Source organism: Neolamprologus brichardi, chromosome 3, assembly GCF_056152115.1.
Source record: "Neolamprologus brichardi isolate AB-2024 chromosome 3, ASM5615211v1, whole genome shotgun sequence".
Taxonomy (NCBI): domain Eukaryota; kingdom Metazoa; phylum Chordata; class Actinopteri; order Cichliformes; family Cichlidae; genus Neolamprologus; species Neolamprologus brichardi.
In genome coordinates, this window is record NC_142106.1 from 44,498,326 (window position 1) to 44,559,273 (window position 60,948).

Genomic DNA, 60,948 nt, shown 5'->3' on the forward strand with positions numbered 1-60,948 from the left:
AGGTCCTAGAGGCATGGGAATCACAAAAGGTTTGACCCATGCTTCCAGGAACACGCCCATCTGTTGAGATTTTGGCTAGGGCTAAATTTTGGTCAAACCTGAATTTACTGCTACTTGTGAGGACACTGTCAGGTTTATGTGACTTATGAGTACCATAAGGTCACACACTGATATTTCATGTTTAGGTGAATTGTGAAGCCCATGGAAACACATAATTTTCAAGTATACATGACTTATAAGGACCAGGTAAGGGTAGGTTCTGTATTTTTAGCTTGGCTCCTTTTGAGATTACAATATAATAGGCATGGATGCACAATAGTAATGCTCACCAGTCGGGTAACTTCTGACAGAAATATCAGACATTTATGTGTTAATAAAACAGTAAATCTGAGCTGTGTAGAGACTTAAAAAAAGACATAGGTCAAATGTGGTCAGTCTACTTTTTAAGTCTTAATATTGTAATGCATTAATTCATTTTGTAGTGAATGTTCATGTGAATAAAAACGTGGAACATTATCTGCCTTTCTTATCATTTAATTGCAAAAAGCACCCAGCATAAAACACAGATTTATGAGTAAGAACAATGCAATACAGAAAACTGCAATACTGACATAACTGTGGAAGTAACAAAGTATCTCTCTTGCTTGTTTCTTTTTTTCTTGCATCTTTCTTTTAATGCTATGATCCTGTTGTGGATGTAGTACCTTATGAGAACCCAGTCTCTGCCTTTCAGAGCTGCCGGCTCTGCTTGGAGGCAGCAGTCACATTCCTTTTTACCTGGTACTTTGCAGCTTGTTATGAAGTGAAACGTGCCGCTCAGCAACCTTCACTTCATCATTTGTCCACTTGATTCTCACCTTCCCAGCTGTCATAAATGGAAACAAAAGAAAATATCTTAATGTGAATGCAAAATGTTCTTAAACCTTACTTTCTACTGGAGCACTTTAAAGGAGCAATAAGCACAATTCATCATACTTAGGTTGAAGGAATTAAAAATGGCTATGTGAAGAACTAGAGGAGTAATTACATCTGGAGTACAGCATGAAGTCATAATCCCTCTCTCTGTGTTGATCTCCAGCCATAGACTTTGGTTTGGTTTACAGGCAGTGCACAACAGCACACCTAGCAGTGAAAAGATATTGCTTATTGCTCCTTTAAGGATGCTTGGAATGAACCATTTGAAGTGCTGTGTTCTGCTGGGAATCAAATGAGATGAAAGGATTTATGATAAAAGCTCTCAATAGTGTCATGTCTGAAAACAATAAACTTGTCCTTTGATCACAAGTATATTCAGCTAAAACATTTTGTATTTGGGTGCGTTTACCCCTTCTTGGTGAAGTGTTGCTAATGTTTTTGTTGTCCAGGGTGATTGAGGCAGAGGTGCCCTTCATGTTGTCCAGGGCAGCTGAGTAAAGCGTGTGGCTTGGAACCCCAGAATACTTGGTCCTTGAGCCTTTGAAAAGTAACAGTGAAATATGAGAATCAATGCATGCAATAGGTCTGTTTGCTTTTTTCTCTGCATTGTAGGAAAAGTCAGCGTTGGGCAGTGTGTAATTCTAAAATTAAGGGGCTAAGGGGCTCAAGAGTTGTAATCGGAAGGTTGCCGGTTCGAGCCCCGGCTCCGACAGTCTTGGTCATTGTGTCCTTGGGCAAGACACTTCACCCGTTGCCTACTGGTGGTGGTCAGAGGGCCCATGTCCTCATGTCCTTCACAGCTTAAAACAATATGAGGACAATGTAACACACACACTACAATCACTGGTCCTACCATATGAGGACTTCTACTTAAACACACTCATGTCCTTCACAGCTTAAAACAATATGAGGACATGACGACTGAACACATGTAGAGTTCATGTTCCTGACTTCTTACTTCTCCTGCTGTTGTCAATAAAAGCTCTAAACCCAACACTGATGTAAAGCCATCTATTTCCCCAGAAATTAAATCATGTAAACTGATCAGTGGGAGGTTAAATGGAAAAAAACATGTGTAAAAGGACAAAAATATCAAATGTAGTCAGAATAAAGATCAAGCTGATGCTTTAAGGGAAAGTTTGGACTAACAAATGGTATAGACAATTACTTTCTCCTAATGCTAATGTTGATTTTGGTTAACTTTGACTCAAACTGATTGTTTTAATACAATCAAAGTGCATTTCATTTATGCACTAGGCCCAACTGACACATATACTTGATACCAAATACAAAAAAATAATGTGTAACCTGTTGGAAGAATGAAGTGGGTATGTCACTCACCAATTGGTCTGTACAAAGTTGAGACAGGACCTCAGCACTTGGTGTCTGCAACAAAAGACAACAATATAATGTCAGAAACATTCAGTTCTGCTACCCGACTAGATAATTAACTACAGATCATATTTGTATGAGTGAACATTATTACAGAAGGATCTGACTTCCTTATACCAGATTCTATAGAAACTTAACACTGTACAGTTCTGCTACCCAACAATATGAGGACAGTGTAACACACACACTACAATCACTGGTCCTACCATATGAGGACTTCTACTTAAACACACTCATGTCCTTCACAGCTTAAAACAATATGAGGACAATGTAACACACATTACAATCACTGGTCCCACCACATGAGGAAGGCAACTGAAACACACTCATGTCCTTCACAGCTTAAAACAATATGAGGACATGACGACTGAACACATGTAGAGTTCATGTTCCTGACTTCTTACTTCTCCTGCTGTTGTCAATAAAAGCTCTAAACCCAACACTGATGTAAAGCCATCTATTTCCCCAGAAATTAAATCATGTAAACTGATCAGCGGGAGGTTAAATGGACAAAAACATGTGTAAAAGGACAAAAATATCAAATGTAGTCAGAATAAAGATCAAGCTGATGCTTTAAGGGAAAGTTTGGACTAACAAATGGTATAGACAATTACTTTCTCCTAATACTAATGTTGATTTTGGTTAACTTTGACTCAAACTGATTGTTTTAATACAATCAAAGTGCATTTCATTTATGCACTAGGCCCAACTGACACATATACTTGATACCAAATACAAAAAAATAATGTGTAACCTGTTGGAAGAATGAAGTGGGTATGTCACTCACCAATTGGTCTGTACAAAGTTGAGACAGGACCTCAGCACTTGGTGTCTGCAACAAAAGACAACAATATAATGTCAGAAACATTCAGTTCTGCTACCCGACTAGATAATTAACTACAGATCATATTTGTATGAGTGAACATTATTACAGAAGGATCTGACTTCCTTATACCAGATTCTATAGAAACTTAACACTGTACAGTTCTGCTACCCAACAATATGAGGACAGTGTAACACACACACTACAATCACTGGTCCTACCATATGAGGACTTCTACTTAAACACACTCATGTCCTTCACAGCTTAAAACAATATGAGGACAATGTAACACACATTACAATCACTGGTCCCACCACATGAGGAAGGCAACTGAAACACACTCATGTCCTTCACAGCTTAAAACAATATGAGGACATGACGACTGAACACATGTAGAGTTCATGTTCCTGACTTCTTACTTCTCCTGCTGTTGTCAATAAAAGCTCTAAACCCAACACTGATGTAAAGCCATCTATTTCCCCAGAAATTAAATCATGTAAACTGATCAGCGGGAGGTTAAATGGACAAAAACATGTGTAAAAGGACAAAAATATCAAATGTAGTCAGAATAAAGATCAAGCTGATGCTTTAAGGGAAAGTTTGGACTAACAAATGGTATAGACAATTACTTTCTCCTAATACTAATGTTGATTTTGGTTAACTTTGACTCAAACTGATTGTTTTAATACAATCAAAGTGCATTTCATTTATGCACTAGGCCCAACTGACACATATACTTGATACCAAATACAAAAAAATAATGTGTAACCTGTTGGAAGAATGAAGTGGGTATGTCACTCACCAATTGGTCTGTACAAAGTTGAGACAGGACCTCAGCACTTGGTGTCTGCAACAAAAGACAACAATATAATGTCAGAAACATTCAGTTCTGCTACCCGACTAGATAATTAACTACAGATCATATTTGTATGAGTGAACATTATTACAGAAGGATCTGACTTCCTTATACCAGATTCTATAGAAACTTAACACTGTACAGTTCTGCTACCCAACAATATGAGGACAGTGTAACACACACACTACAATCACTGGTCCTACCATATGAGGACTTCTACTTAAATACACTCATGTCCTTCACAGCTTAAAACAATATGAGGACAATGTAACACACATTACAATCACTGGTCCCACCACATGAGGAAGGCAACTGAAACACACTCATGTCCTTCACAGCTTAAAACAATATGAGGACATGACGACTGAACACATGTAGAGTTCATGTTCCTGACTTCTTACTTCTCCTGCTGTTGTCAATAAAAGCTCTAAACCCAACACTGATGTAAAGCCATCTATTTCCCCAGAAATTAAATCATGTAAACTGATCAGCGGGAGGTTAAATGGACAAAAACATGTGTAAAAGGACAAAAATATCAAATGTAGTCAGAATAAAGATCAAGCTGATGCTTTAAGGGAAAGTTTGGACTAACAAATGGTATAGACAATTACTTTCTCCTAATACTAATGTTGATTTTGGTTAACTTTGACTCAAACTGATTGTTTTAATACAATCAAAGTGCATTTCATTTATGCACTAGGCCCAACTGACACATATACTTGATACCAAATACAAAAAAATAATGTGTAACCTGTTGGAAGAATGAAGTGGGTATGTCACTCACCAATTGGTCTGTACAAAGTTGAGACAGGACCTCAGCACTTGGTGTCTGCAACAAAAGACAACAATATAATGTCAGAAACATTCAGTTCTGCTACCCGACTAGATAATTAACTACAGATCATATTTGTATGAGTGAACATTATTACAGAAGGATCTGACTTCCTTATACCAGATTCTATAGAAACTTAACACTGTACAGTTCTGCTACCCAACAATATGAGGACAGTGTAACACACACACTACAATCACTGGTCCTACCATATGAGGACTTCTACTTAAACACACTCATGTCCTTCACAGCTTAAAACAATATGAGGACAATGTAACACACATTACAATCACTGGTCCCACCACATGAGGAAGGCAACTGAAACACACTCATGTCCTTCACAGCTTAAAACAATATGAGGACATGACGACTGAACACATGTAGAGTTCATGTTCCTGACTTCTTACTTCTCCTGCTGTTGTCAATAAAAGCTCTAAACCCAACACTGATGTAAAGCCATCTATTTCCCCAGAAATTAAATCATGTAAACTGATCAGCGGGAGGTTAAATGGACAAAAACATGTGTAAAAGGACAAAAATATCAAATGTAGTCAGAATAAAGATCAAGCTGATGCTTTAAGGGAAAGTTTGGACTAACAAATGGTATAGACAATTACTTTCTCCTAATGCTAATGTTGATTTTGGTTAACTTTGACTCAAACTGATTGTTTTAATACAATCAAAGTGCATTTCATTTATGCACTAGGCCCAACTGACACATATACTTGATACCAAATACAAAAAAATAATGTGTAACCTGTTGGAAGAATGAAGTGGGTATGTCACTCACCAATTGGTCTGTACAAGGTTGAGACAGGACCTCAGCACTTGGTGTCTGCAACAAAAGACAACAATATAATGTCAGAAACATTCTGTACTGTAAATCCCGACTAGATAATTAACTACAGATCATATTTGTATGAGTGAACATTATTACAGAAGGATCTGACTTCCTTATACCAGATTCTATAGAAACTTAACACTGTACAGTTCTGCTACCCAACAATATGAGGACAGTGTAACACACACACTACAATCACTGGTCCTACCATATGAGGACTTCTACTTAAACACACTCATGTCCTTCACAGCTTAAAACAATATGAGGACATGACGACTGAACACATGTAGAGTTCATGTTCCTGACTTCTTACTTCTCCTGCTGTTGTCAATAAAAGCTCTAAACCCAACACTGATGTAAAGCCATCTATTTCCCCAGAAATTAAATCATGTAAACTGATCAGCGGGAGGTTAAATGGACAAAAACATGTGTAAAAGGACAAAAATATCAAATGTAGTCAGAATAAAGATCAAGCTGATGCTTTAAGGGAAAGTTTGGACTAACAAATGGTATAGACAATTACTTTCTCCTAATGCCAATGTTGATTTTGGTTAACTTTGACTCATACTGATTGTTTTAATACAATCAAAGTGCATTTCATTTATGCACTAGGCCCAACTGACACATATACTTGATACCAAATACAAAAAAATAATGTGTAACCTGTTGGAAGAATGAAGTGGGTATGTCACTCACCAATTGGTCTGAAGGAGGTTGAGACAGGACCTCAGCACTTGGTGTCTGCAACAAAAGACAACAATATAACGTCAGAAACATTCTGTACTGTAAATCCCGACTAGATAATTAACTACAGATCATATTTGTATCAGTGAATATTATTACAGAAGGATCTGACTTCCTTATACCAGATTCTATAGAAACTTAACACCGTACAGTTCTGCTACCCAACAATATGAGGACAGTGTAACACACACACTACAATCACTGGTCCTACCATATGAGGACTTCTACTTAAACACACTCATGTCCTTCACAGCTTAAAACAATATGAGGACAATGTAACACACACTACAATCACTGGTCCTACCATATGAGGACTTCTATTTTCCTGTTGGAGGTTGAGACAGGATGGAGGGACAGCAGGGTAGTAGCTCGCACAAATGATTCTATTGACACAACAGGGAAGTGAGATTAATGAACTGAACACAACAGACTCTTTCAAAATAAAACAGGAAACATGGCATGAAAATACAAACGTGGTAATATACAGCCCTAACATAAATTCCTTAAAACGATGTTAATAACGTTATGCCAAAGTCAGCTAACCCACCACCAAACATAAGAAACTCAAAAACTTTAGAATAAAGTCAGAAACGCTGGGCCAGAAACCCAGACCGTGAGCGAATAACTATAATACTATTGATTTGTGCTAAATACGAAAACATTAATATTATCATTTAAATCCCCCCAAACATATCTTGTGTTGAAAAAAATGTGTGTTGCAGTTAGCTACACTTAAAAAGAGCTTAGGCTGACTGTTTCTGCAGTTGAAGATGCAGAGCACATGCTAGGCCGCAGGTCCCTTTAACTCCAGTGGGAATTTAAGAACAGTTAAATTTAACTTCTAATATCTATTGTTGAAGATAAATCTTAAGTAATTTTTTAACATTTATCATCATTCACCACTTTCAGTTTGTTCAAATCGATTGTGCATTGTTTTAATTCCGTTTAACTAACGTTAATTAGCTTGTTAAACATACAACTTTACCTTGCGAAGTGTGCGTCGAATCATGGATATCAAAGGTAAATACATACGTCAAGATAAATCTCTCCTGAGTGCTGAAGGTCCCGGATGTGCCGTTCACGCAGAGCTCAAGCGAGTTGGTATCTTGCCGTGACCAGCAGCTCTTTGGTTGAGGCTTTCGAACAATCAGATGCAGCTTTACTCACTTGTTGACCAATCACAGACGTCGTTCTATGCTCCACTGACAAAATGCTGCATCCTCTCACCAGCCACGGACTCTCCTCGTCCATTTAACAACAAAAACACAGCAACACGTGCTGTATTTGAGGTAGGAACACTTGAGAACTGTCACAATGTTTTGCAAACTGCTGTTACAGTTAATTTCGTTCCGTTAATTTGTTTGGTACCTATTGTTAAGTAACACTTGGTACACATGTGGTTAGCTTGCTGGTCTAGTTTAAGTTAGCATGGGCATGCTGTTCACTGATGGAGTAAGGCCAAATTTGTCTTGATATTGTCAGTGTGTTATCATAAACATGTCCTAATTTGTTATGAAAAGAAGAGCAGCACCCCTAGACCCCCAGGTGAAAATACAGATAATAGATAAGCAATTTAAGAAAATAAGTATAATGTGTATAATAAATGATTTTACTGTCACTTTCCTGGGTCTGTTGACCCAGCGTTTTAAGTTTTAGTTTGTTTGGATGTCGATGTTTATTTATAAGTTCTTTAGGTTAGCTAAGTTCATTTGTTTATTAGATTACCCTTGTTATGTCTGTTTTATTGTGAAAGTCCTTTTCCTATATCCAGTGTGTCTAGTTTTGTTTCCCCTTGTCTTGTTAGGTCTGATTTGTCCCAGCTGTTCCTCATCCCCTCATTATCTCTCTGTGTACTTACAGTGGCTTGCAAATGTATTCGTCCCCCTTTTCCACATTTTGTCACATTACTGCCACAAACATGAATCAATTTTAATGGAATCCAATTGCAGCAAAAGGTGGTTCTACAAAGTATTGACTCGGGGGGCTGAATAATTACGCACACCCCAGTTTTCAGTTATTTATTTGTAAAAAATGTTTGGAATCATGTATGATTTTCGTTCCACTTCTCACGTGTACACCACTTTGTATTGGTCTTTCACGTGGAATTCCAATAAAATTGATTCATGTTTGTGGCTGTAATGTGACAAAATGTGGGAAAGTTCAAGGGGGCCGAATACTTTTGTAAGCCATGCTGTGGATTAATAAGACATGCTGTGGATTAATAACTAATAAGTATGATTCAGTGCAGAGAGGTCTATTAACACATAGTGAGTGAGAAAGGTGACTGGAAAGGAAAAAACTCAGTGCATCATGGGAATCCCCCGGCAGCCTGGATTCAGGAGACAGACACTATCTCTACTTTCAAGATTAGGCTTAAAACTTTCCTTTTTGCTAAAGCATATAGTTAGGGCTGGACCAGGTGACCCTGAATCCTCCCTTAGTTATGCTGCAATAGACGTAGGCTGCTGGGAATTCCCATGATGCATTGAGTTTTTCCTTTCCAGTCACCTTTATAACTCAGTATGTGTTAATAGACCTCTCTGCATTGAATCATATCTGTTATTAACCTCTGTCTCTCTTCCACAGCATGTCTTTCATCCTGTTTTCCTTCTCTCACCCCAACTGGTTGCAACAGATGGCCGCCCCTCCCTGAGCCTGGTTCTGCCAGAGGTTTCTTCCTGTTAAAAGGGAGTTTTTCCTTCCCACTGTTGCCAAAGTGCTTGCTCATAGGTGGTCATATGATTGTTGGGTTTTTCTCTGTACCTATGAAGGGCCTTGAGGCGACTTTTTTTTTGTGATTTGGCACTATATAAATAAAATTGAATTGAAATTGAATTGTACTGCTGCATACTGTGACATTTACAGTTGCTTAGTTAATTAAGTGACTTAATTACTCACTTTTATTTACTAATTTAATTACTAAATGAAGCTGGAATTGTGCATTCTGCAGTTTTTAATAGTGTGTTATTAGTTTTTAAAGAAGCAATATGCATTTTATACTATATTGTAAAAAGAATAAGGTAAGTTGAATTTAAAATATAATGAAGTGTTGACTTTTTCCATCAATTCTTGTAGATACACAGAGTCGAGACTGAGCCTGATGATCATACTGAATCAGATGACAGCGGCAGGAATCTCCAAGTTCAACTGCAGATTGCAGATGCAATTATATTAATGCAGATTAATATAAACTCTTCAAGGGTCAAAATCTGCACACACATCATTCTGCATAGTGAAGGTCAGAAAATTTGTGCATTGATCTTGAGAAGTAAGACTCATTAATTAATAGTAATATAATTAGACAAATGTTGAAACTTTATATTTCGAGACATTTTGTCAACAACAAAAAAAACCAAGATGTGCAGGCACTGATAACTGAATCTAAAAACCTTCATTTTTGTCAAGATTTGCCTGATTTAACTGTTGTTACCCTTGCTTATAGCTCACCCTAAAATGTATAAAAATGGGAAAAGTTTTTGATATGTGTTAGAATGATTGTTTAATTGGCAAGGTTTGAACGAACAATTTTTAGAAGCCTCAAATCTTATCTGTTATTATTCCACGAATGATTCAAATAAAGTTCACCTCCATTTCAACATTGAATACGACTGTGGACATAAGAGCTAAAAGGTGCTGTCCACGCATGTGTCCGCTAAGCCCCAGAAGGGTATAACATGGGTCAAATGTGTTATTGTGTCTGACACACCTACAATATGAGGACTCGCAGAGTGACGTCACTGAAAGTGTGTTTAAAGTGTGTTAAGTTCCAAAACTGGCCAGTAGGTGCGAAAACTGAAAATGAGGAAAAACGCTAAACACACTTAAACACACTTTTTCATAAAATTGTGATGTTTCAGGACTTTCGAGATTTTTGGTTTGGGAGCATGTTGGGAGCCTCTAGAACACTTTAGAAGGCTCAGAAAAATGAGGACCTCAAAAATGTCCTCATTTTTCTGAGCGTCCTCATTTTGTGAGTGTGTTATCATAAAATTGTCCTAAGATGTCATGAAAACAAGTACACACACACACACACACACACACACATACGCACACCTCTGAAGGCATTTTGTACACAGGCTTTGAGCAGCCTGAATTAAGCCTGTCATCATTATTAATTTTTCACAATATAAAACGGTCAACTTAAACATAATTATCTTTATCATTCTGTGTTTAACCGCTGTTCAAAAGTATAATGATGGGTTGGCGACACAGTCCTTATCTTCTCAATCCAGCACATGAATACAAAAGGTTGATTATGGCTCATGTATGCAGACGAAAATCCAAACATTAGAACAGACATTTCCACAATTCAAACTGCATTTCTCTGCATACTGATCACTTACATTTTTTATTTGTATTTAACTAAGAATACAAATGATCACCAAACTATGGAAAAAAAGTTCTGTTTTAGCACTGATGTTTATAAACACACATGGCTGAATGTCAAGTCCTTTTACCCCCTCAGCTTTGATGGCAGGGGGCGGCCAGGGGGACCTCAATCTCTCTCTACGCCACGTTACTTGACAGAGCCAATCATGTTCTGCAGTGTGATGGTGATGAACCAATCAGACCTGTCAGATGTGGCAAAATGTAGGACAAGCTGGCGTTTTTAAATCTGAGAAGTATACTGCTGCTTCATTAGGTGTGGACTGCTGTACTGAAGAAGGAGACAAGATGAAGATGTCCTTTGTGAATGTTTTCCTGCTCTGCTCTTTATGTAAGTAAAACACATTTACTTGTGTAAACTTTTGATCTTCATTTGTGTGAAACTGAGTCTGTCTGAATAATTTCAGGTGCAGCACAGTTAAGTGACGTCTCTCAGCCTGAATCTTTGAAAACAGTGAAGATCGGCGACTCAGCTACTATTAAATGCTCCGTAAAGAGCGCATCGACCAAAACTGTGTGGTACAAGGTGACTACAGGGAGGAAACTACAGCTGGTGGTTAAAGCTGATTCTTACTATAATGTGAGAGAGTTCAGTAATGAATTTGTTAACCGTTCTTCAGTTAAATTTGACATGACTAACAATCATCTGACCATAAATAAAACATCATGGGAAGATGTTGGAACATACTTCTGTGGAGTCTTACACATAAGTGAGGTTCAGTTTGGGTCAGGAACATTTCTGATGTTGACAGGTATGTTTGGACATGTTTGGTTTTCTCATAATTTCAACTGAATATGAACACAATGCTAACAATCACAGTCCAAATGGTTTGTTTTCCAAGGTGCAAAGACAATCAGCGACTCTGTCGTCCAGCAGCCAGAATCAAAGTCAGTGAGGTCCGGAGACTCTGTGACTCTCAGCTGTTCTGTTCACTCTGCTCAATGCACAGCAGAACTCACTAGTTTCATGTGGCTGAAAAACTCGGATCATTCTGCTCCAGAGATGATTTATTGCTCTGACAATAAGAACAACATCTCCCAGAGAACTGACAGAGGACGAACTACCTGCGAGTACAACTTTGTCGTCAGGAGCTGGGATGACGCTGGGGTCTACTACTGTGCTGTCAATGCATGTGGACAAATACTGCTTGGAAATGGGACAACAATCATTCATGGTAAGACACTTGCAGTGCATTTTTAAAGTTTTTACTTTCACTTTAATGTACAAACATTGCCATACATTAGTTCTAAGTTAGAAAACCTTCACTGAAACAGAAAGTCCAAATTTTTAAAAACTATTTTGCCACCTGATTATTTGTATTTACCCTAACATATATAAATGGGAGGGTGAAAAACAGATCAGTTCAGTTTTTTAAATGTATTTATTTTTAACTGAGTCCATGTGAAGTACTTATGGTGTCCACAGAAAGTCAGATCTAATTAAACGCTTTAAAAATAAAAAAAACCCACAAACCGCCCACTCCAGTCAAGTGACAGATCATCTTCTCCATGTAAGTGTTTGTCAAGAAAATGTGGTAGCTTTGAAGAGATCAGAGATGAGATAAGGTTTTCACTTTGCACCAGGTTATCACAGCAAGTGGTAAAAAGAACAAAAATCTAAATATACCATATACTTCATGTATCTTTATCTATTTCACTGCTGTTTGACCCATTTGTGTAGAAAACAAAATGCTTGTGGTAACATTAAGTAGCCAAATCCTACATTAAATCTAGTTAATCGCAATTAGTGTTGTCTAAATCAGTAAATGTGTGTTTATTAAATGTTAAATCATGTATCATGTTGACAGCAGACACTGAAATCATATCACTGAGTCCGACTGTTATTGCACTGATGCTGTCAAACATGGTTCTTGGAACTGTGATGCTCCTCCTTGTAGTGACATTTTGCAAGACAAGAATGAAAAAATCTGCAGGTGTGTAAAACTTTATGCAGGACGAGATCCACATTCTGTTATTCTGCAGTAACTACTAACTATAGGTATCTTTTAATGTTTGTGTTTTTTTCACAGAAGCGGCCGATGAAGGCGATCAGGTGAGAGTTTGTCTTAGTCCATCCACCCATGATGGCCTATCCCAGTCATCAAACAGCAATAGATTATTTCACATATTTTAATTTGTTTGTCAGGACATGACTATATTTATTATAAATTTATTTATTGGAATTTCCTTTTTTCACAGACTGGTGATGCAGTCATCTATACATCTGTGAGTTTGGCTCACAGTAGTATCAGGCCCAGACAACCTACAGTAAAAGCCAATGGCGACGCTGTAATTTACTCTACACTCAAACCCTGACAACAGAACATCAAAGTTTCATCAGGGGAATATGACCAAGCTATGACAAATAATGGCTTACGAATGTCTTGCAACGCTCATAGGTAGTATATCTCTGTTCAGTGGTGCATACAAGCATTCAAACTATAATCAAAGAAGTTTAGTACATTTCCTCAACTTCACCTCTTTGTAGGCTGAATTCATATTTTTGTATCCTTCGGATTTTAAAACCAGCTTTTCATGGACTGTCACATTTAACTACCAGCTTCTCACTAATGTATGATTCTTCAATTATTTACTCTGCCTTGCACTGTGAAAACCAAATGTACTGTTTTGATATACTTTTATGTTTGGGCTGAAATTCTTTCCATTTCACAAATCCACAGAAGTATGTTCCAACATCTTCCCATGATGTTTTATTTATGGTCAGATGATTGTTAGTCATGTCAAATTTAACTGAAGAACGGTTAACAAATTCATCACTGAACTCTCTCACATTATACTGAGAATTAGTTTTTACCACCAGCTGTAGTTTCCTCCCTGTAGTCACCTTGTACCACACGGTTTTCTTTGATGCGCTCTTTATGAAGCATTTAATAGTAGCTGAGTCGCCAATCTTCACTGTTTTCAAAGATTCAGGCTGAGAGACGTCACTTAACTGTGCTGCACCTGAAATAATTCAGACAGACTCAGTTTCACACAAATGAAGATCAAAAGTTTACACAAGTAAATTTGTTTTACTTACATAAAGAGCAGAGCAGGAAAACATTCACAAAGAACATCTTCATCTTGTCTCCTTCTTCAGTACAGCAGTCCACACCTAATGAAGCAGCAGTATACTTCTCAGATTTAAAAACGCCAGCTTGTCCTACATTTTGCCACATCTGACAGGTCTGATTGGTTCATCACCATCACACTGCAGAACATGATTGGCTCTGTCAAGTAACGTGGCGTAGAGAGAGATTTAGGTCCCCCTGGCCGCCCCCTGCCATCAAAGCTGAGGGGGTAAAAGGACTTGACATTCAGCCTTATGTGTTAAAAACGTTTTTTAAAGTTCAGAGTGCTAAAACAGAGCTTTTCCTGATCTACTACTTGTGTGGCGATCATCTTTCTTTTTAATCAACAATAAATCAAAAACTTTAGATGTTAGAAAGAGATAACACAAACTTAAAAAAAATGCCTTTTCCAAATGAAGGTGTTTATTTATAAGAACAGAAAACCTACATGGTCCTGTGTGAAAACGTCTTTGCCCCTAATAACCTAATGAACCTAATAACTGGTTGGGCCACCCTTAACAACAACAACAACTGCAGTCGAGCGTTCGCTGGCAATGAGTCTTTTACAGTGCTGTGTAAGGGAAGGGGGCGGGTAGTTTTTCAAACCACACTCCACTCACGTTCTGAGCTAAACACACAAACATCAGAACATTTGAAATAATTTTAATTTGGTTTTGAGGGGTTCAAAGAGAACCTCATAAGGTCCTGTGTTTCTACACTTAGACCAAAAGCCCTTTACACTTTTCTGCTTTACACAAGAATAGACAGTATAAATTGGGATGCCTGGAGGTGTTCTGGGTCAGTCTCCAGCAGCCTGTAAGGTTAGCAATTCAGTGGCTTGGATCATTTCCAGGTGGATTGCAGCTTCTCTAGACTTCCAAGACCTTTCCTGTGGATTAAAACTTTGAGAAGTTGTGGGATCTATCAAGAAGTCCTTCTTTTCCCATTATATCAATGAACACAGAGCATTAAAGTGGAACATATCTTCAGTACTGGAAATCCCTATCACCACCAACCTCTCTCTCCCTCAAAGATATGAACACAATCATCATTAGCGCGGAGTGGGTTAATTAAATAAGAAGTTTTTAATGTTTTATGTTCTTCACACTTAAATGTTTCAGATCATCAAACAATTTTTCAATATTAGACAATAATAACACAAAAAAGTAAACAAATGCAGTTTCCAAATCCCCCCAACCCCAAGAAATCTTCAAAGGTCAGACATCATGCCGCAGTCCAAGGAAATTCAAGTAACAGAGCTCTCTCAGTCTGTAAAAAGGTTTTGAAGCCATTTCTAAAGCTGTCAAACTCCAGTGAACCACAGTGGGAGCCATTGTCCAAAAATGGTGAAAACATGGAACAGGTACAATCGCAGGAGTGCCTGCCCAACCAAATTTGACTGACTAGACAAAAGTTGGACTCTTTGGAAGAGTGGGCCAAAATTCCTCCCCAGTACTGTAAAAGACTCATAGCCAGTGTCATGAGTAGCTGTGTGGCAGGCAGAATATCGGACCGGAGTGCAGGACTCGAACACAAACAGGTGAACTCAACAGCTTTATTCTAGCTTTATTTGCTGGGAAAAAACTGTAACATCAAAAATGAAACTAAACTTGACACATGAACAAAAACAAGAAACTCAGAGTAGAAATAAAATCAGGAACTGAAAACTAAGAATTGGCCAGGAACACAAAGGGAAAAACACAGCACTGTGAGGGTACGGCACGACAAAGGGCAGAGGAAAATACACAAGGAAGTAAAAAGAGAATGGGAAACACAGCTGGGACCAATCTGACTTAATGAGACGAGGGGGAAGCAAAACACAGCACTAAACACAGGACACAAGATGTCTGTGAAGGTTCTCACTCATCCAGGTCATCGTAGTCTAAGGAGCTTGGAAAAGAAAAGCGTCTGGACTTCTTTAAGTTACTTGAAGACGTTTCACCTCTCATCCGAGAAGCTTCTTCAGTTCTAAGGGTCAAATGGCAGAGAGTCCCAGATTTAAACCCAGTGGGAGTATCCCCCCAAAGAGGGACAAAGGACCCCCTGATGATCCTCTACCTAATCACATGAGCCTAGTTGTGTGGGGTTGTGCGGGTGTGGGTCACAATCAGCCAGGGTTTCCTGAGAGCTCATTGTGAAACCTGGCCCCACTCTATCATGTGATTTCCTGAGATGTGAGTGGGCATTAAGACGTCTGGGGAGGGAACTCAAAACTGGATTATAGATGGCAGAGAGTTGGTGTCGTAAACCACCGCCTCTGTTCAAAGATGGTCGCACACAGTGGACATAAATGGCTTCTTTCACTCCTCTTTCAAACCATCTGTCCTCTCTGTCCAAAATGTGAACATTGGCATCCTCGAAAGAGTGACCTTTGACCTTTAGATGCAGATGGACAGCTGAGTCTTGTCCTGTGGAGGTGGCTCTGCTATGTTGTGCCATGCACTTGTGAAGTGGCTGTTTGGTCTCTCCAGGACACAAGACTACCAAAGTAAAACAGAAAACACAAAACAGGCATGGAGACGCAGACTTTACCAGGAGGCACGGCTGACAGAGAAAGACACAGGAGACGCACGAACACAGAGACTAGACGAGAAACATGTAACACAGGACAGGCAAAGAAACAAATATCTAAAAATCACTAAAATACAACCAGATACTCACAGACACAAACAATACTAATAATCAAAAAACAAACACTGAGTCAGCCTCAGGACCATGACAGCCAGTTATCACATAAATACAGTTGTTGCTGTTAAGGGTGGCCCAACCAGTTATTAGGTTCAGGGGTAATCACCTTTTCACACAGGGTCACGTGGGTTTTTTTTTGCCCTGATAATAAACACGATCATTTAGAAATTGCATGTAATCTTTACTTATGTTATGTTAAACATAAGTCAAACATTTAAATTTGTCTCATGATCTCGTAAATTTAAATTTTACAAACATATAGAAACATTAGAAATCAGGAAATTGGGGGGTGGGGGGCAATGTTCCCTCTAATTTTTCATGTGTCTGAGTGAACACACAAACTCCCTGTGCGATCCCTTGGACCACTGTGAGCAACATTAGATGTGTGCACTGTGGTCACGCCAGCATTGAATCCATCCAAGTTTCATGGTTTATTAAAATAATCAAATTACAGCATTTACATTTATGTTAGACTACTTTTAATTAACTGCTTTAGCCCACTTACATTGAAACTAAAATTTTGAAAATCCAACTGTCTTTCTTCATATATATATTTAAAAAAAAAACACCCAGCACGCCCCTGCGGGCGGTTTATCCTTCAAGCTCGGGTCCTCTACCCGAGGCCTGGGAGCTATCCTGCGCAGTATCTTAGCTGTTCCCAGGACTGCGCTCCTCTGGACAGAGATCTCCGATGTTATTCCCAGGATCTGCTGGAGCCACTCGCCTAGCTTGGGAGTCACCGCACCTAGTGCTCCGATTACCACGGGGACCACCGATACCTTCACCCTCCACATCCTCTCGAGCTCTTCTCTGAGCCCTTGGTATTTCTCCAGCTTTTTGTGTTCCTTCTTCCTGATATTGCTGTCATTCGGAACCGCTACATCGATCACTACGGCCGTCTTCTTCTGTTTGTCTACCACCACTATGTCCGGTTGGTTAGCCACCACCATTTTGTCCGTCTGTATCTGGAAGTCCCACAGGATCTTAGCTCGGTCATTCTCCACCACCCTTGGGGGCATCTCCCATTTTGACCTCGGGACTTCCAGGTTATACTCGGCACAGATGTTCCTGTACACTATGCCGGCCACTTGGTTATGGCGTTCCATGTATGCCTTGCCTGCTAGCATCTTGCACCCTGCTGTTATGTGCTGGATTGTCTCTGGGGCATCTTTACACAGCCTGCACCTGGGGTCTTGCCTGGTGTGATAGACCCCAGCCTCTATGGATCTTGTACTCAGAGCTTGTTCTTGTGCTGCCATGATTAGTGCCTCTGTGCTATCTTTCAGTCCAGCTTTGTCCAGCCACTGGTAGGATTTCTGGATATCAGCCATCTCCTCTATCTGCCGGTGGTACATACCGTGCAGGGGCCTGTCCTTCCATGATGGTTCCTCGTCTCCCTCCTCTTTCTTGGGTTTCTGCTGCCTGAGGTATTCACTGAGCACTCGGTCAGTTGGGGCCATCTTCCCAATGTATTCTTGGATGTTCCTTGTCTCATCCTGGACTGTGGTGCTGACACTCACCAGTCCCCGGCCCCCTTCTTTCCGCTTAGCGTACAGCCTCAGGATGCTGGACATGTGCCTCTGGTATTCTTGCCAATTCTTTTCTGTGTCCCGCTCATGTATTGACCCATGTGCCTGTTCATCTTAGCCGATATGATGCCTGACAGGAGCTTCCATGTAGTGCTGAGGCAGGTTATTGGTCGGTAGTTGGAGGGGACCGGTCCCTTCTTGGGGTCCTTGGGGATCAGGACCGTCCGACCTTCGGTTAGCCATTCTGGGTGTCCCTCGTTAACTAGCAGCTGGTTCATTTGTTTCGTGGAGTGCAGTCATCTTCTTTAGCCAGTAGGCATGAACCATGCCGGGCCCTGGTGCTGTCCAACTCTTCATACTGGAGACCCTTTCTTGGATATCTGCCACTTTGATGGTTACTGGACCCTGTTCAGGGAGGTCGCTATGGTCTGCCCTCAGATCCACTAGCCACTGAGCGTTATGGGTTGCGTCCTTCTCCCATATGCTCTTCCAGTATTGCTCCGTCTCCAGCCTTGGTGGTGCTGTTCTCTTATTGTTCCCTTGCCACTGAGAGTACACCTTTGCTGGTTTTTTCTGGCCTTCTATCTCTCTGGTGTACCTCCTCAAGCGGCTGGCCAAGGCTGTGAGTCTTTGCTTGGCAGTTTCCAAGGCCTCAGGTATGTATTTCACCTTCTTTGTCGCACCTTTCTGAACTCCGTTAGTTGGCTAACCTCCCTCCATGCTACTTTGATCTTGCCCTCTAGCCTCTCTCTCTCTCTCTCTCTCTCTCTCTCATATATATATATATATATATATATATATATATATATATATATGTTGGGCAATTAATTATATAGTTACTTCTTCAAAAAAGTAACTGAGTTTTGCAGCTGTTTACTTAAAAATGCAGCCAAGACGTTTTTTTAAATAAACATTTCAAACTATTTACAGAACAATGAGCTGTTCTGCATCAAATTTGATGCCACACAAATTATTTGTGCCACTCCAAAAAATAATTTCTGTCCACTATGAGATAAAGGACAACAACAGCCTGATACCTGCAGGCCTGATAACAGGAGATGTATCACTGCTGTAACACCTGTAACATTCAGCAGTCGCCTCATTGTTCTGACACACACAACAAAACTATTGACTACACTACACACTGACTACACAAGATTTGCGCTAAACGTTGCAAATCTTTCACATCTCAAAACACCGTCGTCACTCCTAAAACTTCCCCCCTTCCTAAACAACTAAATGCCATGTTGCCATATCATTTTTTGATTGATCAACATGGTACATTTTTTGACCAATAGGAAAGGGTGGGTTTTTTTTTGTTTTGTCTTTGCTCACAGGCGGAGAGTGCTTTCGAGCGTTTACCTTATTAAATGCAGTTTTTACCGTTTCTTCCTGCAGTAAATATAAACAACGACAGTATTCAGGAAGAAAACCAAACATTGCATATTTTTTTTATCATAACTCTGGTTTTACGTGGCCTATCAACACAATTTAAAAACTGGTATAAAGTTCACACTTTTTCCGTCAATTGTTCCGTCTGTCCTGCTCACATCTCCAATGGTTGTAGATGTTGTCATTAACGTGGCTTCACTCCACATCAGCCACGCCACTTTGCTAGCTAAAACACCGGTGTCGGCACATAAGGACGCTGTCATAGCCTGTCAACCACTTGATTAGCTGCGTATATACGAATGTGAATCGCATTTCAGGTGCAGCACAGTTAAGTACAAACTGAAACATTAAGTGTAACAAACATAGAAAATAATCAAATGCTTTATCACACCTCAGTATACACAAACCACAGCTGGAGTATGTAATGTGCTCAGTAAAAATACTCAAAAATATTCAAGATATGCCTGGATTTGCTTTGTGTTATGAATGACAGGATTATTGACATCACAGGAAGTCCAGATTGTGGGCAGTCTGCTACCTCTTTGCATCTCTGCTGGACTCTCTGCTGTTAATCTCACAGGGCCACTGAGAACAGACCCACAACACCTCCATCCATCCCAGTTTAGTCTTTGTCAAGTGCCGACTCGCCACATCTCTCTCTCTCTCTAATATCTACTCAATCAATCAGGTCAACTGATCTTCCGCCACACCGTATCATTCTTCACTTCAAGTTTCATTCATTTTAGATTTCATTAGTAAATTCACTTTTAATCCAAATACTTTTTCTCTTTAAAACTATGTTTTTCAATCACAATTTACTCAATACAATCCACTTTTTTACTAAATTATATACTTTAAATGTGAGACACTCAGAGGTCAGAATGATATTTAACTGATTATTTTCTGATTAGTATTGAGCACAACTAAACATCGGAAAAACCACATGAACCATCAACCTGTGTTTGACACTCGTTCAAAAGTATAATGATGGGTTGGTGACACAGTTCTTATCTTCTCAGTCCAACAGATGAATAGAAAAGGTTGATTATGGCTCATGTCTACACACAAAACTCTAAAGATTAGAACAGACATTTCCAAAACTCAAACTGCATTTCTCTGCATATTGATCACTTACATTTGTGATTTGTCTTTGATTACGAATAAAGATGATCAAAAAACTGTAGGAAAACATTCTGTTTTAGCACTCTGATCTTTTTTAACACACAAGGCTGAATGTCAAGTCCTTTTACCCCCTCAGCTTTGATGGCAGGGGGCGGCCAGGGGGACCTCAATCTCTCTCTACGCCACGTTACTTGACAGAGCCAATCATGTTCTGCAGTGTGATGGTGATGAACCAATCAGACCTGTCAGATGTGGCAAAATGTAGGACAAGCTGGCGTTTTTAAATCTGAGAAGTATACTGCTGCTTCATTAGGTGTGGACTGCTGTACTGAAGAAGGAGACAAGATGAAGATGTCCTTTGTGAATGTTTTCCTGCTCTGCTCTTTATGTAAGTAAAACACATTTACTTGTGTAAACTTTTGATCTTCATTTGTGTGAAACTGAGTCTGTCTGAATAATTTCAGGTGCAGCACAGTTAAGTGACGTCTCTCAGCCTGAATCTTTGAAAACAGTGAAGATCGGCGACTCAGCTACTATTAAATGCTCCGTAAAGAGCGCATCGACCAAAACTGTGTGGTACAAGGTGACTACAGGGAGGAAACTACAGCTGGTGGTTAAAGCTGATTCTTACTATAATGTGAGAGAGTTCAGTAATGAATTTGTTAACCGTTCTTCAGTTAAATTTGACATGACTAACAATCATCTGACCATAAATAAAACATCATGGGAAGATGTTGGAACATACTTCTGTGGAGTCTTACACATAAGTGAGGTTCAGTTTGGGTCAGGAACATTTCTGATGTTGACAGGTATGTTTGGACATGTTTGGTTTTCTCATAATTTCAACTGAATATGAACACAATGCTAACAATCACAGTCCAAATGGTTTGTTTTCCAAGGTGCAAAGACAATCAGCGACTCTGTCGTCCAGCAGCCAGAATCAAAGTCAGTGAGGTCCGGAGACTCTGTGACTCTCAGCTGTTCTGTTCACTCTGCTCAATGCACAGCAGAACTCACTAGTTTCATGTGGCTGAAAAACTCGGATCATTCTGCTCCAGAGATGATTTATTGCTCTGACAATAAGAACAACATCTCCCAGAGAACTGACAGAGGACGAACTACCTGCGAGTACAACTTTGTTGTCAGGAGCCGGGATGACGCTGGGGTCTACTACTGTGCCGTCAATGCATGTGGACAAATACTGCTTGGAAATGGGACCAGAATCAATAATGGTAAGACACTTGCAGTGCATTTTTAAACTTTTTAAGGCTTCTACTTTAAGTTTCAACGGTTTTTAAATGTGTTTCTTCAAAGTGTAGTTTCCATTAGATTAGATCCAAAGACAACTTTGTCTTTTTGTGAAACTTTGCCAGATTTGTCCTTTTCATCAGAGTGTCAGATCAAATTAAACCCTTTAAAAATAACAACCCCCAAACCCCACAAACCGCTCAGTCAAGTGGCAGATCCTCCTCTCCGAGATAAGTGTTTGTCAAAGAAATATTGTAGCTTTGAAGAGATCAGAGATAAGATAAGGTTTCACTTGCCAACAGGTTATTACAGAGAACGTTATAAAAGGAATTCTAAATATGGTGTTTACTTTATTTATTTATTTATTTTTATCTGTTTCTCTGCTGTTTGAATTTTGCTCATTTGTGTAGAAAAAGAAATGCCTGTGGTCAGAGTAAGTAGCTAAACTTACAAAAATCCAATTTGTCACAATTAGTTTTCTCTAAATTGAATATCAAATGTTAAATCATGTATCATATTTACAGCAGACACAGAAAGCATACCACTGAGTCCGACCGTTATTGCACTGATGCTGTCAAACATGGTTCTTGGATCTGTGATGCTCCTCCTTGTAGTGACATTTTGCAAGACAAGAATGAAAAAATCTGCAGGTGTGTAAAACTTTATGCAGGATGAGATCCACATTCTGTTATTCTGCAGTAACTACTAACTATAGGTATCTTTTAATGCTTGTGTTTTTCCACAGAAGCAGCCAATGAAGGCGATCAGGTGAGAGTTTGTCTTAGTCCATCCATCCACCCCATGATGGCCTATCCCAGTCATCAAACAGCAATAGATTATTTTATTTTTTTTCCTTTGTTCACAGACTGGTGATGCAGTCATCTATACATCTGTGGGTTTGGCTCACAGTAGTATCAGGCCCAGACAACCTACAGTAAAAGCCAATGGAGACGCTGTAATTTACTCTACACTCAAACCCTGACAACAGAACATCAAAGTTTCATCAGGGGAATACGACCAAGCTATGACAAATCATGGCTAAAGGATGTCTTGCAACTCTCATGATGGTTGCTGGATTTTGTTCTGTGTGTGTCTTGTGCCTTTAAGAGTTTCTGCAGGTTCTTCCTGATTGGAGATCTTTCTCAGTCACTGAAGCTTTAACTGTAACTGTAAACTGTATTTTTATATACTTAAGATTCAAAAACCAGCATGATTTCCATGGTATGTCATATTTAAAACCCTGCTTATCACTAACAGAATGTATTTCTCTTCAGTTATTTACTGTACGTTGCACTGTAGAGACAAAATTTACTGTTTTAAAATAATGCTACTTTTGGATGAAAGTCTTTCCATTTCACAAATTGTCCTGAAGAATGCTGTGCTACCTTTCTTTTTGTGGGTGACTGAGATGTGAACGTGTGGAATTGTTTGCTGTGACTCTACAAACCACTTTGCTCGCTATAAAAATAACTTTAATACATACATGGCAATTATTGATTGTGTTGGGCAAATACTCTTCTTTGCACTGTTACATTCAAATACCAATATTACTGAGAGGCAGAAATAGGTTGTGGAGCTCAGCTCCTGAAAACACATCTGTATAAACTGCACACTCATTACTGACTGTTCAAATAAAAAACCACTCATAGGCAGCTATCACACTTATTCTCACGTGATTGATACATTGTCCACAAAAACAAACTATTTTCTATTATTCATTTTACATCTCTCCTCCAAAAGTGTGCTTTAAAATGGGCACTCCAAAAGAGGAGGGTTCACACCTTAGTGTAAAAAAAAATGTTTGAAAAATTGCCATCATAGTTTTAAGAACGTACAGGTAAGACAGCACAGGCTATCATTAGTAATACGACAGATTCTTTGGTCACATCTCCCACAGAAGGACAAAAACTTTCAAACCCCACTCAGATGGGATGTTAACACAGTAAACCGTCGTCTTTGTGGGAATCATTGACACAAAGTTGATTTGCAGTCTGTCTGAGGGCTCAAACAAAAAGTCCCAAAAAGTTATTTCTGTTCATCTGGACGTAGCCATGAGAGAAATGTTTCATCACTCATCCACTTGACCTCTTCAGTCTCAGCTGACTGCAGATTTTCACAACCGTAAAAACAGTACATTTGCATAATACATTTGCAATGACTGAAACTGGCACCACTGACTAACAATGACGTCAGTTTCATGATCTGTGATCTGTGGAGCGACCGTGGCTCAGGGGGTTGGGAAGCGTATCTGTAACCGGAAGGTCGCCGGGCCAGAGGGGCTGATGGTGCGATATGGCAGTCAGTCTGCCCCAGGGCAGCTGTGGCTAAAACCGTAGCTTGCCTCCACCAGTGTGTGAATGTGAGCGTGAATGAATAGTGGCATTGTAAAGCGCTTTGGGTGCCTTGAAAAGTGCTATATCAATCCATTATTATTATCTATTTATAAAGTTGGGGAAACCTGCAGTCAGCTGTCAACAGTCTGGTTAACAGCTAGCTGGCCTTGCAACATATGGTAACATGTTATTATAGCAACCAAATTATTTCCATTATTTCCTTCACACAAGATCTCACCCCATGGGGTCAAAATAATCACAAGAACAGTGAGCAAACATCTCAGAACCACATGGGGGGACTTTGTGAATGACGCGCTGAGAGCTGAGGCCAAAGTAACAAAAGCTTCTATCAATAACACGCTACGCCGCCAGGGACTCAAATCCTGCAGTGCCAGTTGTGTCCCCCAGCTTAAGCCAGTACATGTCCAAGCCTGTCTGAAGTTTGCTGTAGAGCATTTGGATGATCGAGAAGAGGATGGGGAAAATGTCACATGGTCAGATGAAACCAAAATAGAACTTTTTGGTAAAAACTCCTCATGTTTGGAGGAGAAAGAATGCTGAGTTGCATCCAAAGAACACCATACCTACTGTGAAGCATGGGGGTGGAAACATCATGCTTTCGGCTGTTTTTCTGTAAAGGGACCAGGATGACTGATCCATGTAAAGGAAAGAATGAATGGGGCCATGTATCGTCAGATTTTGATTGAAAACCTCCTTCCATCAGCAAGAGCATTGAAGATAAAACATGGCTGGGTCTTTCAGAATGACAGTGATCCCAAACACACCACCCGGGTAACAAAGGAGTCGCTTCATAAGAAGCATTTTAAGGTCCTGGAGTTGCCTAGTCAGTCTCCAGATCTCAACCCCATAGAAAATCTTGGAGGGAGTTGAAAGTCCGTCTAGCCCAGCGACAGCCCCCAAACATTACTGTTCTAGAGGAGATCTGCATGGAGGAATGGGCCAAAATACCAGCAACAATGTGTGAAAACCTTCTGAAGACTTAAAGAAAACATTTAACCATTTGAAGGGTATGTAATAAAGTGCTGACATTAAGTTTTGTTATTGAGAAAATACTTATTTTCCACCCTGATTTGCAAATAAATTCTTTAAAAATCAGACAATGTGATTTTCTGAGGGTTTTTTTTCCAATTCTGTCTCTCATAGTTGAGGTATATCTATGATGAAAATTACAGGCCTCGCTCATCTTTTTAAGTGGGAGAACTCGCACAATTGATGGCTGACTAAGTACTTTTATGTCCCACTGTAGCTGTTTGGAAGATCTAATTTTACAAAGTTTTGACCATCTTAAAATATGATGTCTCTTATAGATGCATATCTTAAAACTCCAGGAAGTAAAACCAAAACAGCATGAAATGCAGTGGTGAAAGTATTTTTCAACTACACCTTAAATGTAGTTAGTGAAGTGTGAACAGGAATAAATGTGTGAAAACAGTCGCCCACGACCACGGGAGGCTTTACACTTTGCAAAAGCTATGACACAGCACAAAGAAATTAGTGTACAGTTTGTTTACTACGGTTAAAAAAAGCAAGACCAAACAAAACCACTGAGTAGAAACAACCTAATGTAATGGCGAGAAATAGATGCTGACACAGACAAACACAAAAAACCCATCTGATCTATTAATACTCTCATGTGACTTGAGTGGAGGGTGCAACCTTTAAAGTAGCCAGCTCACAGCAGTTGACTTTTGTTTTGAGTGCTGTGGTGAATAAGGTGAGAACAGGTTTCCACTGGTGGAAACTTGAGACCTAGCTTGTGTACAGGAAGACTGGCCTGTGGCTTCTAGGCCACAGTGTGCTCAAGTTCAGACAGACGAGTCAAGAGAAGCCATTTTGTGTATTGCGTGTTACCTCATTAGTGGCAACAACCCTGTTTAGAAAATGTCTGAACGGAGTAGCACGTTCATGTTTAATGCAGTGGGAGATGCAGTATTGAAGTGAATACCATGTTACATTCAGCTTTCCATGAACTGAAGCGTTCCTTTATTTACTTTGGCAAACACTTAACAGTGTTTTAATCACTAAATGTACTTGATACTGTTTAACATTATTTATAGTGAAGTGGTTTATGAAGTGATGAAATAAAACCAAGAGTTGGGCATCACAGACATCATACTGTTGATGTCTATCGACCAGTGAACAGTCTTAGGCATTCCCTTACAGATGCAATCACTTATAGCAGTTATAAGTGGTTGCTATGTTGCTTGAATTGTGCACTGGCTTCTTGAGATTATCCAAATGGGTCAGATGTCAGTTGTCTCATTTAAATCATGTGTACCCATAACCAACTCAAATGTGTCCATTGAAAAATGAAGGTGACTAATTTATTTTGTCCTAAACTAGTTCAGAAATTTGCACTTGAATCATGAACATTTCTGATGCTGCTAAGCTTTTTAAACCAACAGTAGTTGCATCGACTCCTACTCCCACCCTCGCTATGGGCCACTGTGATATTTTCCATGTATGGTATATTATTTCTATGTGATTCTTATTCTAGTGCAGAGCTGTCAAACATATTGCCTGACCTGAAGGTTTAATCTAATCCACCAAATAACTTTACCAAGTGTAAAAATTAAAGTTACACTGCTAACAATGGCAATTCAATGAAAACACTGCTTGTACCGCTGCTGGACCGTACCAACATTACCAAGCAGGGAAGTAAATTTTTTTAATTTCCTCATTTCTCCTTTATTTGTGGGTTATAACAAAGTTAAACGCTATGGTTTTGTTTAATTACAAAAACTTACCTTTTGAAGCTTTTATGAAGTTGGATATAACTTTATAAAGTTTTATATTTTATACATGTAATCATAGTTAATTGACTCAATAGAAATATTTTTGGAATTGCAAATAGATATTGAATTGTATAAATATATAAACCATGCAATCTATTGCTAAGGAGAGATGTTGTTGATGTTGACTGTTTCCAAAATAGGACCTTCAGACTGACTGGCCAATCAGACACAGTCTTCTCTGTGAAGAGTGGAAAACGTATACAGATTGTGTTCATTCCTCACAGCATTTGAAGCACGATGACACCTCCAACCTGTGCTTTGTATTTCATCTGTCTGTTCGTGGCAAATATGGGTAAGTTATGCTTTGTACCTTCTTCTTGTTCATTTTAACCTAAAACCAACATCTTTGCTTGTTCAATTCTTATGGTGGAAGATGCATATTTTGGATATATATTACATTTATTTTCACATTTATGTGATTTGTGTCCTCATTTTTTCTCCTCAGCTCATACAACGCTCTTGAAAAATACAGCGTTACATTTTAAACCAGCCCATGTTGGGGAAACTCTGACTTTGGAATGCCAATGTGAAGACAAATCAGCAGTGATGCTTTACTGGTATAAGCAAACTTTAGGAAATAGACCAAGGCTGATGTCTACATACTACAAGCACAGTCATAATGGTACTTTTCAGGATCCGTTCAACATTCCCCGTTTTTCACTGGGTACTGGAAACGTACTGAAGATATCAGATTTGAGAACTTCAGACTCAGCTACTTATTACTGCGTAATGAGCAATTTATATGACTTTAAATTTTGTGAAGGCACAATTGTCAGTGTAAAGGGTTCAGATCAGAACATCCGAGCTTTAGTCTACCAGCTGTCATCTGAAACCCTACAGCCAGTGCACTCTATGGTTCTGAACTGTATAGTACAACCTGGGACCTGTGATGAAGAACACAGTGTTTACTGGTTCAGAAAGTCTGAAGCAACTCTTCCAGGAATCATTTACACCAATGGAAGCAGGAACGATCCCTGTGAGAGGAAACCCAACACACAAGGTAACACCTGTGTGTACAACTTGCCGATGAAGAGCCTGAATCTTTCTCAGCACCATTGCGCTGTGGCCTCATGTGGACACATACTGTATGGAAGTGGGACTGCAGTGAAGGGTAAGTAACTTTGTAGGATTAATTCCTTAAAGCATAAAAGTAGAGCTAGATATAATACGTACAACCCATCAAGAATAATGATTTTTCATAAACATATTTTCCAACTCAGGCTGCTGTTAGCCTTTCTTATCTGACCATTAAAAATGAATTGCGTGAGGATGCTGGAGAAACCAAAGGAAAACATGCAGGTTCAGGGAGAACATATAAACCTTTCTGTTGCAGACAGAAAGGTTCCTGTTTATCAGCAGGTTTACATTTCTTGCTGTGAGGCATAACTGCTGACCACTTCACCGACTTGCTGTATCCATATTAGCTGGAGATAATTGTAAAATGCATTTTCATGGATACTTTGGAATTCTGTCCTATATCAGCCCAAAGTAAATTTCTTTAATTTGGTGTCTTTTTGTGATAATCATGATTAAGACCAACAATTTGCAACAACCACTATCAACCAGTAGAAACAGGCATGTTAGTACTGTTTGAACGTAGGTATTGTTTAAGTCTTTTTTTTTCCTAGACCAGAAAAAAAAAGACCAAAAGCACTGTCATATTTGTTGCTCTCTGCAGAAAAAGCAGAATCTCTTCTCTTGGTGCATTTCTTCAGTGGAGCCTTGGCATTAACTGCCATCCTGACTGGTTTTCTGGCATTCACGTTGTACAAACTGAGCAAACAGCACAGGCGGTGCGCAGGTAAGTGTTACTCTTCTAAGGCAACATTGAGTTTTGATCATCCTGTTCCATTGAAATCAAAATAATGTTTTAATTTCTTTTGTAACACCTTCAGAAACTTCTACAACTAGCACAGAGGTAAGAATCGTTTTCTACTATAAAAATTAATAATAGCATAGCATCTTTATTCTTTCTCTCCTGTAAGCTGCTGCAGCCTAGCTCTTTATACAATAATTTCTTATAACGTCTTATACAATAATGGTGGACCATTTTTTATTTTTTTATCACCAGTTACATCAAGACAGTGAAAACAAAGAAAACCTTCATTACGCTGCTTTGCGCAACCACAAGAGTAACAGATCAAGAAAAAAAACAGATCAAACCCAGAGTGATTGTGTATACTCCAGTGTGAAGGAACAGAGGTGAAGAAGTGGACCAAAACTGCCTTTATTTAAGTTGCTCTGGAGGTTTCAGAAGAATGTACTTTAAATTTGTTTGAAATTGTATAAATTAAAGGTTTGCCCTTTATTAATAAAAGCTCTTTAAAAATGTATTGGGGGGGGGGGGTTGCATGAAGTGACCAATGCTGTTTCAACACAGAATGATGATGGTGCATGTCAACAACCAAGCTCAACATTTGAAAGAGAAGATTCACATTCACAGCTGTGCATTCTGCCCCCTCAACACACTGCATGCAAAATTAGCCAACCATGCTTTAGTGCTGCTTAACTGGCATAACATCTACTAAATACCAGGTCAAAGTCATTATGAGCAACTCTTGGTGGGCTATTTTTCTGTTTGCTACACAGAGAAGCATCTTTCCTCTTGCTGATGTGTACCATCAAAAAGAAGAGATGCTTTTCTATCGTCTCTTTGGAGTTAACAGTAAAATATACTCTGTGGTTTCACCAGGATGTTGTAGCATCAGTAGTTCACAGAACCCCGAGGTTGACTTGTTGTCTCATGTAAAAACAAACAAAAAAAGCGCTCTGATGCGTGGTTTATGAGAGCCATGCAAGAGAAGCACTTCATCATAATGTTATACTGGCCTAACATTGTATTGTAATGGCAAATGAACTCCACAAGGCAGGCAGCAAACATAAGACATGATTTAAAAATGACCTTTTAAGTAAAGTGTACAAACAACCTGGAGGTACTGAGGATAAGTATCTTCTCTAAGGACACTTCAACATGCAGACAAGAGGAGGTGCAAATTAGTGGTCTATAGGCAACCACACTTAGACAAGCATTTTGAAATGGCTGGTTTCACAGAGTCTTGGGTAGTAGTGGCTAATGGGCCACAGACGTTATCAGCTAATCATAAAGGATTATATTATGGTACAGTTTCATTGGTGAAAGTTTCCTTGGAATTTTAAGTAACTTGTTACAATTATGAAAGCAGATCAGCAAAAGATGCAGTGCATGTTAAACTTTCTTTGTAAAATAGACCTTAAAAGGGAACCCAAAGAACAAAGTCAGGAAGTAAAAACACAAGAAACAAACCCTCAAAAAAGAAAAAAGGAGGGTGTGTAATAGGGAACCACAGAAGAAGATACAAGGATGGTGACAGCTGTTTGCACAATCTCCATGATTTCTACATGTGCAGAAACATATGTTTCTACATGTGTACGGTTACTTTTGATATGCAATATGTTACAGATTACTATTTATCCTATTAATAACTTTTAAAAGACAAGGGTTCATCAGAGTAATGTAACTCATGACATTTGATTCATTGCTTATTGAAAGAGTTTCTAACAAATGTTAGGTGCAGTGGAGCTCAAATTTAAGCACTTACCACAAATGGGTGGACCTTTTCTTAGAAAAAGAAATCACTTAAACCTCTGTGCACTGGTGAGGTTAGCCAACAGGTTCTGTCACACAGATATTACGTGTAAGGTGTGAACATACATTAGGTCAAGTCTTCTAAATATATCTTGACATGTTTTTTCTACTTGTTGACTCTAACTATAGAAGCAGGATACTTTTATAGACTCTTTGCTGTTAACAGTAAAAATGCCTTGTGGTTTAAGCAGGATGTCTAAGCATCTGTGGCTCTCAGTTTGCTGAGGTTGATTTGTTGTATGTGCTAAAAGTCAGGTGAATGCAGTATATAGTCATTAGAGTAAAAAAAGCCTTCACAATTCTGGTTTATGAGAACCATGCATTTAAACCATTTACCCATAATGTCATTCTGTTTTCTCCTGGCCTGTTCTGCGGTATCCTAAATGACCTTAGATAGCAACATTATGACAACATTATGACAACATTATGGCGCATGGCAAGCCAGCATTTCATAGATGTGACAAACTAGCTTCTATATAATGTGCAAAACACAAAAATGGAAAAATTCAGTAAAAGTATTTGTCTCCATTGTAAAATGATGTAATCGGTTATTTACCAGCATAATCTGACTTTCCAACCTTTAAGTGTGGCTTTGAGGTAGTACTTCCTACAGTTTGTTTTTTTCAGCTGCTTCCCCTTGGTAGGAGGTGTACGGTGGGTAAGTTTGGAGTGGACCTCCTATGTGTACCTAATGGTCCTTTAGTAACTGGCTTGTTCGTGGTATAGCTCTTCCAGAAAGTTAGTCTTTCAGTTTTGGTGAGTGGAGTTCTGTTTTTGTTTCATTCAATCTTACTTTTTAAAATTTGCTAAAGTGTAGATATCGGTGTCTGTAGTTAGCAGCTTGGTTTCGCACTGGCTAGCCCTGCAAGGCTGAATCTGTTATGAGTGCTGTCACTGACACTTCAGTAAGTCAGATCTGCTGTGTGGAAGCTTGAAGCAGCGGAAATGATGGTTTACATTCTTAATGTATTCCAACTCTGGTCTCTGTGTAAGTTACAAAAGTCCACTCATAATATATCTTATATATAATATATCATAATATAACAAGCTCTTTGGCTTTCTTGATTTTGCTTTCTACATATACTGCCACCTATCTATACATGCATATGCATTACACAGCTGACTTAATTTAGTGTTATTGCTGTAAAGAAATTCCTGTTTGCTCCTGTTTGCATGCATCAGCTATTTTGGGAAATGCAACCTCAGAGTTAAGAATTTGAAAAATGTTGTGAGCATTGTGCCAGATTTGTGGTCATAGTTTTCAGCCCTTGTACATAATCAAAAACAATGTAAATACTGGCTTTATAGTGCAATATGTTAGCTATTTGGGAATAAATAGACTTACTGCTATGCTATTACAGACAGGGGATTTCAAGCATAAAAGTGTTGACATTTTATTTGAACTACAACTACATGAGGACCAATGGTGGTTTACCTAGCTCATAAAATAAAGTATGAGCTGTTGTCTCTCTTTGTCCACGCAGTCAGAACATGTGTGACGTATCTATATAAATTTCATGTTTTTTCAGAGTAGATCTGGAGTCATCTATGCTTTAGTGTCTTCTGCTCCCAGAATTTCTGCCTGCAGATCTCCAGTGAAAAACAGTCATTTCTATATGTTATGTCGTCATCAGTTTTTTGTGCTCTACATATCAAAAAATAATGGTAGTAGTGATCTTATCATAGTCCTAAACAAAACGTCATGTGCTTGTTTGAAACTCCACATTCACTTTATTCTTACACATCGGTGGTTTTAAGCATGATATGCAATACAATGACATCTCCCCCTCTTAGACAACGAGTAAAGAAAAGTACGCTACGTTTTTGCTTAGACACTTACTGATTACTAATTAACTATTACTGTTTGCAAAGGATTATCAATCTTAAAAAATTGCTTCTTTGCATTATTTTGCTATGTGTGTGTGTGTGTGTGTGTGTGTGTGTGTGTGTGTGTGAGCTTATGGTTTGTGAATTAGGAACGAAGGGGTTAAATTCATTTACTAAAAGAAACAAGACAAACAAGAAATTTCAAGTTTCTTGATACGTCTTTATTTTTAACAATTATTAAACAACAAACATATTATCACTCCAGTTACAACTATCTGTGTATACACGGGGATGGTCAACAAACTAACTACACACTTTAGAGCAGCGGTCCCCAACCCCCAGGCCTCGGACCGGTACCGGTCCGTGAGTCGTTTTGTACCGGGCCGCGAGAGTTGAGGCTCGGGTGTGTAATGTATGGTTTTCAGGGTTTTTATCGGTTTTCAGCGTTATTTTGTTATCGTTTTGATCGTTAACTTGGTTTTCCTTGGTCTTTTCACGTGTGTTATGAATAAATCCTCTTTTTTTCGGTACCGGTACTAGTTTTATTTTGTTGTATTTATCCGCGACACATTAAAGGCCAGTCCGTGAAAATATTGTCGGGCACAAAAAAGGTTGGGGACCGCTGCTTTAGAGTACTTATACAGTCATGTAAAAAATGAATATAAATGAAACAAACTCGAAAATGTAATCAATCGTTATGACAAAGAATGTATGAAATCTATAATACAGATTTTGAAATGCCCTATGTCTGGGTGGGTGTTACTAATTGCGTCCAATTTTTTTAAAGTCTTTACAGTAATAAACTTATATTCTAAAAATAAAAATGTACAACGGCAAATATTGCAACTGAGTACATGAACACGTTGACACCCGTTCATCTCTTCATCTATTTTCTTCTTGAACAAATAAACTTGTGTTTAAGTTTTGCGTAACACAAGTTTGCTGAATTAACAGCTCTTTCTGACAAATACACAAATACACGAGGGTAGAAAGATCAAGAGAATCCCGGCTCTAATGATAGAGAGCCACACCAAAATTTTTACCTCAGCATCTCGGTCTTTAACATCATCGCTGATGATAAGCTTGCTTCCATTACCAAACAGCATCTCCCCACAGGAGGACACCGCACAGTAATAGGTCCCAGTATCAATGGAGCTAAGGTTCATTTTCTGCAAATGGTACACACAGCTCTGTGAAGGAGACTTCACAGAGACTGGTTTACCTTTATTTATATGTGTGTGAACAATTCCTGGGTGAGATCCGCGTCTAAACCAGTAGACGCTATGTTCTTCGTCACAGGTTCCAGTGTGTACTGTACAGTTGAACATCACTGAGTCGCCAACTTGGATGGTCATGGATGCTGGTTCTTGGTCAATTGTCTGGTGATTAGCTCCTGAAAAAAAGTAGAAATTTGAGAAGGTAGCTTTATGTGTCATTTTTTGTAGATCTGGAATGTATATGCATGTATTAATGAGCATACTGTTGATGATCTTCCCAATCTACACCAACAAAACACTAGCAGGGTTTCAAAGAAAAGGACACTGCAAAATAAACAAAAAACAAAAAAATGCACAATAACAGCAGGTAAAAAAATATACTAGCTAACTGGCAAGATGAAAAAAAATATAAGCTAAATGCACATTAGGCTAGACTGAATAGACAAAGGCGGATAAGGAACCCAAATAAAATAATAATAATAATAATAAGTGGAGAGGACAAAAAACAAAGGAGGTAAGTAGAAATATAAAAATCCACATCATGTGTGAAATATATGGTTTTCAGGGTTTTTATTGGTTTTTATTGTTTACTCGGTTTCCATAGGTCTTTTCCCATGTGTTATGAATAAATATTGGGGGGGGGGGGGGGGGTTGGTACTGGTACTGGTTTTATTTTGTTGTATTTATCTGCACCACCTTAAATGCCAGTCTGTGAAAACATTGTCGGACATAAACCGGTCCGTGCGCAAAAAATGTTGGGGACCGCTGGTTTAAAGCGATTTGAGTGCTCAGTTACAGTAGAAAAGCTCCATATAAGAACCAGTCCATTTACCAGTTATAATATTTAGACAATAAAACACGACTTTTTGGATGGCAAGGATTTTAAAAAAATAAAATAAAAAAGGCAGCCAGTTGAGGTCTTTCAGACAAGGACAAAGAGTAAATCTTTTGTCTGGTTTGTGAAGGCCCCAGTGTCCCCTTGGAAGAGCTGGAGGGAGTGACTGGGGGGACCTGGCACATCGGCCCTAGACTCTAAGCATGGGAACGCTAAAGGAACATGGAATAAAAGGTGTTCAGGAAAAATAGAAGCAAAATACCTCGAACACTCAGAAAGATCCCTTCTCCAAATTCCACCATGTTGGAGTGTGAGCTCCCGCAGTAGTATGTAGCTGAATCTGAGAGGCGGACACCAGAGATTTGTAGATGATTGGTCCCTTCCTTTCTTTCCACAGAGAAACGAGGGTTCTCCAATGTGTGGAGGACTTCAGATGGCTTATCATATTTGTAAATTGTAGAGAGGCGCTTAGGTTGGCTTCCTAAGAATTGTCGGTACCAGGAGAAGTGCATCGACACTTGGCTTTCATAAAAGCAACGCAAAGTCACGTCGTCCCCAACAGCAGCAAATCTCACCCCAGTCTCCTGCTTGACTGTAGCTGACTGGATCACAGCTGACAGATGAACTGTGTCAGAAAAATACACATTGTTAAAGAAGCATAATCAGGTGTGAAAATATAACCCTACCTGAATATACATGAATCTTCTACTGAGACACTTACATATCCCACAGAGGATGATACAGAGGTGCATCTTTTCAGAGATCTTGTCAACTGAAGATTTGGAGGAAAAGAGCGGCCAACAGCATAAGAACTGGGTTACTCTTGATTGGTTCTTAAAAGGGTCACCCTGTGTGTTGTTTTAAACTTCCGTCTCAGTGTCATAGAAAAATAAATCCGTTTTACAGCAAAGCCACACATGTCAAATACAGAATATTCTACATTTCTCCACTTTTTAAATAGTCATGCAGTTATATTATCTGTTTTTAAAATAAAAAAAAATAATAAAATAAATATGTGGAAGTCTTTTTTTGTAATACCTGACTGTAACTATGTATATGAGACAAAACACTTATATTTGAGAAACAAATTTATATTTAAGTCCTCATGAAGTCATTTATTTACTAAACATTTAATATTGTTTGTCAGTTATATGTAGTTATATGCAGTTTAATTGAACTTGACACAGAGAGCAAATTCAAAGTTCTTTTCAGACCAACAAGAATGATGTCCTAGTGAAAAGTTGTTCAAACGGTTCAAAACATCAGTAAAACTTACTCAGGCTAAATATTTGGTGCAGTGGAATTCAGCTCTTCTTAAGTATACAGAGATCTGGAGTGCCTCCTAGAGCTAACAAGCTGAAATGTGTGGTGAGTCAGGTGGTCGTGTTGCTGAGATTGACTCATAGAGGCAGACTATGATCTCAGAGGATCAGCTGACAAAGAAGACTCTTGGAGGTCTTATAGAGTATTAGAAGCTGCATCCACGAACAGAGTATTTATGATATAAACTGTCTGATTTTCTAACAGACCTAAATTTGCATATATTCAACTAGGCCTATAAACCCTTTTCCCATTTTCTTCCATGTATATAGCATTATATGTTTGATATGAATGCTCATATCAAACAAATCCAAAGTTTTATAAAATGAGATTATTGAATGTAAAAAATGCTCCTTCCACTCCAGTGTTTTCTACCTGTGAGCAAGAACTGATCTCCCTATAAGAACAGAAGCCCCACATTCAGGTCAGTTTTCTGTTTAGAAAAGGCAGACTCAGAAAAGGCAGACTTTAGAAAATCTGCAGACTCATTTCAGACGGCGGATGAACCAAGGGCCTATCAGACCCAGTAAAAGATAAATACAGATTATTTGGTATTAAAGAATAAAATACCAGAGCTAGAAGTGAGCATAACAATTTATTTTTAATATAACTGATAATAAATTTGTCATTTATTCATGAAAGCACGTAACGTAACTTCCTGGCCTCATTAACATGCAATTCCTGGTCAGTCTCCCATTCAAACACACATCAACTAGAGGGGTCAGTGTTTTTTATACATCCACTGTTTAGTTAAGTGATATAACTTAGACATGACAAGGTGTAATGGAGACCAGGGGTTCCATTACCTGGTTGGTATTGTTAGTGATTAATTGTTGGATTAGGAATTTAAAATAGGGCAATAAAGAAAAACACATTAGTTCTTATGGAGTCTTTTATTGGGTTTATTTGACATACGATTAAATTTACAGCTTGTGAAGGTGAAGAGACAGGGGGACTGGCCATCCTACCTGTGTCAGAGAAGAGCCAAAGTTAGAGCTGCTTGCAGTTAATCATTTGTCAATAACCTAAATATATGTGAAATGAGAACTTATAAAGGTACTCACCTGTCCTGGTTGCTTCTTGCAGGATGTGGAGCAAAACAGCGAAAGCGGCTCAATCACCTGTTTAAGAGCCAAACTGACACAAGGAAACAGAGGTTGTGATAACTACATTAAAAAAGAGCTGAACAAAAGAACATGTTGGAAGACTTTGTGTTCATGAAACACGAGATAGAACAGAATGAACTATTAAAAAGCGTTCTTACTAACAAATATTGAATAAACATTAGTGCCTCAGAGCGTTTGTGGCTGTACACCTTTGACCCCCTCCATACTGGGCACTGGTATCCCAAAAGGCTACATAGCTGACTGAGTACTATTGACACTATGCAGCTTTGGTAAGTTTGATAATGATCAGCAGTAAACAGAAAGAGGAAGTATTATCATCTACTTGTGTAGCAAAGAATGGATAACCTGAATCTTTATGAGGACAAATGAGACGCTCATGAGCTGCAATAAGAAGCAGAAGCGACTATTCGCAGTTGGACATAAGTGGAATCAGCTGGTTTCTTAGCGGATGGGGGGAGTACCTAAATAAGAGTCTTAAATATCTTCAAAACAACTTCTCTTGCCAATAAAGCACAGCGCCAGATTCATGTTTATTGTCTCACTTTCTGGTGTGCTGTTACTTGCACACAAGGCGTCGATAACTCTTCTATAAACCTGCACGAGTGTGAATGAATTGCTGCCTGACATTTTAAACGGTACAGATGAAAATAGGCTGTGTAGATTCAAATCTTCTGGCATGATGTATTCAATACCACACCCCTTTCTAATGAAATGAAACCCCCCTACAGAACATAAAGGTTCCTGACTGTAAGACGGTTACACGCAGAATGAGGAGGTTCACTTTAATAACAGCAGTGGTTTTCTGCAGCCGCAGTAAGTATTATTCTCTACATTTGAAAGAAAAATCTAATTTAATGTTAAACTAATGTAATTCTCTCTGTCCGTTACATAAATAAGTGTTATGTTGTATCTGTTTTTTTGTTTCAGGCTGGATCTCAGCTTCTGAGTTTCAGACTGTGGAGGTCCAGCACAGAGACGAGGTCACACTGCAGTGTTCCAACATTTCAGCCTATCCAACGCAGACAGACTGGTTCAGAGTGGTCAATAAAACTAAGCCCAGCTGTGTTTCTTCTATGTATGGATCTGACAGCGAAGCGTCATTCTGTCATGGATTTAGAAACAGAAATTTTAATATGAGTTCCAACGTCTCTTTTGTCTTCCTTCAAATCAAACGAGTGGATTTTTCTGATGCCGGGCTGTATTTCTGTGGATTTTACATCGATGGGCACACAGTCATTTCCAATGCAATTGAGTTAAGAATTCAAGGTAAGCTTTTGTTCATGATTTAGATATTTTTGTTTCATTTCTTCATCATGCTTAGCATGAAAACATGTCATGCAATCACAAAATGTTATGATAACGATGACTCTTTACAGACAGTGAACCCAGAGAAGAGGAGGATTTTAATAAGACTGATCGTAAGATTGATTTTTTTGTTTCAAAAGATGTAGTTACTTCACTATCATTAATAGTACACCTAAAGCAGTCAGGATGGTTTAAAAATTATGTTTTTATCTAATTATTTTTGTAGAAGAGCCCAGTGGAACGACAAACCTCATAATCATCGCCCTCGGAGGTCTGACAGGTCTGCTCACTTTAGTGGTTGTTATTCTGGTTCTAAAAATCTGGAAATCTCAAAAAGGTGAGGTTACTTACAAATTACTTCACTCATCTTCTAAACTGATTAACCTGTCCAAAACAATGTATTTGGTTGTTAATAACAAGCATTTTTGGTATTTCCATTTAGCTGCTGGAGAGCAAGAAGAAAATAACAAGGTAAACTCACTTTTTGAGTTTTTCTTCTTTTTTTTCAACTGACAACAGTTTTCTGTGATTCAAAAGCTTCATTGAAATGCATAATTACTCTGTGAGTAAACTCAAGCAAGCAATTGTAATCTTTTATTTTCTTTAACTTTAAGTAATATCAGAAAGGTAGAAAAACTTAATAACTTTAAATTATTTAGTAACAGTTCATCTAGACTGAATAAAAAGTTAATTTTTTTGTTTGTTTTTTTTAAACAGACAAAATCTATAGTTTGCAAAACTCAAATTATAACTCTAAAATGTAATGTGGGTAAAATGCTAGCTGAAGCGTTCACTGTGAAGAGTTGGTCCTTATGACATATTTGCTTTCTGGGAAGCTTTTTAAACACATTTATTTTTCCAAAAGGACTTTATTTTTACTTTTTCAATCAAAACGGAAAAAAGAAAGAAAATAATTTGTACTGTATATGTGGTTTCTCATTTATATTTATATTTACCTCTAAAAATCTCACTCTGAAACTCACATAACCCACAAATCCACCTTGGTTGTCTCATGTAGTGTTTAACTAAATATCCTGATTTTCAGAACATGACTTCAGACAATCTGAACTACGCAGCTCTGAATTTCCAGAAAAAAGCCAAAAGAAGCTGCAGGCCTGTGACGCAGAGAGAGCTGGAGCCTCATGTTGTGTATGCTGCTACAAGATAGACTGAGGAAGCGCCTGCAGCTCCAGCTCTGAACAGAATATACCTTATTCCTGTTAATTTTCTGATGATTTTTTTCTTTTTGTTTGTATGTGTTGTTGTTCACATAAATGTCTTACAAAATAACTAAATAAATGTGCATTCAGTCCATGTTTGCATCCTCTGCTTTTTTGTTATCTTCAGATGATTTTTTGAGATAAAAAAAATAAAATTAGAAAAAAGCTTTAAGAGATTGTAGTGAGTGAGTCAGAAATGAGAGTGATGTCTGTTGACTTCCTCGTGGGAGAATCTAATGGTCCGCTGTGGGTGGAGTGACATACATATGTCAGTCTGACGTCTGACAGGAAGAAACAGCAATGTGGTCTGGGCGCAACTAAGGTGACAATCATGAGGCTTCGATAGTAAAAATGCTTAAAAAAGTATAAAATCAACATTAATGTGATCTATTAAAACCATCGGCTATATTTATACATCTGAAATACTATAAAATAATCACAGAATATCCCAGTGCCCAGAAGTGACTATGTGCGAATACTATGTGACCCAAAAATAACATATTCACCAGAAACCACAAACACACAGTTCCCTTTAAAGGATATACCAGTCTCATCTGACAATGGTAAATCACTTCACTCATTGTCACATTACTTGTGTGAAGGTAAACATGAAAAGTATTTATGCTTCGAACTTATACAAAGCGAAGACCTTTGTCCATAGTCTGGTCAAGAGCCGAATATTATCAGGTATTCACTGAAATTGTTTAGCTTGTTGTAGTGAAGTAGATTTTGGGTAGGCTTTTACATGATGTCCACGAATGCAGCGCTAACATCCACACAATCCCAGCTGATAATTAGAGGCCTTATAAGAAACAGCTGCGTTTCACTACCACACGGAGAATTTGGCATACTTTTCACATCCAAGGTGGCTGAGAGCGTTAGATGGCTAAGCACTGCAGAGCGGTTTGATTTCTTCAGGAAAGCTGCTCATTTTAGTATTGCCCTTTAGAAGGTGGATTGTGCCACTGCTGCTGTCTTGTGTAGTCTTGTTGTCATTTTATAAACGTTTATGGACTGGCCTTGACTGACTCCTGGTTTCATTGTTTTTTACTCTGAATTGTTTGATATATTTTAATCATGCTTTTATAAAGAAGTGTATCTTAGGGTGTATTTTGTTTCGTCTCTTTACTGAATTGTTTAATGTTTTATGTTTTGTTGCTTTAGTGGAGGTACTGCCGCTTGCTGTGGGGCTAGCCACATTAGCTGCAATACCCCCCCTCCCCCCCGCCCCGATGCATGAGAGTGTAAACACCAGGAATAGGTAGATTGTACCATTTAGATTGCAGTGTGAGTGACAGTGAGGTTTGCAGTGGAACTACACGGGTGAGTAATCCGGTCGTTAAGTGATGACGTGACGAATCCTACTTCCGGGCCTAAAGTAGTCTGCGTTTAATATGGCTTTTGTGTTGTTAACATGTTTAACGTTTTGTATTTTCTTCTATTTAATCTCAAAAAGCTCCTAAAACAGTCAGCGATCACTGTTGACCTCCCTCGGCTTTTATTACCGCTAATCATTTATTTAAGCTCAGTTTTTAAAACCTTAGGATGTAACTACAGCCCAGCCCATGCAGCAGTATATGAATGACTAACCTCGTATTGTGGATGGATTATCTCAGTTGTTCACCTGGCTGAAGTTTGGTCCTTTTACAGCATCCTGCCATGCGATTACATTTGTTACTGACCACCGAGAACACTCACGTTAACTTTTATCGAGTGGAAAAAAAGTTAGCTTGTTTATATTATGCTAACATAGCTGTGTCGCTAGCGGTCACGTAGCACATCATTATATACCAGCTAGCCAAACTTCAGTAACCCTACAAACGTCACTGCTGTTTAGTTTTCTGTCTTCATTTATGTTGGAAGTGATAACAGAGCTGTACGATTTAATTTGTTTCCAAAACCCCGCAGTCAGGACATGCTATATTGTATTTAGATAGAAGCTAGCAAGCTAACTTCCCGCTAACTTCTAACTCCGTTAAATGTCATAAATTCCGTTTTCATGGATGCCTGGATGTTAAACTCAATTGTTACACCTGGTAGAGCAGAACGCTGATCATTTTATTAAAGATGAGAGACTTTAGACAGTTTTACAACTCTCAGTAGTGCCATAGTGATCCTTTGATATATGGACCTGCAGCGGAGTTTAGGCCCAGACACGGCTAGTGACATCAGACTTAACAACCAGATTGGTGGCACCCTTGGGCACTCCTCTCTGTAGGTTGCCTCCTCAAGTGGCCAGTCTCCACCATTTTGTTTATTTATTCTATCGAGCTTCTATTTTACTAGGGTAGCACTGTGGCAGCGAGCCTTGTCGTTTTAATCATTGTTTGTTAATAAAGTGCTTTAATTAACAGTCTTGCATTCTCAGCCTTGCTACCTTAAGAATTTCTCTGATTTTACAGTTCTATGCTTTTAGTAGTTTTTCCTAATGAATTTTGATTTGTAAAATTGATCTGCCTCACCTCTGCTCGCTAATAACAAGCCTGTGGGCTTTGGTAGTTAGTATAACATCCACATTGGCTATAGAAATCTCTCGTGGGGTGTAGCTCCCTCCCCAGGTGGTGTTGTCAACATGCCTTAGTCACCTTCACTGGTTATCCTCCTTCGCGCCACCACAGTGTGAACAACAAAACAACATAGAATAAAGGACTGGTATTCTTATACCTAAGAGCTCAAACAGCAGGTTAAGGACATACTGGAACCACAAAAGTCATATTCATGGTAGTACTAGAGTAAAAAGGTCATATCTGTACAAAATGCAAAGCAATATTTTCAAGAATGCCCATCATTGAACAGAGGTGGTGGCTTATAACACCAGCTGTCAGCCACTTACAATGCAGTCTTATGATCCCTTCCCTTCAAATTCAACCTCTTCTTCATATCTTGCCTCCAGTAACTTTAATAAAGTCACATGATGAGGTAGGGCAAGGTCTCACAGACGTTTCACCCCTGACCATGAGTGATGGTAACTGCCTTTTTTCTCATGTTGGCTTATGTGATGCTTCACATGACCAATATTGGGTCAAGGCTAGGTCAAGGATAACATATACATAAGAATTTATAGCCTTTGCTCCATACTTTGTTGAAGGACCTTTGACAGCAATTACAGCCACAAGTCTTTTTGAGAATAATGCTATAAGGATGCTTAGCTACATCCTGTTTCCACCGATTCTATCAGATATTGCCAACATGATGAATCGCTTTAGAAGGCTATTACTCAGGGAGGTGACCAAGAACCTGATGGTGAAGAACAACTATTTCTGCAGCACTCCAGCAATTAGGCATGTTTGGTAGTGACCAGATGGAAGCCACTCCTCAGGAAAAAGCACATGACAGCCTGCCAACGGACAGTTTGCCAACAGACACCTGAAGGACTCCCATAACCTGAGAAACAAAATTCTCTGGTCTGATAAAACAAGAATTGAATTCTTTGGCCTGAATGCTAAGGGTTATATCTGGAGGAAACCAGGCACAGCTGAGCAATACTATCCCTACAATGAAGCATGGTGGTGGCAACATTATATTGTTGGAAATGGGAGACTTGTCAAGGTCGAGGGAAAGATAAATGCAGCAGTGTACAAAGTCATCATTGATATTAACTTGCTCCAGAGCACTGTGGTCCTCGGACTGGAGCAAAGGCTCATCTTCCAACAGACCAAAAAACCTAAGCAGAAATCCAAGACAAGAAAGCAGTGGCTTCTGGACCACTTAAAAAAAAAAAACCAACAAACAGTAGATAAAATCAGAACAGTAGATAAAATCAGTAGTTAAAATGTAAGTTTAAACTACTGAATTTAAGCTTAAAAGTGTGGACTTGGTGTGTTATTCAAATGCAGCTGAGAACTGGTGAGTCTCCAACCTGGATTTAAATAAACTGAGTGTTTCAGCTGATCTGAGGCTTTATGGGAGTTTGTTCCAGATATATGTAGCATAAAAGCTGAATGCAGCTTCTCCGTGTCTGGTTCTGACTCTGGGAACTGATAACAAACCGGATCCAGATGACCTGAGGGATCTGGAAGGTTCATACTGGGTCAGGAGGTCACTGATGTATTTTGGTCCTAAACCATTCAGAGCTTTATAGACCAGCATCACAACTTTAAAGTCTATCCTCTGACGGACAGGCAGCCAGTGTAAAGACCTCAGAGCTGGACTGATGTGGTCCACTTTTTTGGTCTTAGTGAGGACTCGAGCAGCAGAGTTCTGAATGAGCTGTAGATGTCTGACTGATTTTTTAGGTAGACCTGTAAAGATGCTGTTACAGTAATCAAGCCTACTAAAGATGAATGCATGGACTAGTTTTTCCAGGTCCTGTTGAGACATCAGATCTTTTATCCTTGATATATTCTTGAGGTGATAGTAAGCTGATTTTATTATTGTCTTAATGTGTTTTTCTAAGTTTAGGTCTGCATCCATCACTACACCCAAATTTCTCGCCTGGTTTGTGGTTTTTAGGTGTATAGATTGAAGTTCTCTGGTGACCTGTAATCGTTTGTCTTTGGCACCAAAGACTATTACTTCAGTTTTGTTTTTGTTTAGCTGGAGAAAATTGTGGCACAACCAGTCATTAATTTCCTCAATGCATTTACCAAGAGCCTGTACAGGGCCTCGGTCTCCTGGTGACATTGTGATATATATTTGTGTGTCATCTGCATAGCTATGATAGTTTATTTTGTTGTTCTTTATATTCTGTGCCAGTGGGAGCATGTAAATGTTAAACAGAAGGGGTCCCAAGATGGAACCTTGGGGAACTCCACATGTGATACTTGTCTGCTCAGATGTGAAGTTACCTATTGATACAAAGTATTTCCTGTTTTCTAAGTATGTTTTGAACCAGTTTAGTACAGTTCCTGAAAGACCTGCCCTGTTCTCCAGTCGTTTGAGTAACCTGTTGTGGTCAACTGTATCAAATGCTGCACTGAGATCCAGTAAAACTAAGACTGACATTTTTCCACTGTCTGTATTCAGACATATGTATTTAAACACTGTGCACAATCCTCCCTGTCCAATCTGATGCAGCTTGAGCTTGCCAAAAGCGCTTCAAATATTGAGGAAAGGTCGTGAATACTTGTGTACATTTCACATTTTCTGTTTTGAATACTTATGTACATTTTGTAGTGTCCAGTATAAATTTTGGACTGATAGGCAATGGCTCCTCACTATTACATAAGCTCATTTGTCATTTAGTCAGATGAAAGGAGCGGCATGTAAAAGAGAAATGTGAAAATGTCCTGTGTCACTAGATCAAAGACCACTACTAACAATAAAACTCTAAGACAATTTAGAGTTGAAGTTTGGATTATAATACATTATAATGCATGATAAATGGGATCCTTAATAAATGCACCAAGCATGAAACCAATGCACCCCCTTCTTGCTTCCTTTTAGACCTATAAGGACTAGAAACGCATAAATACTTCTAATTGCAGAAGCTGCAGACTGGATTTTTAAGTATTTGTAAAATTTTCTGAAAATCTTATCTCAAGCAGACATAATGTAAAATGATAAAGTGGAAATTTTATGTTAATGGATATTCGCTTAAGCTAAAACATGCAAAGCTATTGCATTGTATAGGGCGGCACTGGCAAGATGAAACACAAAATATAAAACCAACACACACACACACACAAACAAAAGACTCCCCGCCCCTCTTAACCCCCATATAAGAGCTGTGTGATACAAACTATCCATGCAGTTACAGGATTAAACGCATGATGAGGAGCTTCGTCTTGAGCACAGCTTTATTTCTCTCCAGCCTCAGTAAGTACTGGCACCTCAGTACTCTCAAATAATGGAATAAGTAAAGTCATTAAACAGATATAATGGATGTTGTTGTCCTGTAACACTGTAGGCTCAGACATAAACATTATGTTCTGTCATTACAGGCTGGATCTCTGTTTTAAGTTTTGAGTTTCAGACTGTGGAGGTCCAACTTGATGAAGAAGTCACGTTGAAGTGCTCCAACATTTCGAGTCATCCAACACAGACAGACTGGTTCAAGGTTATCAACAGAACTAAGCCCAGCTGTATTGCTGCTATGTATGGATCTCAAGGCAAAGCTTCTTTCTGTGATGGATTTCGAAATGGAAAATTCAATATGAGTTCCAACAACACGTCTGTGTTTCTTAAAATTACACAAGTGGATCTATCTGATGTCGGGCTGTATTTCTGTGGATTTTACGTGAATAAGCATACGGTCATTTCCAATGCGGTCGAGTTAAGAATTCAAGGTAAGCTTGTAAGGAGGACTTTAGTCTTCCAGGTTAGTTTTATGTTCATACGTAATCCAAAATCAGCTCACAGACAAAAAGGAAATCACAAAATATTATAATAGCCATGTTTCTTTACAGGCGGTAAAACCAATGACGGAGAGGATTTTAAGACTGAAAGTAAAATTATTTTATGGCTTCTAAAATTTTGCTTTTCAATGTGCTCATAGTTAATATCAATATTATGTTTCAATCAACCCAACTAAAGTGGACTGGTGGGTTTTTGTTTTGATTTGTTTTTTGCAGAAGAGTCTGACAGAATGACACACCTGATAAGCACCATCCTGGGTAGTCTGGCTGGTTTACTCACTATAGTGGTCATTATTCTGGCTTTTAAAATCTGGAAACTTCAAAAAGGTACACATGGCTTTAATTTGTTTCACCTCTTTTTGGCAGGTAAATCTTGTTCCTCCTCTTGTACGCTGGTAATAATGAACTAATGACACTTTTGTATTTGGTATTTAGTGGCAGAACAAGAACCAAAAAGCAACAAGGTAAATGTTTATTTGTTTTTTGTTGTTACTGTTGTTTTCTTTTTCCTTAGAATGCACAACCAATATGTCAGGATATATTAATGTTGGAAAGAGAAGTGTCTAAGAGTTTGTTAAGGTCATGGTAACTGTAGAATTAATAATGTATACTTTATTGATCCCCATGGGGAAATTGCTTGTTTTTCTCTGCATTTGACCCATTCACTCAGTGAAGCAGTGGGCAGCCACTAAGCAGGCGCCTGGGGAGCAGTGTGTAGGGATGGTACCTTGCTCAAGGGTATCTCAGGGTAGCCGTTCAGTGGATTTGAATCCCCGACCTCCCAATTGTAGGGCAACCACTCTACCTACTGAGCTATCCCTGCTCAGTAGTTTCCTTCTTCTGAAGATTTTTGTTTTCTTCTCTGAAAATGTTTTTTTAAAGACATCTTTACCTAGATAGATAGCCGCATTAGTTTCAATTTCTGGCCTATGTTACTGAAGCTAAACTCTTTTTTTACTGTATAATCTAGTTGAATTGTGTTTAACACTGAACAGCACAGGTGTTCTTCCAGTATGATGTTTTAGTATTAAACTCTAAAAATCACATTTTATGTAAAATCATTTTTTGTTTAACCAACATATCAGCAAATGCGTGATATATATGTAGCAAACTCAGCTGTGTAAATACTCTGGTTTTCAGAATGTGAGCTCAGACGATCTGAACTACGCAGCTCTGAACTTCCAGAAAAACGTCCAAAGAAACCGGAGGCCTGTAACACAGAGAGAGCTGGAGCCACATGTTGTGTACGCTGCCACCAGATAGACTCGTGCTGTGTGGTTTTGTGGAGGATATGGCAAAAAATAAAACAAATAAAATTTGCATTCAAGTTGTGTTTGTATCTTTACTTTTGTGTCATTGTCTTTTTTATTTGCCCAACTTTTGTTGGAGAGGAAAAACACTACATTTAAAGTATGTTGATGAAGGAGAAGTCAATGGTCTTACACCGATTGTGAAGCTTTCTTTTGGGGAGAGTCTAATGCTCTGTTGTGGGAGAGTAGAAATACATTTTAACAGGAAGAGACAGCACTGTGTGGTCTGAGCCCAACTGAGGTTAAAATCACAAGGTTTCCAAGCCCTTCAGGAAGTATAACGGTGACATAGTTCTAATTTAAACCAGTTGTTATGTTTAGACATTTTGATAACATCAGAGTTTCATTCAGTAACATTAGTCGCTTGTAATTTACTGGATATTACAGTGAACTTCCAGTTGCAGTAAATTTAATCCCCAAAAAGCTGCCTGATGTGGCGGGAATAGCTAATATTAGGAGTTTTAGTGGCTCAAAGCAGAGATTCTATAACTCTTCTCTGTCTCTCTCTCACTGCCATACTTTATGCTAAATGTTTAGGGCAGAGTGCCACATATTTCCTGTGCTCTACTTATATTTTTATTAAAAAGAGGAAGAACTCTGTACAGTTCCTTTTTTACAGGCAGTCAAATTAATTTTTACAGTAGAGGAATTTGCAGTCTTTTAGACTTTTAGTTACATTTTTACGCAATAATTGACAGAGTAATGAAAACCTCTCTGCCCTTTTTGCTCTGTTGGGGTAAAAGACCCGGGTTTGACTCAGTTGTTGTTTTTGTTCTGTTGTTGGTTTTCCTGCTGGTGGTGTAATAGCATTTCTGCTTACCAGGTGTATGATTGTCAGCCTCTACTGCACATCCAAGCTTCTACGGGAGAACAGTGTGTTGAACTGCTCTTTCAGCTTTTCAACTTTTGACTGGTAATCTATATACTGTGTATAGTATGCCACCCAACTGGTCCAAACTTTTTATTTCTGAAAGAACTGTTTCTTTTGTTTTTTCACATTCTTTCTTTGTTATTAAAATCCAGCATGCCAGAGTCAGCATTACTCCTCCTTCCTCTCCTGACAAAGCCTTAACTGGCTGTCACTCTAATGTGATGCCAGCCCACTCTTTGCACCTTCTGGGAAGGCTTTTACAAGGTTTAGGTGTGTATTTATGGGTAGTTTTGACCATTCTTCCAGAAGTACATTTGTTAGATTAAAAATGGAACAAAGACAATCTGAAGCACAAGAGTCCAAAAAACCCCAAAGAACCCAAAGTCAGTTCAGGTGGTCTGCAGGCCACAGAGTAGCATTCAAAGGCTGAGGACTCTGAGGCCTGATCTTCGGGTTTGGCAAGTTGCCATCATCAGAAACAGGAAGCCTCGGGTGGCTTGAAAGGAGAATGTTGACAACAGAGCCACAGGTGGATTAGGGGGAGGTCAGTGTCAGTGGCGATGTAGACTTGTTCCTGGACTGCTAGGACTTTCTGACTTATTAAAATATTTTTTATGGACAGAATTTCTAGGTGTAGCCAAGGGGCAGAAAGAGTTTGCTTGGGTAGTTTCAGAATCTTGTTTCTACTTTTCACAGATGATGTGGTTCTGTTGGTTTCAGCAGGTGGTGGCCTCCATCTCCCACTGCAGCCGAAACAAAACAAACACACGGAGCCAGAAACCAAAATACAGGGAACAAAAGCCCAAAACAACAGCACTGAGGCCCAGCAACAGTCCAAAAGAAAACAGACAAAAAAAGCCCATGAAAGGTGCAGAGGCCCAGGTAACAGTCTTGAAAAGGTTCAGGAGGCCGGCCTGGAGGACGACCGCCCAAGTGTCCAGAACCAGGCAGTTCAGGGGGCCGGCCCGGAGGTCAACAACACAAAAGTCCAAAAACAGGTCCGGAGGCCGACCCAAAGCCAGCGACCATGGTGGAGCAGGCCCGGAGGCCGGCACAGAACGACACCGTTCAGGAGAGCGTCGATGATGGCGATGACGTCCAGCCATTGGCCTGGAAAGTGGCCAGACAGGACGTGGAGGACGAGCAGGCCGGACAGGACGTGGAGGACGAGCAGGCCGGACAGGACGTGGAGGACGAGGTGAGGCAGAACCAGGTGAAGCTGAAGCCGTAGCTGAAGCTGGACCAGACGAGGAGGAAGCCGCTGCAGGCGACGGCGTGGGAGCCGCAGGTGGTGGCGCTGCAGGCAACGAAGGCTGGATGGGACCCTCGGACCCTCCAGCGGGGGCAGGTGGCTGTGGCTGGACGGGCCCCTCGGACCCTCCAGCGGGGGCAGGTGGCTGTGGCTGGACGGGCCCCTCGGACCCTCCAGCAGAGGTAGACAATGGCTGGTGCGGTTCTCCAGAACCCCCAGCGGGAACAGAGGGCTGGACGGGCCCCTCGGACCCTCCAGCAGGAACAGGTGGCTGAGTAAACGACTGAGGTGGTAACTGAGCAGGTGACTGAGCCGATAGGTGAGCTAATGTTTGAGCTATGGAGAGAAGTTTAATATGTATCGACTGTTGTAACGACAGAAGTAATGGTGGATGAGGTGGTTGATGAGCAGACAGCTGAGCTAGGTTTTCCGAGCCTGAGGAAAACTGCTGGACGTGCTCACCTGAGCCTCCAGCGAGGACAAAAACAAGTGCGGGGGCCTGCTGGGCAGTAGCCGCTCCCGCTCGCGGGGTAGGTACGGGCGCAGAAACTAGCGGAGCCTCAGCTGGCCTGGAAACTGGAGCAGGGACAAACTGGGCCCTGGCCCCCCTCACCCGAGGAAAAGATACAGGTGCAGGAGACGGCTGGACTACAGCCGCCCTGGGCGGAGGAGCACAGGAAGGCAAAGGAGCAGGCTCAATGAAAACCGGCCCATCAAAAATAGGTGACAACCCTTTCCCACCACGTTTAACAGTCTGTACAGTCTTAGGTTTAGCAGCGTTCACAGTCTCAGAAAAAACAGACTCGGCAAACTTGGGTTTTAATTTGGTCCCACCCCAACGAGCAGACCTCGAACTAAAAATCTCAGATGAATGCTTATTGTGATGAACTAGCGCGGGAGGATTCAAACCAAAACTGGCCTCCGAATCCAAATCCTCGTCGAGAAAAGAAATCCCGAAAGTGTCTGAGGTGAGTTCATTGTCTTTACTGTTTAACGGCTCAGGTGGAGTGTGGAAAGTGCAGTCCTTTTGACTCACCACCGGAGGTTGCTCAGAAGTGTCCATATGACGGCGACGTGAGCGCCGTTTCCTTTGGGCAGAGGTAGCTGGCGGCGTGAGCAACTGAGCCTCTGGTGCACAGAAAGGTGACGCTGAGGCTGGAGCGTGAGCGCCTGAAACCACATGGAGGACTCCCAACTGAAGCGGCCGCATCTTGAGTGCCAGCGGAGCAACAGGTGGAGACTTCTGGCAGCTCCGGGGACCGCCGAGAGCCAGCCGAGTGCCAGCCGAGTGCCATGGAAAATGCGCCTGACGTCAGGGGTGAGCCACGGCTTCCAGCGGAGTTCCTCCTCCAGCTGGGCAAAGGCTGCTCGGCGTCGCTCCTGAAGTTCAATGTCTGCTGGGTCCATAGTATGGTCACAATCATTTGTCGTGTGAGGGCTGTGTGCAGACAGGAGTGGTAGTAGGAGGACCCAAAGTGCAGACAGTCTGAACTGGCAAACAGCCAGAACACACAGCAAGATGAGAGTAGATCGCAACACGGACACAGAGAAACACAGGGCTTAAATACAAAGAGGGAGCAATCAGGGAATGGGTAACACAGCTGGGGAAAATCAGGCCTAACGAGACAAAGGGAAGCAAAACCAGATACATCAACATCAGACATGGACCTTCAAAATAAAACAGGAAACATAACACAGACTGAATTAAAGACACAGACTCACATGCAGGCACTGCAACAGAGGGAACAGAGACATGGGACCAGGGCAGACAGACACTGACTGGACTCGGGATATAGCAACTAAGGATTACACAGAGACAAACCATAAGACATAACTCTAACGAAGAAACCAAAGAATAGAAATGATAAATAATACAATAAACTCAAAACCCTGGGTCAACGACCCAGGCATCCTAACACAGAGTGTGAAATGGTGGGAATGAGAATCAGCATCTCCAAGTCTGATGCCATGGTCCTCAACCGGAAAAGGGTTGAGTGCCCACACCGGATAAGAGATGAGCTGTTGCCTCAAGTGGAGGAGGTCTCTGGATCTTGTCCACAAGTGAGGGGAGAGGGGAAATCAACGGATAGATAGGTGCTACGGCTGCAGTGACACGGATGCTGTACTGGTCAGTTGTGGTGATAAGAGAGCTTAGCGCAAGAGTGAAGCTCTCAATTTACTGGTTACTGGTTTAACGTCCCTACGTCTTTAAAGTCATTAACTAAGTTATGTTTCTTAGAAAATACTTTTGGTTTTAGTTTTAGTTTTTTCTTGTACCAAATTATGATAGTATTGAGAAAAAGTATGGTGTAAATTATCATAACTTTGTTTTTACTTAGCATTTATTACTTGGTAGTTTGACTCTGCACTTTCAACACAAGTTAAAACAAAGACTTATCAAGGGTGGATCTTGCTGCTATATCATCTTAAATTGGTCATGTGACTTGCATGCATCGTTTGTCAACTTTGCAGGGTTATTTGCATAATTCTGATTGCAAAAGCTGACAGAAAGTATGGGAAAACAACTACAGGGTTAAACAGCTTTAAATAATTTAACAACTTTAAGATATATAAAATTAGCTTTAACTTACGTCTACTGAATGCAAACATCATATGTGAAAAGTATGTTAAATTTTAAAAACACTATTTATCCCCATTTTTGTTTTCCTTTATATGCTGCACCAGGTCTTAAGGGACTAAAATAGGATACTTGATCAAAAACAGATATAACACTGGATCCTAGGAGTGTGAATATCCTAGCACAAAATAAGAAATAAACAAACAAATAAACAAACTACATTAATGTTGCTTGATATTAGCCAGTGCTAAAAGATATGTAAATGCATTGCATTGCCTTTGTAGTTCATTGGCAAGATGACAAACTAAATCACCCCGCCCCTCTAAACCCCTTTATAAAAGCTGTGTGGTTCACTAACTGTCCGAGCAGTGAAGGATTAAACACACGATGAGGAGCTTCGTCTTGATAACAGCTTTGTTTTCCTGCAGCCTCAGTAAGTACTGGCACCTCACTACTCCCAGCTTAAAATAAGTAATGGAATGAGGAGCCCAACAGATTTTAAATTTGAGTTTAGAAAGCAGTGATGTAATTAAATCAAATGAAAAGTTGTTGCCCTGTTACAGCGTCTGTTGTACCGTACACTTTGAGTTGAATCTCATTTTGTCTTTGTTGTTTGATTCAGGATGGATCTTTATCTCTGGCTCTGAGGTTCACACTGTGACGGTCCAGCCTGGTGAAGACGTCACACTGCAGTGCTCCAACATTTCCACAAGTCAAACCCATACAGAGTGGTTCAGAGTGATCAACACGACTAAAACGAGCTGCATCTCCTCCATGTTTGGGTCTCATGGCCAAGCTTCTTTCTGTGATGGATTTCAAAATGGAAAATTCAATATGAGTTCGAATGTCACTTCTGTCTTTCTTAAAATCACAGAAGTGGGTTTATCTGATGTTGGGCTGTATTTCTGTGGATTTTACGTGAATGTGCATATTATTATTTCCAATGCAGTAGAGTTAAGATTTGAAGGTAAGCTTTCCTTAGTAGCAGAACAACATGATGAGACTTTCAATGAGAACTGGAAGTCACAAAGTATTATAATACCCATGTTTCTTTACAGGTGGTGAAACGAATGATGAAGAATTTAAGGCTGAAAGTAAGATTATTTCTCTCAGCGTCTGTAAGCATTTTGATTGTTGTTGAGCTGGGACTTCACCCAGACTGAAATATTCCACTCCAATTATGTTTGTAGAAGAGCCTGAAAGATGCATAAACCTGATGAGCATCGTGCTGGGTAGTCTGACTGGTTTACTTACTATGGTGGTCATTGTTCTGGTTCTAAAAGTCAGGAACCTACAAACAGGTAGATTTGGCTGTAAATGTTTCACCTGCTATAGTAAACTGAAACAAGAAGATAAAAAAATATGTTTGTGAAAATTAACTCATCTCAATTTTCTATTTGCTGTTTAGCTACAGAACCTAAGGGTGAGGAACTAAAGGTAAATGTGTTTTTACTCATATTGTGTGAACTGTATGTCATGATTTAAAAAGATGCATTTAAACATGTAATTATTCTATGACTAATATCACCCTATAGCATCCGCATGTTGTTCAAGCGAGAAAGCAGTCTTTTCTCCTCATTAACTGCAGTAATCTGTATTGACAGAAAAAAAATCCCAGCAGAAAAAAAGCTTAATGATACATCTAAATAAGTAATAGTTTAGTCATTTGAAAATCATACACAAAAATACAAGGAGTACATACACCATTATGATACATTGTCTGCGAAATTAGATTTCTAACACCAATTGTAACTTTAAAAGTTAGTGTAAAAAATTATAAATATATCATAAATATATTATATTATTATTATTAGAAATTATTCTTCTAATGTATGTCTCAAAATAAATGTTCCTGGTTGGTTGGAAGTTATTTTGTTGAGGAGGATAAAAATGTCTGTTTCTGCTCTGCTGTTCTTTACATTAAAGCTAGTTGTGTGTAGTTTGTGAAATGCAGATGAAACCAGTAAATGAGTTGCAAAACAGTGTTTTAAAGAAAATTAATGCAACCACTCTAAGACGTTAGAATCATTATTGATTCTTGTTTAATTCAACTAATAAAATCTTACTGAAATCTTATGTCATGTGACTCACAAATCCACAAACCTTTCAGATTGTGTTGATTGTGTTTGTCTGTGTAAAAAAGTATTTTAATTTTCAGAACATGAACTCAGATGACCTGAACTACGCAGCTCTGAGTTTCCAGACAAAAGCTAAAAGAAGCCGCAGGCCAGCGACACAGAGAGAGCCGGAGCCTAACGTTGTGTATGCTGCCACACGATACACTTAGGAAGAAGAATTAGTTCTTATTAATATAACCTGCTGATATATTTCTGTGTGTGTGTGTTGTGGGTGACATGAATCTTGGAAAAAAAAAAAATTATGAATAAAATTTGCATTCAAGGTTGTTTTTTCTTCTAAATCTCTGCTTCGTGCCAATTTGTTTTTCTTATTTATTCACATGTTATCTGAGAAGAAAAACGTAGACATGATAAAGAAGATTCAGAAATAACTGATTAATGCAATTTTCTCAGAGTCTAATGGTCTGGAGGAGACAGATAATAAGAAAAGCACAGTGTGGTGTGAGCAGAGCTGAGGTGAAAACCACAAAGGCTCTAAAATCAGAGCTTGTGGACGATATAAAAGCAACAGAATAATGATCGATCGATTCAAACTAGCTTTCTGTGTTTACATGTCTTAACTTTATCTTCAATGTCTTTTAAATTCCTTAGGCTGTCAAACAAACTTACTGGGCAATAATAACAACGTCACTCAACATTTTATTACACGAGTTGCTTCAATTTTATACAATCATAATGCCTATGGTTAGAGATTAAATACAGAACATATTTTGGCCAATTTATGAACACGTTTTTAATTTAAAAAATATCTCAGTGTTCTCAGTAATGTTCTTTATCAATGATTAGTGTCATCACATAATCCAAGTGTCAGGGTCATAAAATATCATTGAAATTCATGGAGGAGTTGCTGAGACATCAGATCAACATAAATGAAAAGCACTGTGAAAATAGATTTAAAGTCAGGGCATCACCAGATCTGGACTGGTAATGTGGCTTACTGGGCATTTTCTTGGTGGGCCTACACACTTTTGGGCCGATGTACTGGCCGTACAAGCACTGACAGCAATCCATTCCTTCTTTTTCATTACTTACACTGGACAATGCCTAATCAAACCTCTTACGCAGCTTCTAGAAGAAGTGATGAAAAGGTCGAGGTCAAAAGCTGACTGAAAACAATAAAAAGAAACTAAACTAAAAATAGATTCAGCAAAATGTACAAAATTAACCTGCATGTTAGCTGTCAGTGCTGCCAGTAGTACCAGCTATAGCTAGTAACCTGGCCTCACAGTGACAGTATGCTGCTGCTGTATTGAGAGAAATATGTCTCAAAAGGGTTGCAAATGTGCAACATATGATCCATAAGTGTAAACTAAGCTTTAAGAATGTGTACAATTATTTGTGTGCAACTTCTGAAGACTCCCAAGCACATGCTTGAGTCCACCCACAAATACACAGCAATTTGGTTACACGTAAAACTATTTTACAAATGCGTACATCCAAATCGGAAAATAAATACTAATTTATGGACAATTTATTAAATTCAGCTTCATAAATCCAATAATTTTGACTTTCAGAAACCTTTCTGTGTTTATAAATATCTAGGTTGAGGCGCTGTCACTTGGTGTTCACTCTTTCTGTGGTAGAGCATCACTTCCTGCCTTTTCCATCAAACGGTGATGTGCTGGGTAGCTTATCTGCGTAGCAGTGTAATCTTCACGTGCTTCACCTGTATCACACTCGCTTCACTCGTAAATGTATAGCTACAGTATTCACCCACTGTGTCTTTAGGGTTTTGCTAGCTTAGCTTAGCTCATAGCCGACTCGCTAGCAGCATGGCCTCTTTACCGGTACCTCCTGCACTTTCATGTGTCAGATGTTTAGTTACTCCTCAGCCTCTAAACGCTTTTCCCCACTCGGCGACACACTTGACTGAGATCAAACTTTGGTTTTTGACAATTCTGTTCTGAGACATGTGAAGCTAGAGACACCAGCAACCATAGTCAATTTTCTTCCAGGTGCCAGAGCAGGCGACATTGATCAAAATTTTGAAAGGAAAACCCTTTCAGGTGACCACATCATGAAGCTCACTGAGGGCAGGCCGAGGGTTTGCAATGCTGTCAACAAAGCAAAGGATGGCTACTTTCATCAATCTAAAATGTAAGACATATTTAGAGTTGTTTATCAATCTTTGCTACATATATTTTGCATCATATATTCGATGTATGAAAGCAAAATCATTAAATGAGAAGGTGTGTCCAAACTTTTAACTTTTTTTGAGTGACCATGGTGGGCTGCCAGGACCAAAAATGCCAGGGCCGATTTTTTGTCCCAGTCCATCAACTAGTAATCACTCAGGTGATCAGCAAATAAATTACCACTACTCTTAACCTGATGCTGTTTAAAAGCTATCCTTAAATATTTTTATTCAGCAAAAGAAAAGAAAATGAACTGTAGTGAGTAGCACTCCTCTAACAGCATGTCTAAGAGACCATGACATGTAACCCAGTGTATCAGGTTTGTGGATGCTTTAACACCTCTATCTGTTGTGTGGAAGATGCATTCCCATTCCTGACAAAGGTGGAAAAAACACAGTATCATCATTCCACAAACCAGAAGTTACAGTAAGTACAGAGTACAATGAAAGCCATCAAAGCTGAGAGGTTTCAAAAGCATCTGGTGAGTTCTCACTTTTGTAGGATTCAGTTGTATTAAATTGGATTAAACCCACACCTTTTGGCTTCTCCAAGCTTGGGCTTGAGTTAAAAAATAGATAAAAAGGGAAGTGATGCATTGCTCTAAAAATAACTTTAAACAGGCGTTTATAAATGGGACAAAATAACCAGATAAAATCGGTCCTTTCAATAAGTCTGGACTAAACCTTTGGTATCTAATATAACACAAGTTGAAACCACAACTGTAGTCATTGCTGCCCTGAGAGAAACACAAAAGTTATTAAGCTCAGTTATTCCCACTTAACGTCTGAATATTCTCTCTTCAGACAGTCTTTTCTATCAGAAAATATAAACTGCAAACTCTGTCTCTGCCTCAGTGTTAGACCCTTATATGAAAACATGCTTAAAATTACAGTTTTAAGGATTTGGTCTTTGTGTAACTACAATGCTGTATGAAGAACCATGTGAAAAACACTAAAAAAGGTATGTGATTCTGTGGTCATGGAGTCACTATGAACTAAACAGGTTTAGTAGTTGGCAGGTATCAATGTAAATTGTACTTTTTGTAATTCTTGTCTGTAACTTTTAAATGCTGCTGAATAATCAAGCCTGCTAATGTTAGCATTCATAACATAGCACTATCCACTCCTGTCTAAATGTTGTCACTTCTGGGGCAAAAATACCAGCAAAATTAAAATGCTAATGTTAATGTACAGAAGTTCTCTGAACTGAGCTACACGCCTGTAAAGTTTCATGACTGTATCGCCCAGAAAACTATGTAAACCTACTTTTGCGTCCGTCAGACAAAATCACATTTTACCTTAGATGTAGACACACACACACAGTTATATAATGTACCTTGGCTAAACTATGTACTAAGTTGAAACAGGTATGTAACCAGAACACACTTGTTTTACATGTAAAATTTAAGAAAGACCTGAGTGTGCACCAGAAATGTGAAAATGTTGGTGAGCTTCACCAGGACACATATCAGCCTCAACAAGAAAACTCCAAATAGAAACCATAGAAAACTGTACCCAATATAACATAATAATACTGCAGGTATTCTTTTCCATGTTATACCAGATGTTTAGGGACTAGAAAATGATAATAGTTTAAAATAATAATAATTTCATAGGAGATATTCTTTTTGCATCTGAAAAGCATGGAATCTCCATGTACAAAACCTTTATGTATTCTATTGATAACAGATGAAACTACATGCAGAGGCATTGCACACCGGTCATTGGCAAGTTAAAGAAAAACACCCCGCCCCTCTAAACCCCTTATAAGAGCTGCGTGTTACAAACTATTCAATTTAATTCAATTTTCAATTCAATTTTATTTATATAGCGCCAAATCACAACAAAAGTCGCCTCAAGGCGGAAGACAGGATAAAAGACATGCTGTGGAAGAGAGACAGAGGTTAATAACAGATATGATTCAACACAGAGAGGTCTATTAACACATAGTGAGTGAGAAAGGTGACTGGAAAGGAAAAACTCAATGCATCATGGGAATCCCTGGCAGCCTACGTCTATTGCAGCATAACTAAGGGAGGATTCAGGGTCACCTGGTCCAGCCCTAACTATATGCTTTAGCAAAAAGGAAAGTTTTAAGCCTAATCTTAAAAGTAGAGATAGTGTCTGTCTCCCGAATCCAAACTGGAAGCTGGTTCCACAGAAGAGGGGCCTGAAAACTGAAGGCTCTCCCTCCCATTCTACTTTTAAATACTCTAGGAACAACAAGTAGGCCTGCAGAGCGAGAGCGAAGTGCTCTAATAGGGTGATATGGTACTACAAGGTCATTAAGATAAGATGGGGCCTGATTATTTAAGACCTTGTATGTGAGGAGCAGGATTTTGAATTCAATTCTGGATTTAACAGGAAGCCAATGAAGGGAAGCCAAAACAGGAGAAATATGCTCTCTCTTTCTAGTCCCTGTCAGTACTCTTGCTGCAGCATTTTGGATTAGCTGAAGGCTTTTCAGTGAGTTTTTTGGACATCCTGATAATAAGGAATTGCAGTAGTCCAGCCTGGAAGTAATAAATGCATGAACTAGTTTTTCCGATCAGTGGCAGATTTAATCCCACAATGAGGAGCCTCATCTTTATAACAGCTTTGTTTCAATGCGGCATAAGTAAGTAGTGGTACCTTACTACTCTCTACTCCAAATTATGCAACAGCTAACCTTCCAGTATTTCAATTTGATTATTAGGACACTGCAAATTCATTAAAACAGTTTCACTGTTACAATATTCTGGTACTGCGCTCTCTAGGATGAATCTTGTGTTTGTTTCAGGCTGGCTCTCTGTCTCTGGTTCAGACTGTGGAGGTCCAGTCTGGTGAAGAAGTCACCTGCTCCAACATTTCCAGAAGTGCAACACATACAGAGTGGTTCAGAGTGGTCAGCAGAGCTACGTTGAGCTGCATTGCCTCTATGTATGGCTCCAATGGACAAGCTTTATTTTGTGATGGATTTCAAAATGGAAAATTCAATATGACTTCCAACAATGTCGCCGTCTTTCTTCAAATAAAGCCAGTGGATCTGTCTGATGCTGGCCTGTATTTCTGTGGATTTTTCTTGGACTATCATATAATTATTTCCACTAGGGTATAGTTGAGAATTCAAGGTGAGTTTTGGTTAAAAACCTTTCTTTGCAACTTTTGTGTTTCTCATCATGCCATTTGGAAACACAGTAACTAGCAAATTGTAAAATAATACAACAATCATGGTCACAGGTGGTGAAACCAGTGAAGGAGAGGATTTTAAGACTGAAGGTGAGATTCTGTGATGAGTGGAAAGATTTTAATCTTCACTGTGCAGTACGTTCAGTATCTTATAAAAATATATCTTAACCACACTTTTTAGAAGAGTGCAACAGAACGACCCAACCATTGAGCATCATCCTGGCTGGTCTGACTGGTTTACTCTCTATGGTCGTCATTATTCTGGTTTTAAAAATCAGTAAACTTCAAACAGGTAAATGTGGCTATAATTAGTTTCACCTTCTCTTGCTGCTGATCAACAAACCCAAAGCAAAGTACTGTGTTGCTAATAAACTAATTACAATTTCATATTTGGCCTTTAGGTCCACAACAGCAACCAGAGCAAAGCAGTGAGGTAAATCCATCTTTTCTCTATATATAAAATGTGTATGTATATTCCCTCTTCAGACAGTCATATGTAATGACGTTGTGTATATCTGGTATTATTATTGACATATTATAACTCCACCAACTTTTCATATTTTTAACAAACACAGCGTTCACCTAAATTCTTTGATATTTCAGAATATGAGTTCAGGCAATCTGAACTATGCAGCTCCAAGTTTCCAAAAAAAAGCCAAAAGAAGCTGTGGACCTACCACACGAGACCTGGAGCCACATGTTATCTGTGCTGCCACAAGATAGACTCACAGGATAGCCTTTGTCTGCTTGCCTGCAGAGAATTAAGAATAAATAAAGTATTAATTGTTGAAAATTAGCAGTAGCTATAAACCTATGTGCGGTACATCGGTCTCATGTCTTGCACTTGAACTATGTTAAGCTGAACTGTCCCTTTTAAATAAATAAATTCAAATTCAAATAAATAAAACTTGCATTTGGGCCATGTTTGGGTACTCCTTATTGTGTTTCTGTGTCTTTCTTATTTGTCAGACTTTTCTCTGAGTCGAAAAATGTAGACCATAGTGGTCTAATAGACCACGGAAAGGAAGCAACATCACAGCGCCTGACAGTACAACTGAGCTGAAAAGCTCCCGTGGGTGTGTAAAACTCAGTGGAGACATTATTAGCTACAGCTAGCTCTGAGCCATGTCGGCCTTTGGATGTTCCTCAATTTTCTGTGGCATCCTACAAGGTGCTGGAAACTTTCCTCAGAGATTTTGGTCCATATTAACATAAAAAGCATCACAAAATTGTTACAGATGTGCTGACGGCACATCTATATGCAAATCTCCTGTTCCACCATATCCAGCAGTGCACAACTGGATTGAGATTTGGAGATGGACTAGTTTGAGATGATCTGAGCTTTTTGTTGTAGCACATTATCCTGATGGAAGCAGCCATGAAAAGATAGGTGGACTGGACAAACTGAGATAAGCTGTGGTGTTCAAATGATACCCATTTTATACCAGGGTAAAATGGTAAATGGCCTGCATTTGTATAGCGCTTTACTCAGTCCCTAAGGACCCCAAAGCGCTTCACACTACATTCAGTCATTCACCCATTCACACACACATTCACATGCTGGCGATGGCAAGCTACATTGTAGCCACAGCTGCCCTGGGGCGCACTGACAGAGGCGAGGCTGCCAGACACTGGCGCCACCGGGCCCTCTGACCACCACCAGTAGGCAAAGACGGGTTAGTATCTTGCCCAAATATCCTTGGGCAAGATACTAACAAGATACTAGCAGCCAGGAGG

General features: G+C 39.3%; 7 protein-coding genes and 1 long non-coding RNA gene across 8 annotated transcripts in view; 6 read left to right on the plus strand and 2 right to left on the minus strand.

The window, feature by feature from the left end:
• Nucleotides 1–2,302, minus strand: part of LOC148104351 (uncharacterized) — a 2,393-nt gene extending 91 nt beyond the window's left edge. Inside the window, exons 1-3 of the long non-coding RNA XR_015718481.1 lie at nucleotides 2,257–2,302; nucleotides 1,325–1,453; nucleotides 1–865 (exon numbers count right to left, since the gene is read on the minus strand). The exon at nucleotides 1–865 is cut by the window's left edge and continues 91 nt beyond it. This is a non-coding gene — a long non-coding RNA (uncharacterized LOC148104351). The remainder of the gene's footprint in view (nucleotides 866–1,324; nucleotides 1,454–2,256) is intronic.
• An 8,775-nt stretch (nucleotides 2,303–11,077) lies between these two features.
• LOC102783483 (uncharacterized) lies at nucleotides 11,078–13,105 on the plus strand. Its single transcript, XM_087837726.1, has 6 exons — nucleotides 11,078–11,120; nucleotides 11,197–11,541; nucleotides 11,632–11,964; nucleotides 12,598–12,723; nucleotides 12,820–12,842; nucleotides 12,989–13,105. The coding sequence occupies exons 1-6, from the start codon at nucleotides 11,078–11,080 to the stop codon at nucleotides 13,103–13,105; spliced, it is 987 nt and encodes a 328-aa protein (XP_087693852.1).
• A 7,831-nt stretch (nucleotides 13,106–20,936) lies between these two features.
• On the plus strand, nucleotides 20,937–22,821 carry LOC148104352 (uncharacterized). The gene is made up of 6 exons (XM_087837727.1): nucleotides 20,937–20,979; nucleotides 21,056–21,400; nucleotides 21,491–21,823; nucleotides 22,364–22,489; nucleotides 22,585–22,607; nucleotides 22,705–22,821. Exons 1-6 carry the CDS (start codon nucleotides 20,937–20,939, stop codon nucleotides 22,819–22,821), a joined length of 987 nt encoding a protein of 328 aa, XP_087693853.1.
• A 4,404-nt stretch (nucleotides 22,822–27,225) lies between these two features.
• Nucleotides 27,226–29,194, plus strand: LOC102783198 (uncharacterized). Its single transcript, XM_087837725.1, has 5 exons — nucleotides 27,226–27,280; nucleotides 27,434–28,099; nucleotides 28,667–28,789; nucleotides 28,884–28,906; nucleotides 29,060–29,194. Exons 1-5 carry the CDS (start codon nucleotides 27,226–27,228, stop codon nucleotides 29,192–29,194), a joined length of 1,002 nt encoding a protein of 333 aa, XP_087693851.1.
• Nucleotides 29,195–33,387: 4,193 nt separating this feature from the next.
• Nucleotides 33,388–35,244, minus strand: LOC102782905 (immunoglobulin alpha-2 heavy chain-like). Its single transcript, XM_087839403.1, has 3 exons — nucleotides 35,214–35,244; nucleotides 34,755–35,117; nucleotides 33,388–33,833 (listed from the first exon to the last, which is right to left on the minus strand). The coding sequence occupies exons 1-3, from the start codon at nucleotides 35,242–35,244 to the stop codon at nucleotides 33,388–33,390; spliced, it is 840 nt and encodes a 279-aa protein (XP_087695529.1).
• A 2,462-nt stretch (nucleotides 35,245–37,706) lies between these two features.
• LOC118456042 (uncharacterized) lies at nucleotides 37,707–39,412 on the plus strand. Its single transcript, XM_087839405.1, has 6 exons — nucleotides 37,707–37,752; nucleotides 37,867–38,205; nucleotides 38,316–38,357; nucleotides 38,471–38,581; nucleotides 38,687–38,715; nucleotides 39,290–39,412. Exons 1-6 carry the CDS (start codon nucleotides 37,707–37,709, stop codon nucleotides 39,410–39,412), a joined length of 690 nt encoding a protein of 229 aa, XP_087695531.1.
• A 5,760-nt stretch (nucleotides 39,413–45,172) lies between these two features.
• LOC148104353 (uncharacterized) lies at nucleotides 45,173–47,023 on the plus strand. Its single transcript, XM_087839404.1, has 6 exons — nucleotides 45,173–45,221; nucleotides 45,347–45,691; nucleotides 45,812–45,850; nucleotides 45,977–46,087; nucleotides 46,196–46,224; nucleotides 46,901–47,023. Exons 1-6 carry the CDS (start codon nucleotides 45,173–45,175, stop codon nucleotides 47,021–47,023), a joined length of 696 nt encoding a protein of 231 aa, XP_087695530.1.
• A 5,135-nt stretch (nucleotides 47,024–52,158) lies between these two features.
• Nucleotides 52,159–54,058, plus strand: LOC102792900 (uncharacterized). The gene is made up of 6 exons (XM_006802629.2): nucleotides 52,159–52,204; nucleotides 52,394–52,738; nucleotides 52,830–52,865; nucleotides 52,962–53,072; nucleotides 53,180–53,208; nucleotides 53,930–54,058. Exons 1-6 carry the CDS (start codon nucleotides 52,159–52,161, stop codon nucleotides 54,056–54,058), a joined length of 696 nt encoding a protein of 231 aa, XP_006802692.2.
• The last annotated feature ends 6,890 nt before the right edge of the window (nucleotides 54,059–60,948 follow it).

Coding starts and splice junctions, on each gene's coding strand:
- LOC102782905 (XM_087839403.1), bottom strand. CDS start 35,244: ATGCACCTCTGTATCATCCTCTGTGGGATAT. Junction 35,118..35,213: donor TATCATCCTCTGTGGGATAT/GTAAGTGTCTCA, acceptor TTTCTGACACAG/TTCATCTGTCAGCTGTGATC. Junction 33,834..34,754: donor GATCTTTCTGAGTGTTCGAG/GTATTTTGCTTC, acceptor ACTTTTTTTCAG/GAGCTAATCACCAGACAATT.
- LOC102792900 (XM_006802629.2), top strand. CDS start 52,159: ATGAGGAGCTTCGTCTTGATAACAGCTTTGTTTTCCTGCAGCCTCA. Junction 52,205..52,393: donor TTTGTTTTCCTGCAGCCTCA/GTAAGTACTGGC, acceptor TGTTTGATTCAG/GATGGATCTTTATCTCTGGC. Junction 53,073..53,179: donor AGTCAGGAACCTACAAACAG/GTAGATTTGGCT, acceptor TTTGCTGTTTAG/CTACAGAACCTAAGGGTGAG.
- LOC102783198 (XM_087837725.1), top strand. CDS start 27,226: ATGACACCTCCAACCTGTGCTTTGTATTTCATCTGTCTGTTCGTGGCA. Junction 28,100..28,666: donor AAGTGGGACTGCAGTGAAGG/GTAAGTAACTTT, acceptor TGCTCTCTGCAG/AAAAAGCAGAATCTCTTCTC. Junction 28,790..28,883: donor ACAGCACAGGCGGTGCGCAG/GTAAGTGTTACT, acceptor TAACACCTTCAG/AAACTTCTACAACTAGCACA.
- LOC102783483 (XM_087837726.1), top strand. CDS start 11,078: ATGAAGATGTCCTTTGTGAATGTTTTCCTGCTCTGCTCTTTAT. Junction 11,121..11,196: donor TTTCCTGCTCTGCTCTTTAT/GTAAGTAAAACA, acceptor GAATAATTTCAG/GTGCAGCACAGTTAAGTGAC. Junction 11,965..12,597: donor TGGGACAACAATCATTCATG/GTAAGACACTTG, acceptor TCATGTTGACAG/CAGACACTGAAATCATATCA.
- LOC148104352 (XM_087837727.1), top strand. CDS start 20,937: ATGAAGATGTCCTTTGTGAATGTTTTCCTGCTCTGCTCTTTAT. Junction 21,401..21,490: donor AACATTTCTGATGTTGACAG/GTATGTTTGGAC, acceptor TTGTTTTCCAAG/GTGCAAAGACAATCAGCGAC. Junction 22,490..22,584: donor AAGAATGAAAAAATCTGCAG/GTGTGTAAAACT, acceptor GTTTTTCCACAG/AAGCAGCCAATGAAGGCGAT.
- LOC118456042 (XM_087839405.1), top strand. CDS start 37,707: ATGAGGAGGTTCACTTTAATAACAGCAGTGGTTTTCTGCAGCCGCA. Junction 38,206..38,315: donor AATTGAGTTAAGAATTCAAG/GTAAGCTTTTGT, acceptor GACTCTTTACAG/ACAGTGAACCCAGAGAAGAG. Junction 38,358..38,470: donor GGATTTTAATAAGACTGATC/GTAAGATTGATT, acceptor TTATTTTTGTAG/AAGAGCCCAGTGGAACGACA.
- LOC148104353 (XM_087839404.1), top strand. CDS start 45,173: ATGATGAGGAGCTTCGTCTTGAGCACAGCTTTATTTCTCTCCAGCCTC. Junction 45,692..45,811: donor GGTCGAGTTAAGAATTCAAG/GTAAGCTTGTAA, acceptor GTTTCTTTACAG/GCGGTAAAACCAATGACGGA. Junction 46,225..46,900: donor AAGAACCAAAAAGCAACAAG/GTAAATGTTTAT, acceptor TCTGGTTTTCAG/AATGTGAGCTCAGACGATCT.